Genomic DNA, 72089 nt, shown 5'->3' with positions numbered 1-72089 from the left:
TTGGGGTGAAGACTTACTAGATAATACCTGGTACTTCGAAGAGATAGACTATATGACTAGAAGTGGGCGGTACTTCAAGCCCCGGCATTTGGACCAAGCTGAGGCCTCTGGAAAGGATAAAGAGATTGAGAAGTAGAAGGAAAAATAGTTGGAGGAAGAGGCAGTGCTGAAGCAACTGAAGAAGATCCAAGCCGATATTTTAATCTGGGGTCTACTTATGGCTTCTCGGGTGCACTGACAGACTGTATTATCAGCAATGGACAAAGCCAAACTGTCCATTGACACCATTCTTGAACAGTTTGTGGGACTAGTTTTCCCAGGTGGTACCAATCTAACCCTAACCTTTTCTGAGAAAGAACTACCGCCAGAAGGCTCAGCACACAAAAAATCTCTATACATATCAGTAGAGTGCAGAGCAAAATAGGTACCAATGGTGTTGGTCGATATTAGGTCGGCTACCAAATGTCTGCCCATCTCGTACAGCCTATGCCATCAGCCTAAAACCAGCAGATTTCGTGCCTACAACCAGGTGATTCAGGCGTATGAAAACACTAGCAAGGAGGTGATGGGCGCAGTACATGTCAGAGTTCAAGTGGGTCCAGCTCAACAAGATATTGAGTTCCATGTCCTGGATGTGCCGGCCAGATGCTGAAATACCCCCACAGGAAGAGGATGGCTATCATGTTTAGGAATTTATCCATACATCCTCCGCTAGTGGTAACTACACCTATGCCGGAAACTGTTCATGGCGAGAAGGATGTTTTCCTTTCAGGGTTCACTATAGCTAAGGCCTGGGCAGTACAAACCATCTTGGCAGTTGATGAGGGCTTGTATGTCAGCGCCCAATCAATATATTTCATGAACAAGCTTCAACATGTGCCAAGAATGGGGTTGGGACAAAGTGGTCGGAAGGGCGTCACAACATTGGCCGATGTGCCACATAATCCACATGCCTTTGGTCTTGGCTATATGCCCACCAAAGAGGATTGGGCTTGGAAAGCAAAAGAGATGGCAGGCAGAGCTAGAGCCAAGCTGGCTGGGAAGCGCTGCGAGCTTGTGCACAGACCAATCCGGGGAACCCTGAATGGTCATTTTGTTCCGGAGGGAGAAGACTTCCCATTTTGTGGTTTCCTCGAACCCTTGTTGAATTTTGAGAAGTAGTGTGTTCCTGGCTTTGAAATCTTCTTTGACTTGCAGTCGCAAGACAGTGATACAGAGAAAAAGGCTGAACTGACTGCTGAAGCTGAGAAAAGCATGGAAAATGACTCGGACAGCAATAGTAAAGTAGGGACAGCACTGGCATGTCTCCTTTCGGATCCTACGATCGACTTAGAGAGCTTGGGAGATAACCTAACCATTTTCATGATTAAGGACCAACTGGGTGTGAACCCTTCTAGCAGCATTTTGGATGCATCTGACGCACCATCTCTCGTTTGGCAGCTGGAGGAGGGCTACCTGTCTAGTAGTTCAGAGTCGGGTAGTGAACTAGAATCTGATTCAACAGAGCCTGTGGAGTTAGAATCAGATTCTGGTTCTTTTGAGTCTGGGTCCGGTATACTTGGGAGCAATAACCTGGATATCGAGGCCTTGTCCAGGTCGTCCTTTTCTTTTTCTTTTGAATTGGTTGTAACTGAAGAGCTGGATGAACTAGACCTTTGAATGAGAATGCCACTGTAGATTCTGAGTATTTCTCTGTGCCGCTTGTTTATTGCATTGATCAGGACTTTCAAAATTTTAATGAAAACGAAGAGGAAGGAATTCCTCTGCTTTTGAAAAATTTGATTAATCGAGAGGATGAGAGGTTTGTAAAACCCCTTGCTGATGAAATCATTGCTTTTAATGTGGGTACTAAGAAGGATCCGCGTTTGACCCAGATCGGGTCCGCGTTGTCTTCGGAGGAGCGCGAGCACTTAGTCGCTTTATTAAAAGATTTCAAAGATGTTTTCGCGTGGTCCTACGAAGACATGCCTAGAATCGATCTTGAGATTGTACAGCATCGGATCCTTCTCGACCCCGAGGCCCGACCCCGTCAAACAGAAGTTGCGGAGAATACGCCCGGATTGGGCTTTAAAGATCAAAGAGGAAGTTACCAAGGAAATCAATACAGGGTTCTTGCTAGTATCTGAATATTCAACGTGGTTGGCTAACATTGTTCCAGTCCTGAAGAAGGATGGCAGAATCAAAGTCTGTGTCGACTTTAGGGATCTGAATAAGGTTAGTCCGAAGGATGATTTTCGCTTGCCATATATTGATGAACTGGTGGACTTTATTGCAGGCCATACATTGTTCTCCTTCATGGACAGGTTTTTCGGGTATAACCAAATTTTGATGGCACCCGAGAATAGAGAGAAAACTGCTTTCACTTCGCCGTGGGGAACCTACTACTACAGAGTGATGCCTTTTGGGCTAAAGAATGCCAGGGCTACTTATCAAAGGGCTACGACCACTATTTTGCATGATATGATCCATAAAGAGGTCGAGGTGTATGTAGACAACATGATTGTCATGTCTAAAGAAAAAGAGGGCCACTACACCGCCTTGAAGAAATTCTTTCAATGGATTAGAGAATACAGATTGAGGTTGAATCCGCAGAAGTGTACTTTCGACGTGACAACAGGAAAAATGCTAGGTTTCTTAATCACACAGAGGGGCATCGAGGTAGATCCTTCCAAAATCAAGGCCATCCCAGAAATGCCACCACCAAGGACTAAAAAGGAGGTGCGAGGCTTTCTGGGTAAAGTGCAATTCATAAGACGGTTTATTTGAAAATTAACCTTGACTTGTGAACCACTTTTTGGTCTCTTGAAGAAAGAAAAGAAATTTCGATGGGATGATCGATGACAATTCACTTTTGAGCAAATGAAGCAGTATCTTCAGAATCTGCCTGTGTTGTCGCTGCCAGAGCCGGGAAAGCCTTTGATTTTATATCTGTCAGTAACAGACACAACGATGGGATGCATGCTTGCTCAGGAATCCGAGGATAGGGTAGAGAAAGCCATCTAGTACTTGAGCAAGAACATGCTGGATTATGAGACCCGCTACACTCCGTTGGAGAAAGCTTGCTTAGCCTTAGTATGGGCTACCAGGAAGTTGAGGCACTACTTGTTAGCTCACTCCGTAATTCTGGTTTCAAGATTAGATCCCATCAAATATCTCTTTGAGAAACCAGCGCTTACAGGTAGGCTAGCCCATTGGTTGCTTCTTCTCTCCGAATTTGATCTGAAATATGTCATTCGCAAGTCAATCAAGTGGAGAGCAGTAGTGGAGTTTCTGGCAGATCACCTAGTAAAGGGGGATGAAGCGGTAGAATACCTGTTCCTAGATAAAGCTATTCTGCAAGTCAAGGAGGAGATTTGGACAATGTACTTTGACGGAGCATCTAATTAGTATGGTTATGGGATAGGTGTGTTGCTGATAACACCTGGCAATTCCCATATACCTTTAGCCTTCAAACTCCGGTTCAAGGTATCAAATAATGAAGCAAAATACGAGGCGTGTATCGTTGGTTTAGAAGTCGCCTTGGAACTAAGGGCAAAAAGGTTGGACGTGATCGGGGACTCAAACCTAGTTGTGTCCCAAGCAAATGGAGACTGGAAGGTCAAAGAAGAAAAGATGAAGATCTATCACTAGACCTTGGACGTTCTGATTCCTAGATTTGAAAAGTTGACTTTCACGTATCTACTCAGGGAGAACAACAGGTTGGCTGACGCTTTATCAACTATATCTTCTATGATAGACATCACACTTGGAGTCTGGATGCGTCCGATCATTATTGAGTAGAGGTATACGCTGGCTTACGAGACTATCGCTGTAATAAATGAAGCGCAAGATCAAAACCCTTGGTACTATGATATCTGGAATTTCTTAGAAAAGAAGGTTTATCCACCAGGGGAAAATGCCAAAGACAAGAGGGCAATATGGCGAATGGTCGTTCAATTTATCATCTGTAGAGGTAAACTGTACAAGAGGGGTCATTTGGGAATGCAAAAGTTGTGTGTCGAAGCAGAGGAATCAAGGCTCCTGATGGAGGCCATCCATAGGAGAGAGTGCGAAACGCACATGAACGGAGTAATGTTAGCCCGGAAGATTCTCAGGTAAGGTTACTACTGGTCTACCATGGAGGAGGATTGCATCGGTTTTGTTCGGCGATGCGACAAATGCCAAATTCATGTAAATCGCATGAATATCCCACCGTCAAAGCTATACAACATGACTTCACCATGGCCCTTCTCAGTTTGGGAAATCGACGTCATTGGGGCAGTCATATCGAAAGGGTCGAATGGGCATGAATACATTCTGGTAGCAATTGATTACTTCACAAAGTGGATGGAAGCTCAGTCCTACGTAGTGTTGAAAGCAGCGCATGTGGCTAAGTCCATCCAAAATAGCATCATTTGCCGATATGGAGTCCCAAACGAGATCATTTCAGATAATGGCTCCCACTTTAAGAAAGAAGTGATCGACTTATTGGAGAAATACAACGTGGCTTTCCATAAGTCATCTATATACCAGCCGCAAGCCAACAGAGTTGTTGAGGCTGCCAAAAAGAATATCAAGCACATTCTGTAGAAGATGGTTGAGACCTACAGAGACTGGCCAGACAAATTGCCATTTGTACTTTAGGGTTATAGAACTTCAATCCGGACGTCCACTGGGGCAACTCCTTACTCTCTTGTCTATATGATGGAAGCTGTTCTGCCAATCGAAACAGAAGTCACGTCGCTACGAGTTATGGCTAAGTGTCAAATAACAGAGGTAGACTGGCAACAGAGCAAGTTCGAGGAACTGATGCTGTTTGATGAGAGACGACTGGAAGCATTGTACCATGTTCAGGGTTATCAACGCAGGATTGCTAGGGCTTTCAACAAGAAGGTTAAGTCCAGGAATCTCAAAGAGGGGGATTTTGTGCTGAAAGACAATCGAGCTCTCATCCATGACCCTAGGGGCAAGTTCAAACCCAATTGGACTGGTCCTTACATCATCAAAACTATATGGTCGGGTGGAGCTATTATTTTTATAGACCTGGATGGCCTAGAATTTTCCTAACCGATCAATATGGACAAGTTGAAGAAATATTATCCCTAAGAGGCTTGCTAGGCCAAAAACTCGAAAGGGCGACCTAGGCAAAAGTTAGAGCACACAAAATTAGAAATAAAGAAAAACTGAGCTCGCAAGGTTAAAAACCCTAAATGGTGGCCTTGGCAAAAGTTAGAGTGCAAAAAGATAGCGTTAATACTCGAGTGAACTTGAACTGAACTACGTAAGGCCTGATTCCCATCTTTGGGATACGTAGGTAACTTCATCCTGATGTCTGACCGTAAACACCTCCAAATCAACTGTCCTGTCTATGTGTTTGACCAGGTCATCTTTGTCCATTCTTTACCTGAAAGTTCGATTGTGATCTCTACTCTGAGAGAAGGGTTGGTTACAATGCTGCGCAGTATTGTTCAATCAAGGGACAATTTGTGATCTTTGGATTCAGGGTTATACATCTCAAGGATTGATTCCGTGTGTGTCAAGTGGTGATCCTTATTGAAAATGGTTTTGAAAAGTTATTGATAAAAGTTGATTTTGTTCAAATTTTACCTTTACAACTTAGACCATTTTTGGACCAAAAAGAAAATTTTCAGTGCTCACAACTTTAATTTCATTGATTTCAATACAAAGTTCTCCAACTCTCGATACAAATCAAAGTTGCTTTTATTACATTCAAAAAACTTGAAAAATAAAGATCAAAGCAATAAACTAGGGGCATAGATGAGTCAGTAGTTCCTGCATCCCCCGCTCGTGCTTGTGGAAGCTTCTAATGCCAAAGTGGGCCCGGTTTGTGCCTCATCCTTGAGCCAAGCCAGGCACTCCCCAGAAAGGGCGCAGCTAAAACTAGGGGCAGGGGCCAAAAGCTCTCTTATTCTCCAAGTAGTGAGGTACATAGCCAAATGTGAACCTCGGATGGGGAATGAAACCGGGTACTCTACCCCATCCTCCGGGCAAGTCTGATTATGTCCAAACTAACATTTGAACCGAAACGAAAAGTAGAATACACAGTGTGTCAGGTTGATCAACTGAATATCAGGCTGTCGAGTCATGTTGTAGCTCATTTCGGTCAGGTTAAGCCAGGGCAACGCCAAGCAATGTCAACAGCAGACCTGTTGCACATCCAGTGGCTCCATCACCCCTCGTTTGGGAAATCCACTAGCTGTTGGCGGAAGAAGTATGCTCGAGTTGAGTATGCAGTGCAAGAGTCTACTACCTTCAGCATGTCCATTAGCCATACCTGGGGAGGGATGAAAGAAAAGAGAGATTAAAGAATAGAGAGACGTATGTTGAGAGAAAAGTGAGAAAAAGGGCTTTGAGAGAAAAAAAAGAGCAGGAGTGCCAAGTGATATGAGAAACATATATGAGAAAGGGTGGGAAACAATGTCTAAGCCCATCAAAGTCTCGGCCAGCACCAAGCCAATGCAACTCTTGCCCTCTTTCAAGCCTTATGCCACTTCAATTAGCTGAATGCTAGACCCACCGAAACTAGGGGCAAGAAGGAAATGAGCCAGCATACACAAGCAAAGGCCATGTTGCCTAAAACCCCGCCAAGAAGGTCTCCTCGGTCACCGTCAATCCACCATTGAAGCATTACCCCAGGTATGTCCTCATTATTTTGCCCTCTCTCTGTTTTTCAGTCTCTATTCCCCTAATTTTAGCCTCTAGGGTTTTCTTCTTCCGTTTGCATACCTTCCCCAAACCCAACCCCAAATTAGCCCATGTTAAGGTTGAGGCATCTGTTCATTCATTGTCCTTGGATATGGAGGATATGGGTTGAATTACTAGAATAGTGGAATGTTCGCTGGGTTACACCATAATCTTTTTTCAAGTTTGTCACATTGGGGGTTTGGGTTTAAATTTGGGAAGCTGGAAAAGAAGATGTGGAGGCCATGGTTTAATCAATTTGGAAGGCTCGTAATGACCTCAAGTTTAATGGAATTCAAGTCAGATGGGAATCTTTGGTTCAAAATTGCTTTGTGGGTCAAATATAAGTGCAAGAATGTGGTCTTTGTGATGAATGATCTAGTGTTTAACTTGGCAGCGGTGAGAGGTTTTACGGTGTAGTTGGTGTTTGGCCTGTTCTCTTTGTTTTTTTTCTAACTACTGTTCTTGCTTGTTTGTTTTTCTCTACCTACTGCTCTAACTTGGCCTGTTTCGTCCATGCTTGTATTTGTTGTTGTCTTCTGACCCTTTTGCTCACCATGTGTTTGACGAAATATTCAAATGAAACTGGACAATGCTCATGTGTTTGACATCTGTTTATGAGGTTTGGTAGTGCCCAGATTGAATTTAATTGTTTTTTTTAATTACTTGTTCATGAGCTGTTATTAGGTGCACTTTCAATTTGAGATTGAATTTCATATTTTTTTTTTTTTAGTTTCATGAGCTGTTATTAGGTACAATGCTCATGAGATTGAATTTCAATTTTTTTTTTTTTTTTTTTCAGTTTGAGATTGAATTTTAGTTTTTTTTAATTACCTGTTCATGAGCTGTTATTAGGTGCAATTTTAGATGATAAAATAACATGCCAATGGTTCTTCACTACATTGTCAATTCTTCTTGGGAAAAGCCTAGCAATCATGGCCCACTTGTTTCCATACAGCCTATGAGCAGCCATTAGTCTCTCTTCTTCCTCTTCACTAAAAGCTTTTCTATTGATCCTTGGGTCCAATTGGTTGAACCATCTTAGCCTACAACTCTTACCTTCATTGAAGTGTAAATTAATGGCTTCATTGAAGTGTAATGAAGCCATGGATCTCTCAAAGAGCACTGATACAACTGTTATTTTTGGTCAGGTATCTTATTATTTCTCTCTTTCTTTCTTCTTTTTTTTCTCGTGAATTTTTAGGGAGACAGATTGTAAGATTTTGTGCAGAACAGGGGCTTTTAATTTACACTTTAATGAAGCCATTGATCTAAATGTCAGCTTCAATGAAGCCATTAATTTACACTTCAATGAAGCTATAGATCTCTTCATTGAAACTGGCATTTAGATCAATGGATTCACTGTTCTCTCCAAACCAATGGCTTTGGGTTCATTTAGATCAACGGCTTTGGGTTCTGCATGGCTCTCTAATTTATTTATTTATTTTTCTTAAAACTTGGCACAGTTCAACCTTAATTTTGTGTTCTTACAAAATTTTTCTTTGCTGGTGTAGAAACTAGTGGACCCAACAAAGATCGATCGCTAGGATATTGTGAACTTTTCAACTCACTGCGATATCCATGGCCTTGCTAGGGATTTGATCAAATGTGGAGACATGAAGGGAATTGCATGTCACGTCATTTATGCTAGCTTAACTTAGGTTCAGTACTATATGATTTAAAATACAAATCTTTTTTATTTTGTTTTTGTAGCAAATTGAAGCTCTGTTCGATGTATTTGAAGAAAGTCCACAAAATAGGCGGGCCCCCACCTCTTGTTAGAGTGGAAAAAATGTTTGAAGATATACAATCCAAACTTCTGGGGCTCCTCAATTTCTTCTCTGTCTGCTTCCAGAGAGGAAGAACTCTGATCTATATGGTTTGTTTGATTTGATTTATTCCTTTATCACACTATTTTTTTTTTACCAGTGTTTAATGAATAAATCCATTTTAATTTCTAAGGTCCAGGGAAACGAAAAAATCTTGCTGACTTTGGCATTGTCACTCAGTGCGTTGCACTTACAAGAGTTAATGACCAATATCTTAGGTGACTTCCTCAATGAGACAAACATTCACTCAATTTTCAGATTATAGGTTTGGACATTTTGAGACAAGCATTCCCTCAATTTTCAGATTATAAGTTTGGCATTTAGATCAATGGCTTCATTGTCAAATTAAGCAAGTGTTTTAGTAAATAAATTTAATTTTCCCATCATGTTTACACCTTCAAAATATTCTGTAAATGACATTTGATGTAGAATTTTGTGTACAGAGGACATCTTTTTCGTATGATTCTGAGAGGGTAATTTTTGGGAAAAATTGGGCCGAGCTGCGAGTTGGGCATTGAGGCCCAAAACGCGAAGGACTAAGTAAGAAGGCCGCAATAGATACTCCGGCCCAGAAGGGCAAAGTTACTCCGGCCTTGGGAAGACAAAGTTACTTCGGCCCAAGGAGGTGAAATTACTCCGGTCTGGAGGCTACTCACAGTTAGGCCGGTCTCAGAGTTAGTCTGGTCACAGTATGTTTTGAGAAGGCCGGTTTCGGAGTTAGTCCGGTCGTGACTTACAATGGTTAGGTCGGTCAGAACTTGCTACTTGGAAGTTTGGTCTAAACGCACCAAGGTTGAACAAGGGCAGCCGAAGTAATGAATTAGAAGAGAAGACCGAGCTAAGGATAGTTCGGCCTTCTATGTGGCTCAGCATAGCCAGTGTTATTTCGGTCATGTGGTAGTTCGGCCATGGAGAAAACCATCCCACTTGGTTTAAGCAGTGGGGGAGGGGGTAAAAGGATAAGCATTATCCTTAGGAGTATGAATCCTAGGAGGACTCTGCATGGAGAAATACAAGTCCTACTAGGATTGTGCCACGGGAAACTTATAAAAGCTCACAAGCATCACCTAGGAGGAGGTAATTGAACACAATCTTTCTGAGAATTTAGAGCTTTGTCTATTTGTCAAGTTTTCTGACTTAGGCATCGGAGAGGTTTCCGGCACACACCCACCGGCTAGCTCACGTTTGTGTTTTCAGGTGACAAAGCGACGTCGTACGGAGGAGCGTGGATTTGGTCAACAGGATTATACGAGGAGAATTATTTCCTCCCCGTACAATTGGCGCCGTCTGTGGGAAGAACAGACAAGAACAAAAACCTCTTGACTAAGCTTCTCCTTTTCTCATTCAATGGCACACATTGAAGACTTGCCGCAGTCCGCCGTCGACGGACTAACTCCAGAAGGGGGCGCGAGGCGTGAAGGATTACCTGTTGTCCCTCCCATGGCGGACTTGGAGCCCCAACAACATAATTCCAGGAGGAGTGGCAGGGGAAGGCGGAATGGCAGCCCTCGTCACTCTCAAAGTCCCGACAGACAAAGGAGGAGGACTGATACTGAAGCCCTGGAAGATCGCGTAAAGGAACAGGATGAACTAATTCGAAGGATGGCGGCGGACATGGAGGCCTTGAAACGCCAGATGAAGACTAAAGATGTGGCGACAGGAGAGGGGCGCAAGCACAAGACGCCCCCTCGCCACTCAGAGAATCGTAGTAGGAATACTACACCCTCCCAAGGAGAGAGCAGAAGCCTCAGGACAGGCGACACTCACTCCTTATCTTCAAGAACTCGTCACTCCAGGTCTGAGAGGACGAGATCCGAAAGATCATACACTGAAGGAAGCACGTATTCGCCTTCACATTCACACCAAACCAGATCCAGACAAACAGAGCTACCCAGGTCATCCGACTTACGAACCGTGCTAGAAGAAAAAGCACGATGCAAGGAGGATGCCAGGGCAAGGGATCCACACCGAGTTTCGGCCTTACAACGGTTGGCTCCTCGGACGCATGGAAGCGTCGAGGTTGGAATGCCAATACAGCGACCGGCCTACGAACCAACGGACAAGGCATTGGCAAGACTACAGACTTCACCGTTTATCCCAGCGATCGAAAACGCGCCCCTACCATCAGGCTTCCTTCAGCCGAAGTTCAATACATATAAAGGGAAGACGGACCCATATTCACACTTGAGCCACTTTCGCCAAGTCATGGCTGTGTACAGGCGAAACGAGGCCTTAATGTGCATACTCTTCCCATCAAGTCTGGGCGACCTAGGCTTGACTTGGTTCGAAAAGCTCCCAGAGGGCAGCATAGCCTCCTGGGCTCAATTGGCAGAAGCGTTCGTAACGAGGTTTCGGACAAATACTAAAACACCGGTGGAGATAGACCAATTACTCTCCATCGACATGGGTGAAAAAGAGACCCTCAGATCTTACAACAGTCGCTACTGGGAGACGTTCAACCAGATTGGAGACTGCCCCACCAATCTAGCCATTGCGCAGTATAAAAGAGGCCTACCAGTAGGGAACCAACTAAGGGATTCGATTACCATGACGCCACCCCTCACAATGGAGGCCCTGATGGAGAGAGTGCATCAGCACATCAGGGTAGAAGAGGATGGCGCACGTGCAAAAGCAAAATCTAGCACAACCGTAGTACCAGAAAAAAAGACCTCAGCAAAGGTCAATACAGTGGATCGACAGAATAAAAACGGGCGTGGCAGACGAGATAACGGAGAAGACCCAGACAAAAAATGGTTGAGAATCCGCACGGCCATAACAACGGTGTTCAAGAAACCAATATATCAGATTCTGAGCGAAATAAGAGATGAGCCTTTCGTCAAGTGGCCAGCCAAGCTAGGAGAAGCCCAGAAAGACTACGACGACAGATCACGGTGCACCTTCCACCAAGAAAAGGGGCACCGAACTGAGAATTGCACGCCACTGAGACAGCACTTGGAGGAATTGGTGGCAGCAGGACACTTAGATAAGTACATTGAAGGAGGGACGCAGCCAGCCCCCCAGGACCATAATAACCACCCCAATGGAATGCCAATAGACGCCCCGCCTCAAGGCGTCATCAATGTCATACATGGAGTCTTTGAACCTGAGCGTGTATGCGAGCTCAGGGGATCGATCAAAAAGGCAGAACACTTTAGAGAAGTACTAAGTGCCCAACCAGCCATCAAGAAGGGGAAGACGGAGGCAACAAACGTCATGACTTTTTCTGATAAAGACTTGGAACGAATTTACTGCCCCCACAATGATGCCCTGGTCGTCACTCTCCGAGTCAAGGATTTTGACGTCAAGCGGATTCTGATTGACCAGGGTAGTTCATGTGAAATCATGTACTACGAGACATTCAAGCAATTGAAGCTGCAAGACAAAGACTTGGCACCTGCCGTATCTCCCCTAATTGGGTTCAACTCCATGCCAGAATGGCCCGTCGGCAAAATCATTCTTCCAGTCAGAGCAGGAACCGTGACAAAACAAGTGGAGTTCTGGGTATTGAAGGTCCCCTCCACTTACAACATCATCTTGGGCAGAACATGGCTTCATGCCATGCGATCAGTGGCATCATCCTATCACCAAGTAATGCGGTTCCCCAACAACACCGGCATAATTGAAGAAGTCTATGGAGATCAGATCATGTCAAAACAATGCTTCGTCACGGCGAATGGCAGCCGCGCTGCCAATGGATATGTTCATTCGGTGGAAGAACCGGAGAGTAATGAGCTATTCGCAGATGTTGACAAAGCGGCGGATCGGAAAGCAGTGGAGGACCAGGAGATGGCAAGTTAAGGCCAAACTGGGAAGGTCCTTACAAGGTGGTTTGGTTAACAGACAAAGGGGCATACCACCTAGAAGACAAGGATGGCAAAGCAATCCCTAGGCCATGGGACACGGCCAACCTCAAGTTATTTTACTTTTAGTTTTTCTCTTTCAAGCATGTGTAATTTTTTCTTTTCTCAAAAAAACAAGCGATTCTTTTTAGCATGAGTCGTTCTCTGTACAAGTTAGCTTTAGTAAAGTCTAGGTACATTGTAAACACATTATTCTAAGTTAGCTGGAAAAGCTAACTTAGAGGTTGGCTGGAATAAACCAACACCCCTCCTAAGCCCAGGATAAGGATCCAGGCTGCAGGACGTTTGGTCGGAATAACCAAACATTATTCTAAGTTAGCTGGAAAAACTAACTTAGAGGTTGGCTGGAATAAACCAACACCCCTCCTAAGCCCAGGATAAGGATCCAGGCTGCAGGACGTTTGGTCGGAATAACCAAACATTATTCTAAGTTAGCTGGAAAAACTAACTTAGAGGTTGGCTGGAATAAACCAACACCCCTCCTAAGCCCAGGATAAGGATCCAGGCTGCAGGACGTTTGGTCGGAATAACCAAACATTATTCTAAGTTAGCTGGAAAAACTAACTTAAAGGTTGGCTGGAATAAACCAACACCCCTTCTAAGCCCAGGATGAGGATCCAGGCTGCAGGACATTTGGTCGGAATAACCAAATACTGTAAGTTAGCTGGAAAAACTAACTTCAATAGTTGGCCGGAATAAACCAACTCTTGTTACTCTTCAGCCGAAGTAAGTGTATGACTGAAGAGTGGTTGGCTGGAATAAACCAACTCTTGTTACTCTTCAGCCGAAGTAAGTGTATGGCTGAAGAGTAGTTGGCCGGAATAAACCAACTCTTGTTACTCTTCAGCCGAAGTAAGTGTATGACTGAAGAGTGGTTGGCTGGAATAAACCAACTCTTGTTACTCTTCAGCCGAAGTAAGTGTATGGCTGAAGAGTGGTTGGCTGGAATAAACCAACTCTTGTTACTCTTCAGCCGAAGTAAGTGTATGGCTGAAGAGTGGTTGGCTGGAATAAACCAATACTTGTTACTCTTCAGCCGAAGTAAGTGTATGGCTGAAGAGTAGTTGGCTGGAATAAACCAACTCTTGTTACTCTTCAGCCGAAGTAAGTGCATGGCTGAAGAGTGGTTGGCTGGAATAAACTTACACTTTGTACTCCTTAGCCGAAGTAAGTATATCGGCTAAGGAGTGGTTGGCTGGTAAGTATAGTTTAAAAAGCCAAAACCGAAATACAAGTTGGAGTAATTAAAGGCATTACAAATGCAAGCATACACACAACAACCGGAATAAGAGTTGCGTAAAATTTTCATTCAAAGAAAAAGTCATTACAAACAAGTGTAGTTCGGTTACAGAGAACAGAGTGCAAAATTAAGAAAAAAGTTCATCTATCTCGGCGTCGAAAGCTGCATCATCACCAACTCGAAGACCGGTCTCAAGAGGAAGCTCATTCTCGGCTGCCATGATTCCTTCGGTTGGAACCACGTCTTCATTCGGCTGCTCGTTAGGAAGGTCCTCTACCATGGGTTCCAACCGAAGTGATGGGTCGGCACCAACAACCGGAATGTCTTCAGGAGCAGAGGAGTCTTCAGTGTCAGAGTCCTCCAAAAACTCTTGTTGCAGAGCGTCTGCATACGCCGCAAGGGACTTCAGTATGAAGTATTCTGGAGGGTTGTAGACCTCGGCCTGTTGGTCATGACCGAGCTGCTCAATAGCCGCCCTCCAACCACATTTGAAGAACAGCTCCTTGGCAGCATCACATTGTTTCACATAGGCTTCCTCCGCCTCCTTGTAACCCCGCTTGTGCCCCTCCTTTTCGGCCGCCTCCATGTTCTTTTTCAGTTCGTTTATTTCGGCGTCTTTTCTCTTCTCAAGCTTCAGCAGCTCACGCAGATATTTGTCTTTCATTACAATGGCCGCTTTTTGCTTCTCCGCTTCAGCCGAGTTAACTAGATCGGCAAGACGGCCGTTCTCCGCTTCTAGCTCGCCCGTTCTCTTTTCGGCTTGTAGTAGTTCGGCCGCCTTTGCTTCGGCTTCCGCCATCGCCTGCCTTGTGGTTTTGCGGAGTTCTTGGACTTTCCTATAAGTGACATTGTTCTTTTGCAAGGCCTGGCAAAACGAAAATCTCATCTCAGCCGATGTAAAAGTTGGAAAAATTTAGACAGAAAAAACAGACAGAGCTACTTACCAAGATCATGGACTTGGAAGCAGACCGAATTGATTTCATTTCGGTGTTCAGTTGCTTCAAGTGGTGCTCCATGTCCTTGGGGAGGCACACACTTTTGGCCAGGTTAAAGGCCAGTTGGTGGTCTTTTTCGGCTACGACCGAGTCAGTGGCTTTGATGTTTCGGTCGTTGAAGATCAGCGGCGGAGCCCACTTCGGAGATTCAGTTGGGCCAGTTTTCTCCGGTTGAGGGGAAGGTTGAGGGCTCTGGGGGACGGATTCAACCTCATCGATAAGTTGCTGTTCGGTCGATGTAGGTCGGGCGCGTTTGGAAGGGCGAGATGAAGAGGGCTGCTGAGAAGGGAGAGCCACAACGGCCGGCTGCGCCTCGACCGATGGCTGTACTTCGGCTCTGGTTGTTGAAGTTAGAAGGGCCCTGACTCTGCTCTTCTTTGCCATTTCTTCCTCAGCAGTTAATGGAACAAGTCTTATCTCGGGCAAAGTTGGGTCCGGTTCCGGTGCTTCCTCAAGAAGAAAATCGGTTACCTTGGCTTTTCGGCGACCGCTATACCGGTAGGTCGGCTCAAAATTCAGAAGCTTAGCCCAACTCCTCTCTTGGCACCGTAGTGCGGCTCGCAAAATTACAAGGTTGGGATAACTATATAGAGAACGAAGGTGGGCAAAATCTGCAAAAAAGAGAAGTGTTAGTTCGGCCAATGGACTGAAGAACCGGAATAAAATGCAAAGAATAAGACCGAAGTTAAATTACCAGGCTCTCCCATTTTCCAATTTATAGGTCGGCCAGGAATTTGAGCTTGAAAATCCTCAAAGTTCCCAGAGACCCAAAAGAAATCATCATCATTAAGATCTTTGTCCGGAGTGTGTTTAATTATCTTCTCTCGGCGGCGGCGAATTCTAAGGTAATAGACCCACCCAGCATTCTTTGAGCCAATAGAGTATTGATGAAAGATCTCGGCCAGACCAAGATTTAGTCCGGTTTGGTGGTTCAGTGCGGCTATCCCCATTATAATACGATATGTATTGGTGGACAGTTGGGTGGGGCATAACCTAGTCTGTCTAAGAAATTCGCAGATTAGCGGTTGGACAGGAAACCGTAGTCCGGTTTCTATTATGGATTGAAGGGTAAAAGGGACGAAGCCTTCATTGTTCCAGGGAGTAGCATCTTTTTCGGCCAACGTCAGATGGACGTCATCAGGAATCTGGTAATCTTGCCTAAATTCGGCCATGCCACCAGGGGTTTCGACTAAATATCTATACTTACCCATTTGTTGTATAATTTATGAATAAATTATTTCGGTACTAAAATTAGGCTCAGTAGCTCGGTTGAGCACACGCAGGAATGCCTGGGCAACCTAAGTCTGCAAGGTAGAAAACAAAGGGGTTAAGCACAGATCGTTGGACCGCGCTACAAATTATAAGCAAGATATGCAAATCCTACTTCGGCTTAGTGGGCTGGTTCTACCTCGGTTTATCAAAAGGTTTGATAGCTCGGTCTTGAGCAGACTAGACCGGTTTATCGTCTAGGGGCAGCTTTCTGAGTTCGGTCTAAAAAACTAAGAAAGCTGGTCTAGCCCCAAGGCCTAAATCAGTTGTGGAATGAATAAAGTTACTTCGGTTAAGCTTCTAGGGGCGGCTTTCTGAGTTCGGTTTAGGAACCAAGAAGACCGGCTTGGCCCCAAAAGCTTAGTTCGGTTGACAACCGAAGTTCCTTGTTTCCTATATTCAAAATGTGGTGGTCTTATTTCGGCTAAAGTGAGTCAGGCTCTGGTAACCCATTGAAGCATTTAAGTCCTAGTTCGGTTCTTGACTACCGAGATCTACCTGTGGGGGCAAACAGGATCCTAGTTCGGTTACTATGTGATTTTGGATCTAGGGCTGGTTTTCTACGTAATAGTTCATACATGCATGGAGTTCTACTGGTTTCTTCATAAAAAGTACGAAAGCAAAGCAGATAAATGGAGAAAAATGTTTGCAAAAAACATACAAGGCATGGAAAGTAAAATACGAAAACATAGAGAGCAAGATGGTTAGATTTTCTTACCAGAAAAGAGAGAAAGGAGACTGGAGTCGGAAACGGTGGCAGCAAGAACACAAGATTGAGTATGGAAGTAGAGGCATAGAAAGAAGATGAAGACAGAGAGAGAAGATAGATGCAGGTAAATGATTCAGAAGTGGGAAAGTTATTTTGTGAAAAAGGACTGTCCTGTGTAAAAGCAGAAAGGGCGGGAACTGTTTCAAATTCACGAAGCACGAAGACGGTGTGACAGCCGTCCTTAGCCAATCAGAGCCTGCCACGTGTCACTGGAATGGGAAGCGTTACAGACGCTATGATTGAAGAGACGTTTTTGACCGGACAAAACAGGGCCCGGAGTAAAATTAGCTCGGCTGAAAAATTCGAGGGTTTTTAGCTCGGCTGGAATAGCTTAAAACGACGTCAGCTCGGCTGATGGACTGGTAATCCCAATCATGCTATGCAGATGGAATTAAGGGGCAATTGAGAGGGTAATTTTTGGGAAAAATTGAGCCGAGCTGCGAGTTGGGCATTGAGGCCCAAAACGCGAAGGACTAAGTAAGAAGGCCGCAATAGATACTCCAGCCCAGAAGGGCAAAGTTACTCCGGCCTTGGGAAGACAAAGTTACTTCGACCCAAGGAGGTGAAATTACTCCGGTCTGGAGGCTACTCACAGTTAGGCCGGTCTCAGAGTTAGTCCGGTCACAGTATGTTCTGAGAAGGCCGGTTTCGGAGTTAGTCCGGTCGTGACTTACAATGGTTAGGTCGGTCAGAACTTGCTACTTGGAAGTTTGGTCTAAACGCACCAAGGTTGAACAAGGGCAGCCGAAGTAATGAGTTAGAAGAGAAGACCGAGCTAAGGATAGTTCGGCCTTCTATGTGGCTCAGCATAGCCAGTGTTATTTCGGTCATGTGGTAGTTCGGCCATGGAGAAAACCATCCCACTTGGTTTAAGCAGTGGGGGAGGGGGTAAAAGGATAAGCATTATCCTTAGGAGTATGAATCCTAGGAGGACTCTGCATGGAGAAATACAAGTCCTACTAGGATTGTGCCACGGGAAACTTATAAAAGCTCACAAGCATCACCTAGGAGGAGGTAATTGAACACAATCTTTCTGAGAATTTAGAGCTTTGTCTATTTGTCAAGTTTTCTGACTTAGGCATCGGAGAGGTTTCCGGCACACACCCGCCGGCTAGCTCACGTTTGTGTTTTCAGGTGACAAAGCGACGTCGTACGGAGGAGCGTGGACTTGGTCAACAGGATTATACGAGGAGAATTATTTCCTCCCCGTACAGATTCTCTGTTTGTATGGAATTATTATTTTGGGTTGGATTATATTTGATTTGTATAGAATTTGATGTTAAAAAACCAAGGCCTTGTTTGGATTGTTTTTCAAAAAAAATTTTGGAAAAAATTCTACAAACAAATTTTCAAGAGTAATCAAACCAAACAAATTTTTCTAAAAAAAATCTCAAAATTTTCTTTGGTTACCTACTTTTCAAAATCACTCTCTCTCATACACATTAATTCAATCACTTTTTTTTAAAACTCTATCCCCAAAACAAATTTTCAAAACCATTTCTGAAAAAAGGGAAACCAAACATGTTTTCGTACTTTTTATCTCAAAAACTACTCTACAAACACAAACCAAATTTGTATGGTTGAAACGAAATAGAAATAGATATATGTATTATTTTGTTTATATACAGGGTGCATGTTGTACGAAATAAATACAGGTTGTGGAGAAATTAATTATAATAAAAAAAAACACTAAATAAAGCTTTTGGCGACGAAATGTTTGGTAGCCAAAAAAAAAAAAAAGTGAATTTGTTGGCGACCAACCAATAGGTAGCCAAAAAGGAAATCAATATTTTTAGCGATTAAATATTTGGTAGCCAGAAAGAACCCAAAGATTTTTGGCGACTAAAAATTTAGTAGCCAAAACTATATGAGACTTTAGGCGACCAAATGGTTAGTGGCAAAAAATAAAATAAAATGAAAAATAATTTTTTTGGCGACTAAATTCTTTAGTCCCTAAATGTAGTAATATTGTGACTAAAACTTATCCACGACTAAAAGTTTTAGTCGCTGAAAATTAAATTAATTTTATTTGAACACTTTTGGCGACTAAATATTTAGTCGCCAAAAGATCACCTTTCCCGACTACTCAAAGTTTCGTAGCCAAATGTTCACTTTTGGCGACTAATGTTTTCGTCGCCAAAAGATAACCTTTGCCGACTAACCAAAGTTTAGTACCCAAAACGTTCACTTTCGGCGACCAACAATAGTTTAGTCGTGAATACTATTGCCAACAGAGTATAGGCGACGACTTTGGCTACAAAAAATATTAGTCACTAATTAGTTTTGACAACCAAAAATGGGACTTTTAGCGACTAATATTTTGGTCGCCAAAAGTGTCATTTCTTGTAAGGGAGGGAAGTGATTTGTACATTGAATAAATCGCATGCGGCAAACTCTAAATTATTATAAACATCATCCAAGTCGTCATAACCTAGGAAACAAGTTTGACTTTGCCTGCACATACCTGCATCATCCATGTCTACTCGGGTGATGCTAAACATACACAAATATTCCAATGCATTTGCATAAATAATGTGGGTTGGGTTGGGTTGGGTATTGAAAAGTCTAAAATTTATACATAAACTTTGAGAAGAATAATATGGTAATATTATTATTATTATAAATAAATTTATTTTTAATAAATTTTATTTTAAAGTGAAAGATTTATAATAAGTCAAATCATTATGTATAAAAATTATACTTGAATTATATATTTATGTGGCATTACTTTTTTTAATTTGTTTTTGTTATAAAAACATAGTTAATGAAACATATTAATGAGAAGTACAAATTATTATTTTAAATAAATTTTTTTTTCATTTTTATTGTTGTTCCTTTTCTATTTCGATTTTCTTTCTTTCTCATATACTACCATCAATTGTCATCGGCTGCTATAGTTCACTTGCAAGAAAAGTAAGTTAAAAGTTGATCGGCACTAGAAGAGTAACTAAAAAAATTGTTAACAATTGGTGACTGAAAAGTGGACACATGAACAAATAGGTGGACTCATGAAAGATAAGTAGGACATGTAACCTATAAGTGAACAAGTGGACAAATAGGCTGACAAATTAGGGTATTATAATTTTTCAAATTGTTGTTGATTCAAAGGTATTTATGTAGTTTTATCAAAATTTTGAAGGAACTCAATTTTATTTATGGTCAAATTGGAACAATTACAAAAAGAAGCCCACCTCCCCTACTCCCATATTCCTGGTATTGGACTTTTTTCCATTGTTTTGTGACAACTTGGATGACGCATATTTGCTCTTCAAGAAATATATATACACCTACTCTTTGAATTCATATCAAAACACTAACAATTCATATTTAAATTCAATCATATTCAACCCTTTCTATTGCTAGAGAATTGGCCATGACAAGTGTAAAGCTTATAGGAGGTTATTCACCCAAAGAAAACGAGTTTCCAGTAGGCTCACCAAGCCCATTTGTGAATAGGGATGACAATTTGAACCTGGCCCGACGGGGACCCGATCTCCCGACCCCGAATTAAGTGGTTTTTTCCCGAAAAATATCTCCGACGGGACAGGGATGGTATTAAAAAATCAATACCCGATCAATTTCGGGCCAAGGACGGGGACAAGTGTCCAAGCCCCGTACCCGGCCCGTCCCCGTCCCAGCCCCTATTTGTTCTCCAAAGTAAAATTACAATTTTACCCCTATATATACATATATAAACCAGACCTAAAACATTACATTTACACACTCACTCATACTTACACACAGAGACGAGACGTTTCTCCCTCACCGCTGCTCTCTCTTCTCTCTCACTGATGCTTCTCTCTCACCACTGCTATGCTCCCTCACCGCCGATCCTTCCACTCTCTCTCACACATACGACAGCGATGGCTCATCCTCTCTTTTACACCGACATCGCGGCGGAAACTCCTCTCCCTCTCACGGTGTCTCCTCTCCCCTCTTTCACGGTATCTCCTCCTCACTAGTTACTCTCTCTGTCACGGCCCCATTCTGCCCCTAGTAGAATGGTGCTGTGATAGCCAGTAATCCGAGATTACCGAAGGCTAACTTTCAAAAAAATTCACACACAATCAGAGTATTACATATGGGGCTAACAAGTGCGGAAGCAATAATTTATAATACAAGTGGTCCATAAGAGCAGTGCGTAGATAAAATGAAATGGCATACATCTTTACATAGCTTTACAACTTGAATATAAGCAAAATAAAATACATATTACATCTTGACTAAAAGGCTTCTCAAGCCGACATATACAAAATACATGAAATACAACTAAGAAGCATAATCTTCAAGATTGCGACATCCTCACTGCCGACATAACATATATGCAAAACACACATCTTGGCGTAGCCGACTTCTTGCTTGTTACCTACATATATACATAGGGAGGGTGAGCTTGGATACTAAGTGAATGGTATAAATAATAAAGGGGTTAAATGAATGATTTCCGAGGTCCTTGTCAAAACAATACATATATCATAGCTTGTTCAAAACATGGGATGAATCAAGTTCATCAATCAAATCTTGGCCTTTCAAATCTTCTTGGGATGTTTAATAACATCTACATAATACATGGGGTGATGACATTCCTGACAAAACAAACCCACCCGTTCATAGACTGTCGGCGGCAAAACAAGACAAAACAAGGGAATAATTGACCCGGAATCGATTAGACAAATCCACCCGTATCCTAGACCGTCGGTGGGCCCATCCGTATCCCAGACCGTCAATGGCAGAGATCTCTCAAGCAATGGTGCAGTTGCATTATAGTCCCCTGGCACTAAGGACTTGTGCCGCAAGTGCTTATAGTCTCCTGGCACGCACGGACTTTCAAGAATGTCACCCAAAACAAAACTTACTTGATACGTAAAAGTAGGGGTAATCATTCATGCTTAACAAATACTTTCAAAACAAAGCAAAGAAAATCCTTTATCAAAACGTATAACATAGCTTTATTAAAAATACCACTCACATAGTTCTTGGGACGTCGGGATCAAGGCAAAGGTCCAAGTCCTACAAACACATGGCAAAGTCTACTGAATGTACTTCTCAAAACAAGTCTTACATACATGCAAATGATCCCGGGAAAACATGCTGGAAGTCAAAACACTGTTTTACATGTCAGGAAGACATGCTGGGTACCAACCAGGTCTTTGCTGAGGTCCCACACCTCCTGGCCGAGGTGTGGTTACCTAGGCTTTGGCGTGCGGCTGCATGCCGAGGTGCGCACAAGACAAACTAAAGGTGTAAGTGATCATGCAAGGTAGGCCAAGGTGAGATACGATGTTTGGCCTAAGTGTGAGGTCTAGGTAAGAGTGATCGGCGACTACACTTAGGGAAGTGAGGTCTTGAGATCTGGGTTTCCACCCGTGAAGAAGAAGAAGAACATGAACATGAAGATCATGAAGAACATGAATGCTAAAATCATAACTTCTTTACTACAAAAATCTAGAATTTCATGCTATGAGTTCGAAAACATGGACCTGGGTACCCATACTTGAAGATCATGTGAAAACAAACACAAAACCATGGATCTTGGCATGAGCTTTCGGATCAAAACATGACTTTTCTTGAAGAACACATGAATACTATTTTCTCTTTCTAAAACCGAACTTCAAAGCAATGCATGGCTTACAAATCATATTCAATCATGCAATGCAATAACATGAGCATAAGGAACAACATGGGTTGATCAAGAATCTAATCTTAGAACACGGATCTAACGATTCGATCTCTAGGGATCAAGCTTGGAAATTCACTCTCCCTCAAGAACTCCTCTTCCTCTCCTAGAGCTTCTCTCTCCTCTTCAAAACAAGGATATAGAAATGATAGGTTTCTCCCTCTGCCGGCTGACTTAACACTCAGCTCAGACACGTGGCAATGACTGGTTGGCTTTCCTAAAAAAGGTGATAGATTGACCAGACATGTGTAAGACAAAGTGTATCTAACAAGCTACCCGATAAGGCACTCCAGCAAGTGATGACATCGGCTAAGGACAAAGCTTCGGCAACGAAGGTGACAATGACCTCGGCTAGGAAGGACAACACTTGACTAAGCTGTGCCACACCTCGGTCTAGGTCATTCCATCTCCAGGACAAGATCACTTAGGTGCAAAGGTAACATCTCGGCCAATATGTCAGGGCGAAGGTGGAGGTCAAACAAAGTGGTTCCAAGATAATTCTAGACTGAAGATGACCTCGGCTTGGAATGATCTAGGCAAAACATGACCTAGGCTTGGCATGACCTAGGCTTGAGACAGCAAGGAAGGAACAAAGCATGCAAGCAACACTTTAGCAAAACAAGACAAGATTCATGAATGCAAACTTAACAAGACAAAGTTATGTAAATGAACATGAACATGACTATGACATGAATGTGGGTTATTACATCCTTCCCCCCTTAAAGAAGTTTGGTCCCCAAACTTAACTTACCATGTCCTCAAAACAATTCCGAGCGTCGGGTTCTCATCTCTTCTTATCTTTTCTAGCCTTTACCTTGGGGCAGTCCTTCACACGGTGACCCATCCCGCCACATTCAAAGCAAGCCCCCAATGCCCAATGACAAACTCCAAAATGTCGCCTCCCACAACTTGTACATGTCAGTCGGGTGCCACCTTCCTGATTCGTGTTATTAGGACTATCTTTTTTCGTCTTCTCCTCGGCATCATTCGGGTCTGCCTCTTCTTTGCGATTGTCATAGGTCTGCCTCTTCCTCTGATTCTTCCCCGAACTTTGACTTCTATTCAGGTTGGCTTCTACAAGGATGGCTTTATCTAACACCCCAGCATACGTCGCATGTTGAGCAAATTAACCTGATCTTGTATTGGCCCTCGGAGTCCACTCTCAAACTTCCGAGTTTTCCTGTATTCGTTGTCGACCATGTGAGGTGCATACCTTGCCAACTCGGTGAAAGCACGATCATACTCTGCCACTGTTTTGCTACCCTGTGTCAACATCTGAAATTCTGTGGTCTTGCGATCTCGGATACTGAGTGGGAAATGCTTGTCATAGAACAGTTCCAAAAATCTGGCCCAAGTCAAGTTTGGGTTACCTTCTCGGATCATCATCCACTATCTACGAGCGTCGTCTTCCAATGTGTATGCTGCCAATGACACCTTCTGGGCGTCGGTGCTGGGAAAAACCTCAAACAACTTCTCCATCTCAAGAACACCTTCTGGGCGTCGGTGCTGTGACTCTTAGAACAAAATGAACAAATGAACATGTATGCAAGTAAACATGATCATGCCAATGTAACAAATGCTCATGCCAAGATGATGCACACCTTGTCAAGTAGCAAGCAATATGATGCAATACGATGCAATCCTAAGATCATTCTAAGGGACATCCTATGCTCTTTAGGACTCAAAGTGTGTGAATAACGTACTATAAGGAACGCGTGCTCTGATACCATTCTATCACGACCCCATTCCGCCCCTAGTAGAATGGTGCCGTGATGGCCAGTAATCCGAGATTACCGAAGGCCAACTTTCCAAAAAATTCACACACAATCAGAGTATTACATATGGGGCTAACAAGTGCGGAAGCAATAATTTACAATACAAGTGGTCCATAAGAGCAATGCGTAGATCAAATGAAATGGCATACATCTTTACATAGCTTTACAACTTGAATATAAGCAAAATAAAATACATATTACATCTTGACTAAAAGGCTTCTCAAGCCGACATATACAAAATACATGAAATACAACTAAGAAGCATAATCTTCAAGATTGTCGACATCCTCACTGCCGACATAACATACATGCAAAACACATGTCGGCGTAGCCGACTTCTTGTTTGTTACCTACATATATACATAGGGAGGGTGAGGTTGGATACTCAGTGAATGGTATAAATAATAAAGGGGTTAAATGAATGATTCCCGAGGTCCTTGTCAAAACAATACCTATATCATAGCTTGTTCAAAACATGGGATGAATCAAGTTCATCAATCAAATCTTAGCCTTTCAAATCTTTTTAGGATGTTTAATAACATCTACATAATACATGGGGTGATGACATTCCTGACAAAACAAACCCACCCGTTCATAGACTGTCGGCGGCAAAACAAGACAAAACAAGAGAATAATCGACCCGGAATCAATTAGACAAATCCATACGTATCCTAGACCGTCAGTGTGGCCATCCGTATCCCAGACCGTCGATGGCAGAGATCTCTCAAGCAATGGTGCAGTTGCATTATAGTCCCCTGGCACTAAAGACTTGTGCCACAAGTGCTTATAGTCCCCTGGCACGCACAGACTTTCAAGAATGTCACCCAAAACAAAACTTACTTGATACGTAAAAGTAGGGGTAATCATTCATACTTAACAAATACTTTCAAAACAAAGCAAAGCAAATCCTTTATCAAAACGTATAACATAGCTTTATTAAAAATACCACTCACATAGTTCTTGGGACGTCGGGATCAAGGCAAAGGTCCAAGTCCTACAAACGCATGTCAAAGTCTACTGAATGTACTTGTCAAAACAAGTCTTACATACATGCAAATGATCTCGGGAAAATATACTGGAAGTCAAAACACTGTTTTACATGTTAGGAAGACATGCTGGGTACCAACCAGGTCTTTGCCGAGGTTCCACACCTCTTGGCCGAGGTGTGGTTACCTAGGCTTTGGCGTGCGGCTGCATGCCAAGGTGCGCACAAGACAAACTAAAGGTGTAAGTGATCATGCAAGGTAGGCCAAGGTGAGATATGATGCTTGGCCTAAGTGTGAGGTCTAGGTAAAAGTGATCTCGGTGACTACACTTAGGGAAGTGAGGTCTGGAGATCTGGGTTTTCACCCGTGAAGAACAAGAAGAACATGAACATGAAGATCATGAAGAACATAAATGCTAAAATCATAACTTCTTTACTACAAAAATCTAGAATTTCATGCTATGAGTTCGAAAACATGGACCTGGGTACCCATACTTGACGATCATGTGAAAACAAACACAAAAACATGGATCTTGGCATGAGCTTTTAGATCAAAACATGACTTTTCTTGAAGAACACATGAATACTATTTTCTCTTTCTAAAACCGAACTTCAAAGCAATGCATGGCTTACAAATCATATTCAATCATGCAATGCAATAACATAAACATAAGGAACAACATGGGTTGATCAAGAATCTAACCTTAGAACACGGATCTAACGGTTCGATCTCTAGGGATCAAGCTTGGAAATCCACTCTCCCTCAAGAACTCCTCTTCCTCTCCTAGAGCTTCTCTCTCCTCTTCAAAACAAGGATATAGAAATGATAGGTTTCTCCCTTTGCCGACTGACTTAACACTCAGCTCGGACACGTGGCAACGACTGGTTGGCTCTCCTCAAAAAGGTGATAGATTGACAAGACATATATAAGACAAAGTGTATCTAACAAGCTACCCGGTAAGGCACTCCAGCAAGTGATGACATCGGCTAAGGACAAAGCTTCGGCAACTAAGGTGACAATGACCTCGGCTAGGAAGGACAACACTTGACTAAGCTGTGCCACACCTTGGCCTAGATATGCCACACCTTGGTCTAGGTCATACCACTCCAGGACAAGATCACTTAGGTGCAAAGGTAACATCTCGGCCAATATGTCAGGGCGAAGGTGGAGGTCAAACAAAGTGGTTCCAAGATAATTCTAGATTGAAGATGACCTTGGCTTGGAATGATCTAGACGTAACATGACCTAGGCTTGGCATGACCTAGGCTTGAGATAGCAAGGAAGGAACAAAGCATGCAAGCAACACTTAAGCAAAACAAGACAAGATTCATGAATGCAAACTTAACAAGACAAAGTTATGTAAATGAACATGAACATGACTATGACATGAATGTGGGTTATTACACTCACTCTCTCTCTCTCTCTCTCTCTTCGATTTTTGCTTTTGTTCTTTAGATCTGGAAAATAATGAAGATGAAGATGAAGATGTTGAGCTCAGATCTTTTTTTTTTTTTTTTTTGATAAATAAGCTCAGATCTGTTGTTGATGATCTAATATGTAAGATGATGTGTTAGATGATGAAGATGATGAATCTCAGATTTGCTTTTTTTTTTTTTAACAGCGATTAATGTGTTAGATGATCAAGATGGTGTTGTTGTTGTTGTTGTTGTCGATGATTTTGATGTTGTAGTTGATGAGTTCTTGTATTTTTTGGAGTTGAATTTTTTTTTTTGGCCGGGGAGTTTTCGAGGTCGGGCAAACCCGATCCCCGTTAGGGGCGGGGGCGGTGATAGGTTCCCCGTTGGGGATCGAGGCCGGGGACGGAGAAATTTCCACCATCGGGGATCGGGGACGGGGAGTGTGATCCCTGGCCCCGCCCCACCCCATTGCCACTCCTATTTGTGAACCAGGTTCAAATTGCTTTGAACCTAAAATCAATCGACTATGAATTCTTACCAGAGACATTTGGTTCCAAAAGTGAGCTTCTTCTTAAATCAAATCCGGTCAATAAGAAAATACCGGTTCTTATCCACCATGACAAGCCTATATGCGAATCTCTCATCATTGTTCAATACATTGATGAGTTGTGGACATCTGATTCCTCCGGCCTCCCTTCTGATCCCTATGATCGTGTCATAGCACGATTTTGGGGAGCCTATATTGATGATAAGGTATCGTTTTATCATTTGTTGAATTTCTTGAATCGAAGAGTAATGACATAGATAATTTTTGTTTTCATTTTTATTTTGTAGCGTAATACGTAGTGAAATGATATGATAGAACAAAGGGTGTGAATGAATGTATGTTCCAGTTTTAAAGAGTTATTTAGCAAATTAATTTTGGAAAAATATCTCTGAAAACAACCCAATTTTGAGAAAACATCAAAAAGTGGTTTTCAAAACTTGTAATATTTTAATTTTTTTTTTAAAAAAGAAGCATTTTCAAACTTCTCATTGTTTTTGTTTATGGTAATACAAAGAATTTGTTTGGTATATTATTTCTTTTTCATAAAAATGGAATTAATTCTCAAAATTTTAAAACATTTGGAAATAAAAAAAATGCGTTATCTTTTATTTTCAAAACAAGTTTTTCACTCCTTCCTGTCTTCCCCACTTGTGACTTCCGACAATACTTTGACTACAATCTCTAGTCATGCCGCATTGAGCTACTGTGGTTAACAACTCAACAAACATGTTTATTTATTTTTTATATGCATTTATTTAAAAATATTTACGTATATACCAAAAAAATATATGCTTTTTTCTTTTTCTTTTTTGTTGTTGTTGTTGTTGTTGTTGCAGTGTTTTCCATTATTAGTGGAAATTCGAAAGGCAAAAGGAGTGGAAGAGAGATTGGAAGCAGTAGACAAACTGGTAGCAACGCTGGTGTTGTTAGAAAAGTACTTCATCAACTGCAGCAGTGAAGGAAATGGTAATTTCTTCGGTGGTGACAGCATTGGTTACGTGGACATAGCACTCGGGTGCTTCTTGGGTTGGTTCAAGGCGAGGGAGAAGATGTTCGATGTAAAGGTGCTAGACATAACCAAGACGCCGCGTCTTGTAGAGTGGGCAGAGAGGTTTTCCTCAGGTGATGCAGTGAAAGATGTTATTCCAGAGACTGAGAAGCTTTTGGAGTTTGCTAAAGTTAATCTGATGAAGTGAAAAAAAAGCTCACTAGTCTGATTGACATGCATTGAGTTGGGTTGGGTTACTTGCTAAGTCCATGAACTGGGAAGCTTTCATTGTGAACATTTTTAAACTTGTTTTGTTTTTCCCTTCTATTATAAGTAAAAATAAGTTTAGACGTTCGGAGAAAACTATTTTACCAAAACTGTCTTAAAACTGTGGCTCGTTGATTAATCGGCTGATCGGCACAACTTAAAATAACTTGTTTTGTTTTTCCCTTCTTTCATTTTGTTTTTGTTTTTGTTTTTTTTTTTTTTTTGTGGGGGTGGGGGGGGGGGGTTGATTGGGGTGATTTTGTAAAAAAGACCAAAAGAAAAAAGGTAGTAAGAAATTAGAGAAAAGTTAAAATGGTTAGCGTGTAAAAATTATCACATGGATTCAAATGTGAAACAATACATGATTGTGTGCTCGACTAATTATGTTTTCTGAATTTTTTTTCCAAACTACATCTATATTTTTGAACCATGCAGGTATATAATCATTTATTATTAGGTGAGTACGTACATGGCCAACATTGTATTATAAAAAATTTGAATAATTACAAAGTTAGTTTTTCTCGCATCCCCTCTTTCGCTACTCTTTGATGATTTGATTATCTCTCAACATAAATAAACATCTAACATTGGTAAAAATTTAAAAATTTTGAATGAAATTTTATATTACAATGGAAGATCACAACCCTCATAGCACCGTGTGATATTGCCAATGTAATACTTCTAACCAATATAAAATCACAACACTTATATAAAAATTCTTGTCGCTGATAAAAGAAAAAACGGTTGTATGGAGGTACATTTTCTTGTTATAAATTCTCCACCCATTGGATTGCTATTTGAGACCTGTGGAACTTTGAAGAAAATTTAATTTATTTATCAAACATCATGAATGAATTGCATTTGATAAGTTGAGATACAGTAGATTGAAATGATTTAGTCATGTACAACCAAAAAAAAAAAACTTGTAAATGTAATGATAATGAAAACTATGATTATTATAGATGTAAATGTTTGGAAAAACATATATAAATTTATTTTATTTAATTAAACATATAGCATTTGATATAGCAAAATATAAAATAAAAGATAAAAAAGATTCACTACAACAAAATATATTTTTGGCGACTAAAAACAACTTAGTCGCCAAAACTTGTGGAATTGGTGACCAAAATTTTTTAATCGGCTAAAGTACAATATTTAGTTACTAATTTTTTTTAGTCCGGAAATATTGATTATTGGTGACAAAAAAAATTTAGTCGTTAAAAATGCCACAATTGGTGACTAAAAAATGTTTTGGTTGCTATAGTAATAGTTTTCGCTACTGAAATCTTTTCAGTCGCCGAATAAAAAACAAAAATTTACTTTTAAACTTTTGGCAACCAAAAGTTTGGTTACCAAAAATTTATTTTCAGCGACAAAACAATATTTTAGTCGCTATATAACTAGTTTTGGCTACTAAATTTTTTTTGCCCCCGAATAAAAAATAAAAATTTTCTTTTTATCTTTGGCGACCAAAAGTTTGGTTGCCAAAAAATTATTTTTAACGACTAAAAAATATTTTAGTCGCAAAAAATGAAAATATTTCTAGGGAAAATTACGAATTTTGGAGGAATTTATAAAATTAATTGGCAACTAAAATATTTAATCGCGAAATTACTACTTTGAGCGACTAAAATAATATTAGTCGCCGTTAGTTATGGTTTTGGCTACTGAAAAAACATTTTGTCGGCGTTGATCAAACTTTGTATTAAGAGTACTCCGTCAGTCCTCTCCCATTTCACTCTCTCATCATCCCTCTTCCTTCTCTCACTCTATCGCAGGCGACCCTCCTACCGACCACCGTCCACCACTGTCGCACACGTGCACCCACCTCCTCATCGACGACGGTACAACCCACCTCCCCACCAGCGACGGTACCACCTATCTCCCCATCAGCGATGGACAACAGTAGTTGTGTCTCCTCCAGTGTACACCAGGTATTTCCGGCCTCTTCCTCTCTCTCTCTCTCTCTGTGTATATATATATATATATATATCTGCACCCAATTTCTAGGGTTTTAGAACAAATGATTTGTTTTTTTTTGGTTATAAATCAGAGGGTTGGAGCTTCTCTCTCTCACTCTCGGTCTGTCTGTCTGTCCGTCTGTCTCTCACATGAGCACCACCGTTGGAGCATTACCCCAGGTATGTCCTCTCTATTTCGCCCTCTTTCTATCTCTCTTCCCCTAATTTCAGCCTCTAGGGTTTTCTTCTTCGATTCGCATTCCTTCACACAAACCCAGCCCCAAATCGACCCACCCAATGCCATTGACGAATGACTGTGATTTTGATTTTGATGATATTAATTCAATTTGTTCATTTCCATGTTCTTTTTCTTTAATTTAATTTATGGGTAAATTATGCATACCACCTGTTTGCTAATATGCCTCTGAAAATAGGAAACATAAAATCTGTCAGTTTCTGGTTGAATGTGAATTGTACATGTGTTAATTTCATAACTGTGTTGCATATAGTCACAATTGAGGCAAGGTTTTGGAGGCAGTTTCAATTTCAAGACTGCTATGTAGTTCCAAATCCCCCCCTCCTTTAGGTAAAATTCTCCTTGTTCAAACACATGCCTTTCTTTTATGTCATTTTTGTTACTGAATTCAACTCTGTTAATAGATAGTTTCAGTATTTCAAAGACAAGGTAAATGGTGATTGTCTGACTTATTTTTTGTACTGAAGTAAATATTTTATCTGCAAACAAAAATATGTTATAACTCAAAACTGTCTGTTTCAGTTTCTTGGAGGAAATCATCCTTGGGAGTGGTCAAAACTTTGTATTAGAGGTATTTATTTTAATCGTGTTAGAACTTTGTATGACTTATTGCATGAATGTTTTCAATACACGCGAGTATGATATTTCAAATAAATTATAAGGATGGGTTTTCTTTTGCTGAAGTGATCAAGAATGTATATATATATTTCATTATTTGTGCATAAAGCAAACCCAATTATGGTCTTCTCCTAAGCTGAGTTAACAAAAGCTGCATGTTTACAGAATTCTGTTATTGGCTAATGATATTTTTCTTGTCGTGCTAGTTAACAATATTTTTACTTGAACTTGCCACTTGCTCCAACCTTGAGGCATGATGCTAGTCACTTGTTCTGTGCTCCTATTTTAGTAAACTAGTAGAATTTAACCATGTAAAACCACATAATGACTGGTTTTCATATGGTATCTCCACTGCTTTGGCAATTAAGATTTCATTATAAAGTTGCCTTTAGTCTATACTTACATTTTTTAATGTGTTTTTTTGAACATGTTAAGAATCATTGATTAGAGGAAACTAAAACCTGTTGAGAAATGTTAACAATCCTTTCTACTTTTGTTTTGATGTTTCAAAGATATGTTGTTGCTGAGGACACTTAAGTTTAACTGAAGTTTAATATCTTCCAATGTAATAGTTTTTATTTATTATTTTTTTATAATACTGGAAACTGGTTATTAGACCATGGTATTTATCATTAATGTGCATATCTTTGCTGGAGCTTTTTCACAATGGTAATTTCTGTAGGGTTGTAACCCTTTAGGCATTCGAGGTTGAAGTTGGTAGTAATGATAAAGTGTTCCTGTTAAAGTTTGTGAATTACTAGATGCTGTTTCTGCCTATGGTATGATCAATTTTATATAAGATCACAACTTATCATTGAATAGGATTGAAGGTTGGTGTAGTTAACAATAAAGTGTTCCTATTATGGTTTGTGAACAACTAGATGCTGTTTCTGCCTATGGCAGAACCAAGATTTGAAGACCTCATGCTTATATTAGCTGTGATAACAAATGTGGAATGGGAGCATGTAGATATCTTTGAAAATGAGGGTGATGGGTGACTCCAGTATTGAAAGCAAAATATTTATTTACTTAAATAAGGCCCTCGCTCTCTTCGTTTTAAGGTACAAATTGGGTACTTATCTTCCAATGTCGGGAGCTCAACAGAGTTAAAGGTATTTTTGCTTTCACAACTAGTTTATACAAGAGAATTCATGAAGTTTTTTATTTTTTATTTTTGAAGTTAAAGTGATAGAATTTGCAAAAAAATTATTACTTATTATGATTTTATTTTGGTTTGTTTTACCCTGGATATCATATAAACATAGAACATTGGGCACAAAATACATATTTACTGACACACAGTGTATGATGCTGACTTTCTGTTTTCTGTATGCGTACAATGTTTTTCCTAATTCTACTTTTGCCAATTGTCATCAACTTTTATAGAAATGTTTTATATATCTTTTTTATCTGTCTCATTGTTTATGAATCTTTCACCTACATTGCCCTCTCAGATTGCATACATGTTTCACCACTATGCTAAAGTGGTTTCAGAAAATGTTGGATATAGAATTTCCATATGATTGATGGTTGCTAGTTTTGGATTGTCCATTTATAATGTTTAAACAATATCCAATTTTGGATGTAATTTTATTGGCAATTTTAAAAACTGTTTCCACTTTCTTATGTAATTACTTAGTATTTAGTAATAAGATCGTAAAAAAAGGTTTTTAATTAATGGGATATTATTTGTTCTGACCTAGGACTTGATTTAGTTCATAGAGATAGTGGCATAAGTGGTAATCAGTTAACAAGATTTGTTGTGTAAGTTAGTTTCTGATTCTTCATAAAGTTGTTATAAATGCAACTTAGCATATGAGGTGTATTTAAGTTGAAGAACTTTCAATACTAGTGACTGATATGATTGCTTGCTGGAACACCATTTCTTATTTCAGATGTTGGAAATCTCATGGTTTCATACAACATTAGTTTCCTGTGACCCTCATCAAATTTCTTGAAATTCCTTGCAAATGTTGAGTATGATGTTATGTAACTGATAGCAGCTATTGAATCAAAAAAAGGTGAAAGATGGATGAAACTCTGCTAAAAGTGTGTGAGGGGTTTGTCTTGCGCTGTCAATTATAATGGTAGAGATAAAATGGAGTTCAAAGTGGACTTTAGTTTAGAGTTCAGAAATAGTTGTTTAAGAGCAAGTCTTACATAGAATTAGACAGTGAAAGGATTGCTTGCTATGAAGATTAGAACCTGTTCTATTGTTAGAAGTTTTGGAGTGTTTTATTTTATTTTTATTTTTTATGATGGGGATTTTGGTCAGTGATTTGTGAACTGTTGAATTTTACACGATTAGCTCAGACTTTCAATCTTTTGATGGAAAGATACTAAATTTTAAAAATTTGCATTTCATGATGATGAATGGGATTTGGCAGTTTGCTATGTTTTGCTGTACATCTGATGAATGGGATTGGGCAGTTTGCTTGTGCAATGAGCCTTTTCTTGATGTATGAGTTTCAAAATTTCTTCATTTCATTGTCTATTCTACTAGGCAAATGTTTGGCTATCTGGGTTCATATGTTGCCTTTGCACTGTAATTAATTCATGGAACTGTCTAAAAGTGTTATTGTATGTTAACATGAATTATTACTCTCTTATAAGTATAATAGTGTGAATTTTCTTTGGTTTGTTGTGCTTATATTAGGTCGCTCTAAGAATGAGATTTAGGAGGTTGAAAATGGTTTGAATGACACTACAACAAGCTGCAGCCCTATCTGTTCTGACTTTAGCTACTCTGGCTGCGGCTCATACTGCAGCCTTGCTTGTGTTGACCTGGCCTGGTCTTGCTGCAGTTGGGGCTGCTGCGGTTGGGAATGCAGCCTTGGCTGCAGTGGCTGACTTTGGCTTATGCTTTGTGTGCTCTGGCTTATCAAATCTGAATTGGTGCTTGGTTGGTTGCCCCTATATGGTTTGCAGTTTTAGATTGGAATTTGTAAAACGCAGGGTCACTTCAGAATGTTGAAGCATGTCATGGTTAGTTCATTTCTCATGATGTTTGCATGTGTATTTGGAATTAACTAGTGGAAGCATGTCATGGTTAGTTCATTTTTCATGGCTGTTGGAGGTGGGTATCTTTGTCTTAGGTTTCTTATGTTCATTTTCTTAGGAGACATAGTTCTTACTAGTGTCTTTTTTTTTTTTTTTTTAAACTTCACGTGTACATATAGTTCTTGCTTCTGTAGCTTGCACTAGTACTTTTATTTTTTTAAAAGAAAGTCTTTCCATTTCGCATTGATATGTGAGGCATTGCATATCTTGTGCTGATATGTTTTCTCAATCTTCTCAGGAAAGTTGTGCGTTGTTCAAATGTTGCAGCAGAACAAGAGGTGGAGATGCAAAGACTTTAGATCAGAGGTGGAGATTACTTTTGGCATGAAACATATTACCATTGGCATGGTATAGATTACTAGTGGATATTTCTTTTTTTGTGTACGGAGGACATTATTTTTGTATGATTATCTGTTTGTATGGAATTATTATTTTGGGTTGAATTATATTTGATTTGTGTAGAATTTGATGTTCAAAGACCAAGTTTTTGGATGGTTGAAAGTGAAATAGAAATAGAAATAGGCATATGTATTGTTTTGTTTATATACAGGGTGCAAGTTGCACAAAATAAATACAGGTTGTGGAGAAATTAATAATAATAAAAAAAAACACTAAATAAAGTTTTGGGTTACTAAAAATGTTTAGTAGCCAAAAAAAAAACTTATTGGTGACTAAAAATTTAGTAACCAAAAATATGAGATTTTAGGCAGCTAAATAGTTTCGTAGCTAAAAAAAAAAAAGATGAAAATAATTTCTTTTGGCGACTAAATATTTAGTAGCAAAAAATAAATGACACTTTGGATGACTAAATAGTTAGCAGCAAAAAATAAAATAAAATGAAAAATAAATTTTTTGGCCACTAAATTCTTTGGTCCCTAAATGTAGTAACACTGTGACTAAAACTTATCCACAACTAAAAGTTTTAGTCATTGAAAATCAAAATTAATTTTATTTTGAAAACTTTTGGCGACTAAATATTTAGTCGCCAATTTATGACTTTTGGCTACTAGAAAATATTTAGTCGCCAATATCTTTCCTGACAATTAATCAATGACCAATCTGGCGACCAAAAAAATTAGTTGCTAAAAACTTTCGGCGACTAAAACTTAACCTTTTGCGACTAAAAATTTAATCACCAAAGTGTCATTTCTTGTAGTGATTATACAACATATCCTGTTGACACAAGACTTCATTTGATTATTCTATTCAATTAATCAAATCTGCCCCTTATTTCGACCCCATTGGTAGACATGCCTATTCCATTTCCGAGCTCTGCTTTTTTTTTTTTTCCTTCCTCATATGTTATTTCTAAGATAAAATACATCCATGGTTCCCAAGCGCTTTGTGTCATTTTGATATTTCAAATTTTAATTTTACCAATTCGTTCCAACGGTTTTGCAATTTGAGTCAAATTAGTCTTATTTTAAGTGAACTGGCTAAATTCTTACCAGAATCATAATGAAATACATTTATAATCTCTAAAATATAAGTTTGCGTCACTGTATTTCCTAAAATTTTTAGTTTTGTCACTTGGGTCCTACACATTGATAAAGAAAATCAAATGCAACTTTTTAGTATTGAGGGACAAAATTGACAAAATCAAAACTATGAGAACAAGAACGACACAAAACAGATAGTTTAGGGATCATAGTTTAATTTTATAATTATCCCCTTAACAAATTTGACTCAAATTGCAAAATTTCAAGGATGAAATTGTCAAAATTAAAACTTTGAGTACTAAAATGACAAGAAATAGTACATACTTTAGGGATCTTAGATAAATTTTAGCCTTCCTTTTGTACGTTGGTGTGAAACTTCAATCATTTTTGTCCTCCTCTTCATCATAGTTGAAAGGCAAAGGTACTGTCTTAAATGCACGATACTTGCCTACATTATTCAAATGTTCATTCTCCAACCTAGTTAATCAACAAACAAACAAAACACAAAAAATTAGTAAATTAAATAATTAATTACAAATTCTAAGAGTCGTGTTAAGTTGCGATTAAAGAAAGTGAGGTATTGAAATCTTGGGACCAAAAAAAAAAAAAATCTTGGCAATATCTTGAAAATACCTGAAGAAACTCCACATGTCACGTCGAAAAATCTCTAGGGAGGCTACAAGTACAGTTAGGGTTGGTTTGTGTAAGTAAAAAACCTGGAAATTCAACACTGTTTGTAGCCAGGCAAATCTCAACAAGACATTCAAAACCTGCATTTTTCGTTGAACATGGTTAGAAGTTACTGAGCTTGGAAGCTCATACAATTATGTACAGAGTAAATTATGCTTCACATCTTTACATTTTATACCAAATCTCACTTTGGTCTCTAAATTTTCAATTGTAAAAGTCAATCCTTCGCATTTTTAGTCAAAGTACAATGTGGTTTTTCTGTTAATTTGGTGTTAGATTTACTAATGAAAAGTGCCACATGACCCTTATACAAGGCATTTTTTAGGGGACAATATAATTTTCTTCCTCTCAATTTGTTTACTGTACTCTTAACTGAAAATGGAAATTTTCTTTTCTATTTTTTGTTACTGTTTTTCACTCTACAGTTATTTCTGTACAGTATTTTCAGCCTGTACTGAAAAAGAAAATCTTTTTTTCTATTTGTCTACTATATTTTCACTCTCTAAGGCAAAAGGAAGAAAAGGAAAAAAAAAAAAAAAAAAAAAAAACATTTTCGTCCTAAAAAATGCCTCATGTGAGGGTTACATGACAATTTTTGTCAACAAATTTAACACTGAACTAATAGAAAGGCCATATTGCATCTTCACCAAAAAAATGTAAGAGATTGACTATTAGAATTAAAAAATGACACATCAAGTGAGGTGCCAACAGTAATTTATCTCTTACTCACCATGGCTACAAAATAGACACTGTTGTGTGGGACTAGAAGCTTGTCTCTCAACCAACGGTTCTTAGAATTCTTCTGAAGAAGGCCCCAATCTATGACAAGGTCCCAATAGGTACCAAAGATTGCTGCATTCAATGAGGAAATGAAAGCTATAGTCTTCCAACCAATCCCTTGTTTGAGCTCATAAGCTGTCCTCATAGTCACAGCTATTATGGTTGAGAAATATTTCAATGCATTGATTCCTTGCATACCATCTCTCTCTTCGTACAGGTGACGAAGGCACTTGGAAGAAAAGAAAAAAAGTGTTTTAGGTGAGTAATTTTTGTGGAAATATTTCAAAGAACAAAGAAATTGACTTTGAGCTTATGTATGAAATTTCAGCCAAGTTAAGTTCCAATTTCAAGCAATTTCACAAACTAAGGTGTCATTTTAATAATTTAAAAAAAAAAACTTGTTCGGTGTACACAATGAAAACAAAAATGAAGAAACATGTTTGATGAGCTGTCGGTGGTGGTGCTAGCAGTTGAGAGTGGACAAATATGGTGGCTAGCGGTGGGGTGGGCCGGGGAGGGCTGCCAGCATGTGGCCAGAGGTCATGTGCAGTGACTGTTCGATCACGTGGAGTCTACCTGATCTTGTAGGAGCTCAATGGAGGGTTGTTGCAGCCGGCTGGTGGCTGTGGTGGGTGGAGGAGGTGGTGGGAGAGGAAGGAGAGAGTGCAAACTTGTTTTGAAAATAAGTAAAACATTTTTTCTCTGTTTTCAAAAAAATAAGTTTTCATTTTCAATTTAAGAAAGGAAAAAATAAATAAAAAAAAAGCAGAAAAAAATGGAAATATTACCAAACCAGGCCCAAATTGTTCATGTTTGGGGAAAAGCTGAAGGTAATTTTGGATAAAGTTTCAAAGCTATCAACCAATGCGTCTCAAGTTTTCTTATCATTTCAATACCAATACATTCTAGTTAGAATGAAAATCACTTCTAACAGTGAGTTGCTGACAAGTATCAGTTTATAGTTGATTCAAGATTTGATGAGACTGCTATAAAAAACATTTTTGTGGCTAATGTGTCACGACCCCAAACCGCCCCTAGTAGTTTGGTGCCGTGATGGCCAGTAATCCGTAATTACCGAAGGCCAACTTACAAAATTCACACACAATCAGAGTATTTATATAGGGGGCTCACAAATGCGGAAGCAATAATTCAAGACACAAGTGGTCCATAAGAGCAGTGCATAAGTCAAATGAAATGGCATACATCTTTATATAGCTTTAAAACTTGAATACAAGGTACAAAATACACATTACATCATAACAAAGGGCTTCCCAAGCCGACATGTTCAAAATACAAAAGCTTCAAGATTGCCGACGTCCTCACTGCCGACGTAACAGGCATACAAAACACCTTGTAAAACACACATCTCGGCGTAGCCGACTTATAGCTTGCTACCTACATATATACATAGGGAGGGTGAGCTTGGATACTCAGTGAATGGTACAAGTAATAAAGGGGTTAAATGAATGATTCCCGAGGTCTTTACAAAGCAATACATAATATATCAAGTCAAAACCATACTTATCATAACTTGTACAAAACATGAAATAAATCTTGTTCATCAAACTTGGTCTTGCAAAACTCACATACTTAACACGTGTCAAATCTCATAACATAACCTCGGCATAACCTTGGTCCTTCAAAACATACTTGTGTCACTTAGGCCCGTAGCCCGCTTTGACCATTACTTGTGTCACTTAGGCCCGTAGCCCGCTTTGACCATTACTTGTGTCACTTAGGCCCGTAGCCCGCTTTGACCATTACTTGTGTCACTTAGGCCCGTAGCCCGCTTTGACCATTACTTGTGTCACTTAGGCCCGTAGCCCGCTTTGACAAGGACCGTATCCTTTTATACTTAGTACTGCGAAAGTTTAGAGTCCTCCAGCACAAGGGACTATGTTACATAGGCTTAACGTCCCCTAACACGAAAGGACGGCGTTACTTAGGCTTAACGTCCCCTAACACGAAAGGACGGTTCCAAGAATGCCATTCAAAACAAAGCTTATACTTGATACATAAAATAGGGGTGATCATTAGTGCTTAACAAATACTTTTATCAAAACAAGGCAAAGCTTTATCAAAACTTTAAGAACATAACTTTATTAAAAATACCACTCACCCTAGTTCTTGGGACGTCGGGGTCAAGGCAAAGGTCCAAGTCCTACAAACACATGGCAAAGCATACTGAACATACTTCTCAAAACAAGTCTCACATGCATGCAATGATCTCGGGAAAACATGCTAGAAGTCAAAACACTGTTTTACATGTCAGGAAGACATGCTGGGTACCAACCAGGTCTAAGCCGAGGTCCTACACCTCCTGGCCGAGGTGCGGCTACCTAGGCTTCGGCATGCGGCTGCACGCCGAGGTGCGCACAAGACAACCAAAGGTGTAAGTGATTATGCAAGGTAGGCCAAGGTGAGATACGATGCTTGGCCTAAGTGTGAGGTCTAGATGAGAGTGGTCTCGGCGACTACACCCCGGAAAGTGAAGTCTGGAGACCTGGGTTTCCACCCGTGAAGAACAGGAAGGACATGAACATGAAGATCATGAAGAACATGAATGCTAAAATCATAACTTGTTATTACGAGATCTGGGATTTCATGACATGAGTTCGAAAACATGGACCTGGGTACCCATACTTGAAAATCATGCAAGAACAAACACAAAAACATGGATCTAGACATGAGCCTTCGGATCAAAACGTGACTTTTCTTGAAGAACACATGAAAACCATTTTCTCTTTCTAAAACCGAACTTCAAAGCGATGCATGGCTTACAAATCATTTTCAATCATGCAATGCAATATCATAAACATATAGAACAACAAGAGCGGATCAAGAATCTAACCTTAGAACACGGATCTAACGGTTCGATCTCAAAGAATCAAGCTTGGAAATCCACTCTCTCTCAAGAACTCTTCTCCCTCTTCTAGAGCTTCTCTCTCTACTCTTCAAAACAAGATACAACAAATGAGGGGTTTCTCTCTCTGCCGGCTGACTTAACTCTCAGCTCGGACACGTGGCAACGGTTGGTTGGTTCTCTTCAAAAAGGTGATAGATTGACAAGACAAGGCCCTGACAAGGCGTATCTAGCAAGCTACTCGGAATGGCACTCCGGCAAGGGGTGACATCGGCTAACCACAAGACTTCGGCAACTAGGGTGACAATGACCTCGGCTAGGAAGGACAACACTTGACTAAGCTGTGCCACACCTTGGCCTAGATGTGCCACACCTCGGTCTAGGTCATACCACTCCAGGACAAGGTCGCTCAGGTGCAAGGGTAACATCTCGGCCTAGATGATACACATCTCGGCCTTGGTGATTCACACCTCGGCCCAGATAATGACATCCCGGCCAATATGTCAAAGCAAAGGTGGAGGTCAAACGAAGGGGTTCCAAGATACTTCTATACTGAGGATGACCTCGGCTTGGAATGATCTAGGCTTAACATAACCTAGGCTTGGCATAACATCGGTTAAGATACCTTAGGCTTGGCGTGACCTAGGCTTCACATCAAGGAGGGAGCAAAGCAAGCACACAACACTTAGACAAATCACGAGGCATCAAAGCAAGGCATGGATCTTACTTAAGCAAAACAAGTCAAAATGTGCAAATGCAAGCTTAACAAAATAGAAACATGCAAATGTGCAGGAACATGACTAGGATATGAATGTGGGTTATTACATTCTTCCCCCCTTAAAGAAGTTTGGTCCCCAAACTTCGCTTACCTTATTTCCAAAATAGTTCCCGATGTCAAGTTCTCATCTCTGCTTATCCCCTCTAGCCTTTATCTTGGGACAATCCTTAATGCGGTGACCCCTCTCTCCGCATCCGAAACATGCTCCAGTCGCTCGAAGACAAACCCCAAAATGTAGCTTCCCACAACTCGCACACGTCGGCCTGGTGCCACTTTCCTGATTCGCGTTGTTGGGACTATCTTCCACTGTCTTCTCCTCGGCATCATTCGGGTCTGCCTCTTCTTCGCGATTGTCGTAGGTCTGTCTCTTCCTTTGACTCTTCCCCGAACTTTGACTTCTGTTCAGGTTGGCTTCTGCAAGGAGGGCTTTGTCTAATACTCCAGCATACGTCGGCATGTCGAGTAAATTGACCTGATCTTGTATCGGCCCTCAAAGTCCACTCTCAAACTTCCTAGCTTTCATGTATTCGTCGTTGGCCATGCGAGGTACAAACCTTGCCAATTCGGTAAAAGCGCGGTCGTATTCCGCCACTGTTCGGTTGCCCTGTGTCAAGGTATGAAATTCGGTGGCCTTGCGATTTCGAACACTTAAGGGAAAATGTTTGTTGTAGAACAATTCCAAAAATCTGGCCCAAGTCAAGTCTGGGTTGCCTTCTCGAATCATCATCCACCATCTACGGGGGTCGTCTTCCAATGTGAACGCTGCTAGTGCTACTTTCTGAGCGTCGGTGCTGGGAAAAACCTCGAACATTTTCTCCATCTCAAGAATCCATGCTTCTGCTTTCATCGGCTCTATACCTCCATGGAACTTCGGCGGTTTCATCTTCTTGAATTCTCTGATCAGGGTCAATGTGTCATCTCCATATAGAGCTGGTTGCGGAGGCACTTGCGGTACTGGCAGTGGTGGAACTGCATGTTGGCCATCTGTTTGCTCGGCCTGGGTGGAGGTAGTACCGGTGTTCTGCTGCCTTGCCTGCCTTAATTCATCGGCCAAACTTTCAACCAATCTTTCTAATCTGTTTATTCTGTCCTCGGATTGATCTCGGCTAACTGGGGGTCTACCTCTTCTCATGATACTGGGGGTATGCAGGATGTGACTCTTAGAATAAAATGAACAAATGAACATGTATGCAAGTGAACATGATCATGCCGAGATGATGCACACCTCATCAAGTAGCAAGCAACATGATGCAATTCTAAAATCATTCTAAGGGACATCCTATGCTCTTTAGGACTCAAAGTGTGTGAATAACGTACTATAAGGAACTTGTGCTCTGATACCATTCTGTCACGACCCCAAACCGCCCCTAGTAGTTTGGTGCCGTGATGGCCAGTAATCCGTAATTACCGAAGGCCAACTTACAAAATTCACACACAATCAGAGTATTTATATAGGGGGCTCACAAATGCGGAAGCAATAATTCAAGATACAAGTGGTCCATAAGAGCAGTGCATAAGTCAAATGAAATGGCATACATCTTTATATAGCTTTAAAACTTGAATACAAGGTACAAAATACACATTACATCATAACAAAGGGCTTCCCAAGCCGACATGTTCAAAATACAAAAGCTTCAAGATTGCCGACGTCCTCACTGCCGACGTAACAGGCATACAAAACACCTTGTAAAACACACATCTCGGCGTAGCCGACTTATAGCTTGCTACCTACATATATACATAGGGAGGGTGAGCTTGGATACTCAGTGAATGGTACAAGTAATAAAGGGGTTAAATGAATGATTCCCGAGGTCTTTACAAAGCAATACATAATATATCAAGTCAAAACCATACTTATCATAACTTGTACAAAACATGAAATAAATCTTGTTCATCAAACTTGGTCTTGCAAAACTCACATACTTAACACGTGTCAAATCTCATAACATAACCTCGGCATAACCTTGGTCCTTCAAAACATACTTGTGTCACTTAGGCCCGTAGCCCGCTTTGACCATTACTTGTGTCACTTAGGCCCGTAGCCCGCTTTGACCATTACTTGTGTCACTTAGGCCCGTAGCCCGCTTTGACCATTACTTGTGTCACTTAGGCCCGTAGCCCGCTTTGACCATTACTTGTGTCACTTAGGCCCGTAGCCCGCTTTGACCATTACTTGTGTCACTTAGGCCCGTAGCCCGCTTTGACCATTACTTGTGTCACTTAGGCCCGTAGCCCGCTTTGACAAGGACCGTATCCTTTTATACTTAGTACTGCGAAAGTTTAGAGTCCTCCAGCACAAGGGACTATGTTACATAGGCTTAACGTCCCCTAACACGAAAGGACGGCGTTACTTAGGCTTAACGTCCCCTAACACGAAAGGACGGTTCCAAGAATGCCATTCAAAACAAAGCTTATACTTGATACATAAAATAGGGGTGATCATTCGTGCTTAACAAATACTTTTATCAAAACAAGGCAAAGCTTTATCAAAACTTTAAGAACATAACTTTATTAAAAATACCACTCACCCTAGTTCTTGGGACGTCGGGGTCAAGGCAAAGGTCCAAGTCCTACAAACACATGGCAAAGCATACTGAACATACTTCTCAAAACAAGTCTCACATGCATGCAATGATCTCGGGAAAACATGCTAGAAGTCAAAACACTGTTTTACATGTCAGGAAGACATGCTGGGTACCAACCAGGTCTAAGCCGAGGTCCTACACCTCCTGGCCGAGGTGCGGCTACCTAGGCTTCGGCATGCGGCTGCACGCCGAGGTGCGCACAAGACAACCAAAGGTGTAAGTGATTATGCAAGGTAGGCTAAGGTGAGATACGATGCTTGGCCTAAGTGTGAGGTCTAGATGAGAGTGGTCTCGGCGACTACACCCCGGAAAGTGAAGTCTGGAGACCTGGGTTTCCACCCGTGAAGAACAGGAAGGACATGAACATGAAGATCATGAAGAACATGAATGCTAAAATCATAACTTGTTATTACGAGATCTGGGATTTCATGACATGAGTTCGAAAACATGGACCTGGGTACCCATACTTGAAAATCATGCAAGAACAAACACAAAAACATGGATCTAGACATGAGCCTTCGGATCAAAACGTGACTTTTCTTGAAGAACACATGAAAACCATTTTCTCTTTCTAAAACCGAACTTCAAAGCGATGCATGGCTTACAAATCATTTTCAATCATGCAATGCAATATCATAAACATATAGAACAACAAGAGCGGATCAAGAATCTAACCTTAGAACACGGATCTAACGGTTCGATCTCAAAGAATCAAGCTTGGAAATCCACTCTCTCTCAAGAACTCTTCTCTCTCTTCTAGAGCTTCTCTCTCTACTCTTCAAAACAAGATACAACAAATGAGGGGTTTCTCTCTCTGCCGGCTGACTTAACTCTCAGCTCGGACACGTGGCAACGGTTGGTTGGTTCTCTTCAAAAAGGTGATAGATTGACAAGACAAGGCCCTGACAAGGCGTATCTAGCAAGCTACTCGGAATGGCACTCCGGCAAGGGGTGACATCGGCTAACCACAAGACTTCGGCAACTAGGGTGACAATGACCTCGGCTAGGAAGGACAACACTTGACTAAGCTGTGCCACACCTTGGCCTAGATGTGCCACACCTCGGTCTAGGTCATACCACTCCAGGACAAGGTCGCTCAGGTGCAAGGGTAACATCTCGGCCTAGATGATACACATCTCGGCCTTGGTGATTCACACCTCGGCCCAGATAATGACATCCCGGCCAATATGTCAAAGCAAAGGTGGAGGTCAAACGAAGGGGTTCCAAGATACTTCTATACTGAGGATGACCTCGGCTTGGAATGATCTAGGCTTAACATAACCTAGGCTTGGCATAACATCGGTTAAGATAACTTAGGCTTGGCGTGACCTAGGCTTCACATCAAGGAGGGAGCAAAGCAAGCACACAACACTTAGACAAATCACGAGGCATCAAAGCAAGGCATGGATCTTACTTAAGCAAAACAAGTCAAAATGTGCAAATGCAAGCTTAACAAAACAGAAACATGCAAATGTGCAGGAACATGACTAGGATATGAATGTGGGTTATTACATAATGATTTAAAAAAATTGAAACCCATATCACCCAATTCCTGATATGTATCGCTCAATATTTAAGATACCTCAACACCACGACTGATATTGATTCGTATCCCAAGACTGCTATTTAAGAACTATAAGGGTCATTAGAGCTCATAAGCTTGCAAGAAAACCTGAAATTGGAAGAAACAACGATTGACTTGCCTGAAGAAAACGAGACCAGTAGGGAATTGCAGCAATAGTGAAATAAAGTGTTTTGTAAGTATTTTCTCTGTTCTTATAGTCTCCCCAACCATAGTAGCAAATGTAGAATTCCAGACTTCTAAATCCTTGCACCTATAATAAAAACAATACTCGACATTAGAAATCATTTCAAACAAACGAGGAGGCATATGTATTGAAACTGTTTGGCAGCAGTTAAAAAAGCCTCTTTTTTCCCTTAATTTTTTTGATTTTAGTGATTTTTTTATTTTTTTAAAATTTGAATCATTTTTTTTATTCTATTTTCGGTTTGTCTAGTCTAGTAGGATTTAAAAAGTAAATTTTTTCTTGAAAGAAATCTAAATTCTTGTTCACTAAAGTATTAAAACAAAAAAAAAAAAAAAATCAAAATTTTAGTTTTTATTTAACTCTTCTTTTTTTTTATTTTTAATTTACTTTTTTGATCTATCTAGTTTAAGCATAATCAAAAAGTTTTTTTTTTTTTTTTTTGTGGGTAAAATTACAGAAAATTTCACCAAAAAAATAATTTAAACCCTACTTTAGCCTAACCAAAGCCCCACCTACTCACCTGGCTTTGTTAATTGGTCCGCCAAGAAAAATTCAGGAAGTGTCACCTGCATAGGAAAGAAAACATCAGGCAAATGAATTATTCAAATTCTTGAATGTTTTTCCTTTGAAAATTTCAAAGTATACAGAATTCGATTATAGAATTTGACGCCATCCTCTTAGTGGGGTCAAAATTGTGTCTAGTTCTATGATCGAATTTTGCACACCTAAAAGAGCTGTTGTTTTTATAAGGTCACACCATCAACTAAAGTTTACCTTGTACAGCGGAGCACAAATACAGTGAAACATACAACGAAGAAAAAAGAAGCGATTTGATCGGAAAATGATATTGAACGGGCAGAACAACATGACAATGAAGAGCTGCAATGAAAGTGGAATTTCAATTTTAAGCAAAATTGAGAAATGGAAAACACAAAAAAGCTTGGTTGTGAACTTCAACGCTGTACTTCAATAATAGGTAGAGAGCTTTCTCATGATTTTGGATTAAAATGCATTGTTAACAATTCTAATGACAAATATTAAATGATCAAACTACCCATCCTATTTCTTTTTACTCTTATCAGCTCTCTGTCTTCAGTTAATACTCTTCATTTGTTAAAATTTCACCTAATTTCAAACTTAATAAAATATTAGCCCATTTAAACTTAGATTTAAGTAAAATACTTAAAAACTAAGTAGTAATTAAAAAAAATGTGTATAATTAAATAAAATACATTAATTACCAAATAAATATTAATTATATATACAATAAGGTATATAATTAACTTGATTTTTAATTGCGTGTACAATTTATGTCTATAAGAATGTGTGTAATAGCTTTAGATAGGTTTTGGATGAAAAATGTGAAGAAAAGAGGATTTTGTCCATTTGCTTTGAAATTAGACTTTTGACTCTATTTGAAAACATACGTGACCACTTTCTGTTATTTTAGATGGATTTTTTAATAGAATGAAATAAAGTGTTAAACAGACAAAATCACTAGAAAACACTTTGCCTATTATTGAAGAACATGGATTGCAAACCACCCAAATATTAAGATGATAAAGTCGATTTTGCCCTTAATTAAACTTACCCCTAAAAGTGCCTGAGGTACAAGTTCAGTGAATTGTTGGAAACGTTGAGTTTTAGGATCCATTTCCATAGCAAGGTTTGCAAGTGCACCTGCCATTGCAAACACTGCAACACCAAAGCTGAGGAGAAGAACATCTTTGCATCCCAATTCAGTTCCTTCTTTGAAACCAAATATAAATGGATAATTCACTCTGTATCTCTTCCAAAAGTATATATTTGCAGCATACATGAGCAGGTGAAGTGCAATGAATCCAAACAAGCTGCAATACTAAAATTTAACATGTCAAACGAGTACCAAGTTTGGTGGCCAAGTGACTTTTTAATGAGTGTTCATTGTGTGAAATCTATTGCAAATAGGGGTAAGTATTGATCGTGCTAGGCCTAAGTTAGAACAAATTTAAAAAATAACCTCGTGCCCAAATCTGGCACGGTTTGACATCGGGCTTAAAAGTTCAATCTCAAGTCTGGTTCTAAAATTAAATTACAATCCCAAACCCGCCTAATGAACACCCATATATTAAAGAAAAAATAAAATTTATAAAATAAGAATTAATATTTTTGTAGTCAAGTTGGCACAAATATTTAATTTTGTTTAGTATATTCTAAGTTTAAAGCTTGATGGGTGTACTTTTCCTCTTAAGTGTATCTTCTTTAATTTAAACAAAAAGGGAACTAAATAAATTATAAATGTTTGTTTATGTAATATATAAATTATATTAATAATTGGGCTAGACTAGGTTGGGCTCAAAGGAGAATTCTCAAACCCAGTTCATTAATAAACGAGTTTAAAAGTTTGTTACAATCAAGCCTTATAAACTTAAATATCAATCCTAACACCAAAATGTGAGGTGAGTTGGGCAATCTAATGGGCTTGTGCTGAGCCCTAATTACAAATTGATGTTTACCCCTCATTTTTTAGCATAAACAATAAACACTCAAGAAAAAAATATCATGTGGGGTAGCTCTAATTTACCTATAAAGGGGAAACATGGTTTCCATTAGGCCTGTCAACGGGTCGGATCTGTCAAAATCCGATCCGATCCGATTAACTATTAATCCGAATCCGAATCCGAACACGATTATTGAAAATCCGATTATACGTGATCCGATCCGATCCGTTTTACACGGATATCCGATCTGAATAATCCGATCCGATCCGATCCGTTTTTTTTTTTTTTTTTAAAGCCAGCCATAAAGTCAAGAAAATACCAATTATAAAAAAAACATAGCAGCTTTTTATAATGAAAAGTTCATCTTGATGTTCTGACTTTCCTAAGGCAAATCATCACCAATGCAAAACATAACATCATTTCAAAGCATCTTTCCAAAACAAAACATCACAATTTCTCCCCTTGTGATACAATCAAAAATACATAAATGAGGGCTTTCACAATGTAGCATGAAGTAACAACAAAGAAAAACTTTTTTAAAAAAATATTCAATTCCAGCAAACTAAAAGTGAAATTGAAAGATATCTAGCATGTTTGACTAGCAACATCAAAATTGGAAACAAGTCTATTTCATTACACATGCTAAACATATGTTCTCAGATTTTGAACATACAAATCAAATCAAACAATACTAAGCTGAGCAGTCTAATTCAAAGCTTACAAGCCTAACCCAGCTCAATAACTCAACCTGATCATATCCCAGATAGAGTACAAAAGTCACTGTTGCATTCATGGTGTAAAAACAACTCAAAAGATGTCACCAGGTTTTGAGAGACAATGGAGCATCATTACAAAGCAACAAACCAATCACTTGGTTGCAAATTAAACGGTGATGTGATTCAGTTTCACTATCACCAATCATATCCAACTCAAAAAGAATAATTCCATCATTGACAAAAAAAAAAAAGTAACATCAGCCACCAAAACATTGCCACTGCATTCTCTAACTTACAAGAGGTCAGAATTTTATGACACATTTTTGGCACAAAAGTAAAACCAGAAAAAACTCATGAAAGACTCGTATGAAGAACAAGCTATGCTATACTATCTGAGAGCTAACAATAGTTTCCCAAACATGTTTGTGTCTCTTTTGGTCTTCTCTATTAGTTCTTCAGTATCTTCTCTTGTTCTTTGCTTCTACTACGATAACATCAGCCACCAAAACATCTGCAGAAGTAATTTTATCAATGTATCAGCAAGTGTACGATTCTTCCAAGTCAATAACTTTAATAGCAACCACTTTATTAAGCTCATTATCAAACCTGCAAATCAAGAAAGCTATTACCTTAATATGCAAACAGATTATCAAATTATGTCAGATACGAATTCATAGATCACTATAAAGGCATGGGACAAGCCCCATAATCTGAACCATATTTACCCATCTACTTCAAGTGATTCGATTCAATTCAATCCATCTACTCATGTCTGCATTCTTCTACATCTGCAATTTGAAAATAATGTGACATTAAGATATTCATAGAACTAAACTAAATAACATCTAATTATTTAAAAATTTCAATATTTCACTTACTTCTATTTTTGGTTGATTCAATCCAATCATTGCAAGTGATCAAGGCCTCCACAATATCTGGAAGTAATGAAGCACGTGTCTCATCAATCACCCTACCTCCTACACTAAACGCCGCCTCTGATGCAACCGTAGTAGCAGGAACACTTAAAACATCACGAGCTATCCTTGCCAAAGTAGGAAATTTTGCTTTATTCACTTTCCACCAATGTAGAATATTGAAGCTCTCATTACTTGGAAACACCAACTCCTCCAAGTATTGCTCCACCTCTGATTTTTGATAGGCATGAATGTTAGAAGCACGTTCTTGGGCATACCACGCATGAAAAGCAGCCAAACTTTCTTGTTTCGAAGAACCGACAAGCAACTGACTACCACTTGAGCTACTATTTTCAGAAACAAGTGCAATGCTACTCATAGAATCAGAAGAATCACTCCTATACTCATAAAAAAGATCAACAAAACCATTACGGACCCTCTGAATATGCTTATTAGCATCAACACCATAAATAAGCCCAAAGTAGTATTCCACCAAGTCCATTTTAAATCTCGGATCAAGAACCACTGCAATTGCTAACACCAAAGAACATTCTTCCCAATATTTTTGAAATTTCACTCTCATTGGACCGGCCATCAATCGAATGCAATCATACTCACTTTGCTCCCATTTTTTCATTTCAAGTTGAATAAGACAAATATCGGGAAAAAACACATTTGAAGTCGGAAAAGTGGTACCACTAAAGTGAGATGTAGCATCAAAAAAAAATCTTCAAGCACCCACAAATCACATTTGCTACATTCCACTCATCCTCAGAAGGATTGTGCTTATATTGTTTGTCAATTTGCCCTAAGCGGTGGAATGCACTTTTCAAATCTAATGCAGCTTCAAGCATTGAATAAGTGGAGTTCCATCTGGTAGGAACATCCATGGGGACTTTCTTTTTATGATGTAACTTAACATGATTCACTGCAACATCAAATTTTTGTTTTCCATAAGGAGACCTCCCTAAATATCTCACACTTTCTCGGATTTTTGAAATAAGACTACCAATCACCTTCAAACCATCCTGAACAACTAAATTCAATATGTGTGCGCTACAACGCACATGAAACAATTGTCCACCCAAATGTAGTAATCCTTGGTCATGTAGCCATCGCTTTAAGAGTCTCACCATGACATCATTACTCGTTGCATTATCGACTACCATTGAAAATAACTTCTTATCTATGTTCCACTCTAAAATTAGATCTTTGATAAAACTAAACAAATGGTCTCCATCATGCGGGTAATCAATGCGTCTATAAGCAAGGATTTTCTTCTTCAACTCCCAATCATTAGTCACATAATGAGCAGTCAAACATGTATATGCAAAATTCTGATGGTCTGAAGTCCATATATCAGTTGTCAAGGTGATCTTAGAAGAGAGTTCATCCAAAAATTGATATAACTTGGCCTTTTCTATTTCATAAACATCAAGGACATCCGCCCTAACAGTGTTACGAGAAACAAGTTTGAACATTGGTTGAAGATTATTACAAAATATTTCAAAAAATTCATGCTCAACCATGTTAAAAGGATAATTGTGCTTGATTACCATCCTAGAAAAATCCATACGACTTCTCTCTTGATCGAATTTAAAATTTGCAGCCTTAGGAGTAGATTTAGAAGCAGCCTTACTAGCAATCCTAGGGGCATTTGGCCCTTTAAGTACTGGACATGTCTTCGACAAATGATTTTTTAAATGACTAGTCCCTTTCCTACTCTCTCTAACAAATTCCCTATTGCAATGCTTACATCTAGCTATGTCATTTCCATTAGGTCCTTTAAATTTGACAAAGTCATCCCATACCTTTGAAGTTAGTTTTCGAATCCTCTTTGTGGGTCCTTGAGATACATCGTCATCCAACTCGGCATCATCAGCAGTAATAGGTTCGCTATAATCCGAAGACATCTTTGGCTCTAAAACTCAAATATGCACTACACAAGAAATCAAACATAAAGGAGCAGGAGTTCATTTAAAAATAGTGTGCACCAATTTGGAAATTATATAGATTTGTGACTTAGTGATTTTTTTGTGATGTTTTTTTAAACTGTCACTAAAACTTATAGTTAATGACATTTTTTGTGACAATTTTTATATTGTCGCCGAAAATTAACAAATAGTGACGTTTTTTATAGTGTTTAATGAAAAATGGCATTAATTATAGGACATATTGGACAATAAGTCCACCTAGTAGGACATACACGTAAGTCCCCCTTTATTTACTTCTCTGTTTTTTTCTTGTTTTTCTTTTTTTGGGTGGTCATTATGAAGAAGTAAACTATGGTTCTTAATCCAGAGTAAACACAGGTTACCACCAAGAAAAGAGAGTAAACAGGCTTATTGACATAGCAAATTGGGTAAACTCTTTCACGTACTATTCAATCTTTCAAGGAAACAAAGAGATTGTAATTCAGTATAGACAACAAGGATAACCATCCCCAAATCATTCACCCACATATAAAATGTTGGGAAATAGGAGTAAGAGAATGTGTCGTAAGTTATAACTAAATACACAACTTTTGGAATTTTCAAAAGACAAACAAAGATCTTCTTATATATATATATATAAAGGTTTCACAGTTTATCCTCAAATTAAGACATTCTAATTCTAATTATAATATACAAAAGCATAGCCATCACTGTATTTAGCAATATAAAGGGCAGGAGCTAATTTATGTTGCAATGAGCAACAATGAGGAAGAAGTGGGGGTGTTCAGCAACTACCTGAGGTTTAATAATTTCTTGGACAGTCTTGAGAGCAAAATTTTCTGGTGGCCCTGACTCCAGTATGGCCCTCCTAAATAAATCCTGATTTACATATCATCGGTTCATAAAAATAGTCACACAATTAAAAAGTAACTAAATTTACATAACAATCCAAAAACAAAGAGTCAAATAGAGAAAAAGGAAAGCAGTTGTTTGTAACACATTTATATAATTTCGAATTCTAACTTTTCAAGTGACCTAGGTGAAAAAATCAGATCTTCATTAACAACATCATTTGTACTAGGACTAAACATCTGAGTGAGGCTCTCTGGGAAAGGTTGTCCATGAAAGTACCTACAGTTACTTCCATGCTTACAAAACCCCTTATTAAAATAGTGACAAGCTTTCGTTGGGAACTCGGATAGGGTTGGAGACTATGGGCTTCTCGCACACGTAGCTTCCGGGTAATAATAATCACTCGAAAAAGCTGAAATTCCTGGATTAACTGGCTCTAATTGATAATCCAAACCCATGAATTGAGTCTGATTTTGGAGTATGAAATGGGGGTTATGCATTGGTTGGTGATCGGGGTTGACTTGGGGGTCCCAGGAGGGATACGGAACCTTCAATGTTACAGGGGATGAAACCGGTGAGAAGGGATTAAAACCCGGGTTCATAGAAGGTGAAATTGGAGGTGAAACAACTGGTTTAGCCAAGTTCATCGAAGGTGAAATCGGAGGCAAAACAACTGGTTTCGACACTAAACCAAGTTGAATTTTGGTTTTGTATGTCAAATTATGGATTAAAGTGTCCGGTCCAAAAGCCAAACGAATCATTTCATGACCGCGGTCTTGTAAAAGAAGATACCCTATTATCTTCTTTGTAACATTCTCTGGTTCAAACTTCCGGATTCTACTAAACACAATATTAGAAGCCTCAAAAGAGTCCATTTTCACATCTAGTCACTCCTGAATAATAAATATAAAATAGAAATATTAATTTAATTGAAAAAAAATAAAGACCCGTATAGAGAAAGAACTTGCCAATCCAAATAATCTATGATTCAAGAACAGAAAATTATACATAGTGATCAAGTAAGAGTGATAAGTGATTTGTGTCAAACTTTACTGTCAAAAAAGAAAAGTATAAGCAAATCTAGGGAAACAATCACAATACACCCTTTACTGGTTTAAAAAAGAATAGGAAAAGAGAGAACAGAGAATATTGGAACAGATTTATCCAGATATAGAAACAAGAAAGATTGAATATTCGTCAAGATACAATCAATTGAAAGAATATTGGGGGGGGGGGGGGAAACTACTTGTATGAATCTTTATATCATACTGATGAAAACCCACATAAGTATTCTACACATCTACTTAACAAAAAAAAAAAAAAAAACTAGTAAGATTTCAAAAACCCTCCAATCAAAAATATTCATTTGCTCTTTTTTCAAACTTGACCTTCAAAGTTCTTTCTTTCCAGATTCAAAACCCTCTACAAACTAAATTCTTTTCACACGCCCCAAATTTAAAAATTAAAATTAAAATTAAAAAAAAATGCCCATAGTTATCAAAAACTATAAAATAAAAAAAATTAAAAAAAAAACTTCCACATTAACAAAACCCAACTCTCATTAACAAAACCCAACTCTCAAATCAATAAAAAGAAACAATAAATTCACGGTCTCCTTTGATCTTGTTCAATATTGTAACAAAACCCAACTCTCATTAACAAAACCCAACTCTCCTTGACAGAGCAATAGGATCAGATCTGATACATACAACTTTAAACCAAGAATCAGATCTGATACGGGTAAGAATCAGATCGGCAACAAAAACAGATCTGATACGGGGCAGAGACCCAACAAAAAAAATAAAAAATAAAAAGGAGCAGAGAGATGATCTCTTACAGTTCGTAGCTCCGATCTGACAAGATTTGGACTTCGTTCTTTGAAATTGAGCGTTATGAATCCAATCGGAGCAGAGAGCTCGATTTGGCTAGGTTCATCGTCATCAATCGGAGCATTTTCAGACAATGAGAGAGAGATTTGATCTTCAGACGATGAACTTCAACAACAGAACGCACTTTTCAGACGATGAGAGAGATCTGTTTATGAGAGATCTGATTTCAATGGAATCGGATTAGGCAAACAAACGGATTGGATCGGATTTATCCGAGTCCGACCCGTTTAAAATCGGGCTACACAGATACGGGTTAAACAGATATTCGGATTCGGATTTGCATAAATGGACCGGATTAATCGGATCGGATTCGGATCGGATTCGGGTTATACCCGATCCGTTGACAGGCCTTGTTTCCATGTACTGTACTTGCGTTCATGGTTTACGATATTGCGAGCATGCGTAACCGAAACAAGTGCAAATAAGAAAACAACTGTGCAGCCACATAGAAAGCCTGAAATTTCAGTCAACAGATTAAAGAAAAGGCTACAACAAATTAAAATATTCAGATGTAAAAGAAATTATTTTCGTAGATAAATCATTTGAAAAACTTTGTTGTAATATAATAAATCTTACCTAAGGTGAATGTTACTCTATGCCTTTCTCTCTTCGCTGGTCTCAAGATGTTCAACCCTTTACTTCCGTTTGAATTAGAAAAATGCTTGATGAATGTGGTTTCAACCCCTTCCATAAGCTTGGTAACCTGCAATGACCCAAATTGAATCATAAAAATTGGCCTTCTCTTTTTCTTCAAAAATTTTTTTTTTAATAGGAAAATTTAGTTTAGCACTTGCAACAAATAAAACTTGAATTTCCAAAATGATCCCAACACGGGCCGTTCTACTATTTGTCCTTTTAAACTAATAAAGTATTAATTTTTATCTAAAAAATCACCCTTTATCAACATTTCTAAGCACTCATTTTCAATCTTATCATGGAGCTTATCACATTGGGATCAATGCTCCATCCTCCTTCCAGCTCTGCTTGGTTCATGAGGTAACTGAAGCAAAAGAAACCAAATCAAATACTTATCACTAGGCTTACTTGAGTTCCATATCTCAACAGGAAATGGGATGATGGTTTAAAACAGCAAACCTTCATTGAACCATCAACCATCGTTGTTGTTCTTGGGAATTTGGGTAGTTGTTGAATTCAACTCTGTGAATGGTCTCATTCGCACACATATACTAAAACCTTTCGTTAGAGTACTCTTCAAAATATGGAAATTTTTGTATGTATTTTCTTGGATTTCCTTGACCAAATCACCTCCGCTTTGAATCTGAAGAGTGGAGAGAAATTCCTGACCTACCGCTGTGGCTGATTTTCGTGATGCTCATGACAAAGTCATCATTAACTCTCCTCACTCTCTATAATATTCTAGAAATTTCTACATGAATTTAAAATACTTTGGAAAGATCTAGAAGACTCTGGAAAACTAGAGAAATTTGGAAGATTCTAGAAGATCCTAGAAGATTTTGGAACATTAAAGAAGTTTGGAAAAAATTAGAGAAATCTAGAAAGTTCCAAAAGGTTCTAAAATATTTTAGAAAAGAATAGAAAGCTCTAATATGTACTAGAGTAGTCTAGATTGTTCTAGAGTGTAGGAAAAGTATGAGTGTATTTTAGAAAGTTCTTCAACTAGTATAAATATGAGCTGAGTGCATGTACTAAGTAATTGGACAGTTGAGTGAAAGAAGAGTGAGTCCAAAGTGAGTGGTCAAGCACTATCTAGTTTGAGGTGTCTCAAGGTCTTGTGCGAGGAAGACACAAAGTGTGAGTGCTTGAATATATATGTGAGTGAATAAGTGAGGTATATTAGTGTGTGATTGTGTACAAGTGTTTTGTATACTAGAGTGTTATCAATAAAGGTTGTATTTCTGGGTCCACCAGTGTGTCAAACTCAACAATTTGGTATCAGAGCTTGGTCGTTCGGAGACCGACACGAAGAGCTATTGAGATTGATACAAGATATTGTTGAAGTCAACAAGCGCAGTTGTTATGGTAGATTTCAGAAACTTCATCGGTAGATCTATGGGAGATTGTTGACGGCAAGGAAACTACATCACCTGGAGAAGAAAATGCAAAGGCCTTGCGAAAGTGGTAGATTAAGGTTGGAAAAGCGATGTTCGTGTTAAGGACAACTATTCAGAAAGAGTTATTGGAGTATGTTCGGGAGGCTACTACTTTAAAAGCAGTCTGGGACACATTTGCGGTGTTATTTTCGAAGACAAACGATGCACGACTTCAATATCTAGAAAACGAGCTCGTAACGGTGACACCAGGATCAATGACTATCAGCCAATATTTTCTCAAGGTAAAGACTTTTTGCAATGAAATTTCTTAACTTGATCTCGAGTCAAAAATTTGCGAGTCAAGAATGAAGTGCATTATTACTCGAGGTTTAAGACTCAGGTATAATAGGATGTCCGCTGTTAGAGGATGGTTCATTCAATCATCACTGGTTGAGCTTGAAAGTCTATTGGCGAAACAAGAAACTCTAGCAAAGTAAATGGCTAGAGTCACATTAAAGAATGAAAGTGAAAAAGAGACGTTATTCAATAGCAAGAAAAAACATAGACCGGTGGCAAGAACATGGAAAATCGAAGAGAGAAGAAGATGAATAATCACAAGATGATCGAAGTTATCAACGAAGGGGAATTCGACATGATGAAAATGATCGAAGAGTTACTAGATTTGGACGACACAACATAAGTTCTTCAAATGTGGCAAGATTTGCCACTACACAAAATATTTTCGGTTAAGAAGAAGACCAATTGAAGGTAATATGGTAACATCTAATGGTTACCAAGATGAGAGTGAAAAAGAATTGGATTTCCAAGCTTCATGTGTAATGTTCGAGACCGTGGAACTAGGTTACTTAGAAGAAGAGCCAGAATTTGAAGAAGAATGGGATTTTGAAGCATCTCCTATAATGTTCGTGGTTACTGAAGTAGATTCAGAAGAGGAGATAGACTTCGATAAAGGCGTACATGAGTAGTGCAACGCAGTTACCAAGGAAATGGATCCATACTCTATTACAGATGAGTCGACTCCTACAGCTAAGTCTCAATCTTCAAGAGTTAAAGATCCAGAAGCTCACCTACCAGGGAAGTTGGGGAAGCAAATAGAAGAAGAAAAAGTTGAATAAGTGATAAAGCTACAACAATCAATATCTGTAAAGCAATGTCAACACAATCCAAGGTATGTTGATGTAACCTTTGCTAAGATTAATGATATAAAGGAGCTAATAATATTTTAGGAACCAACAAAATTTAACAATTGGAGGAAGACAACAAAAGCAGATATTGATGCATCAACACATATTCAAACGTGGCACTCATTATCTAAATTGGAGGATGAGAATCCTACAGCTGGCCAAGGACGTGGTGTTCCATGGAAGAATAAAATCACTTCAAATAGAAGAAGTCATTACTGGATGAGATGGAGGCAGATTTATTGTGGTAGAGGACCAGGGTGCAGAAATACTCACGAAGAGTTTCTAAAACAACGTGGCAAGGTTACACAATCCAGAAAAAAGAGTTAGTGTTGAGGCGGAGTGTTAAGAGTCATCACTAATTCTCTTCACTCTCTAGAATCTTCTCTCTAGAATATTCTAAAAGTTTCCACATGAATTTAAAATACTCTGGAAAGATCTAGAAGATTCTGGAAAGAACTAAAGAAATTTGGAAGATTCTAGAATATTCTAGAAGGTTCTAGAACATTCTAGAAGGTTCTAGAACATTAAAAAGGTTTGGAGAAAACTAGAGAAATCTAGAAAATTTCGGAAGGTTCTAGAATATTTTAAAAAATAATAGAAAGCTCTAATATGTACTAGAGTGATCTAAATTGTTCTAGAGTGTAGGGAAAGTATGAGCGTATTTTAGAAAGTTCTTCAACTAATATAAATATGAGATGAGTGCATGTACTAAGTAATTGGACAATTGGACAATTGAGTGAAAGAAGAGTGAGTCCAAAGTAAGTGGTCAAACACTATCTAGTGTGAGGTGTCTCAAGGTCTTGTGCAAGGAAGACACAAAGTGTGAGTGCTTGAATGTATGTGTGAGTGAATAAGTGAGGTGTATTAGTGTGTGATTATCTACGAGTGTTGTGTACTAGAGTGCTATCAATTAAGGTTGTATTTCTGAGTCCATTAGTGTGTCAAACTCAATAGTTGAATTCAACTCCGTGAATGGTCTCGTTCGCGCATATATACTAACACTTTTCGTTCGAGTACTCTTCTAAATATGGAAATTTTTGTATGTATTTTCTCAAATTTCTCGGACCAAATCACTTCCGCTTTGAATTTGAAGAATGGAGAGAAATTCCTGACCTACCTCTGTGGCTGATTTTCTTGATGCTCATGGCAAAGTCATACCGATTGTAGAGCTCAGATTCTATGTTCTTAAGCAGGTTCGCCGGCGAGATAGCGATCCTGGGATTGGGGGTGATATTGAGCTTAGGCTGCTGATGAGTTGATGGTTGAGATGGACTACTTACTGGGGACCGAAGAAGAGTCATTGAGAAGGAAAGTGGTGGTGGTGCTAATGGAAGATGGTGGTGATGGGTGGTTTTTTTTACCTGTTTGTACTCATTCACATACTCACCTGCACAGCTTGCAATCTCCACAGCTTCCCGGTGGACTTGGTTAAATATTGTTATATGAGAGAGTGAAAAAAACCACCAAACTACCTTCATCATCATCATGTAATTCCATTAGGAAAATCTTCAAACCTGTAGCGATCCCGGTTTCAATCCTTCTTTCTTATTTTGCCACTTCGACTAGGCCGGTCGGAGATCGAGCTGCCCGGTCAGCTCGTAGGGGTCCAGGGGGCAGCGCCCCTTGGCGGGTCCTAGGGCAGTGCCCTGGTGGGGTTGAGGGGCAGTGCCCCCGAAGAAAAAACGCAAAATGCATTCGAAGTTGCCTGTCCGCTCGAGCGGCCGTTTATGCGCTCGAGCGGAGAATATTTGATTTCAGAAGTTTGACATGTCTACAAAAGTACTGGGTAAGTGTATTTGATGCTCGAGCAGGGCTTTCCACGCTCGAGCGGACCATGTTATATCAGTTCGTGAATCTGATATTTCAGATCACTTTTGTATCTCTCTCTCTCTCTCTTTAAAAATCTTTTCCTCTTCCTTCTCTCTACATTTCCATATGACAAATTGGATCAAAACCTTGATTTCTCAAGATCCATTAGAGTTCTGCCAAGAGTTCTACCATAAGTTCTTATCAAAGTTGATTAACTTCTCGAGGGCTTCCTTGTGTGCGGTGAAGATCGAGTTTCGACACCGTTGGTTTTGGGGGTTTCATCTCATTTCTTCTTCAAAACTTGAGGTAGGGATTTTCTTAGAGTTATATATATATATATATATATTTTCAAGATCTATATGATTTTTGAAATCATCTTTCGATAGCTTTGAAAATTGATTGTTGATTGGAGAAGTTGAGCGATTTTGAAAGTGGGTTTGTCTCTTGTTCTTTTAAAATAATCTTATGAGTTTTGATCTTCGTTAATTAAAGAAAAGATGATTTTGGAAAGTTTTCTTTCAAAAGATTTGAGTTGTATAGTTTTGGTGAGAAAACCTAGAATTTGTGGGGTTTTTTTTTTTTTATGAGACTGAAAATCCATGATTGATATTATTATATTTATTTTGTGTGTCAAAATAAATGAATATTTGAAAATTTTCTTATTTATATTTATGTAAATGATGAATTTTAGGAAATATGAGAATTATTGTTCATTTTGAAAATTATTGTTCAAAACGTTGAAATAGTCTTGAAATGACTAATTGCTGAGGATACTTGAGAAGAGGAAATTGTATTATTCCTTGGATGATGAATTGGAATAAAAGTATTTATATTCATCTTGTGTTATTGGCATATCAATTCATTTGATTACATTAAACTTTGAAAGTTGATTTGGAAACTTGCATTGAGAAAAGAATGTTGAGAAACAAGTTTCCATGAATTGGTTTTGGGGTAAATACGGTGGTAAGTCTTGACATGTGGTGTAGATGAAATTGAATAGGTGTTGAGCCTTCCAGTTAATACTGGTAAAAGTGATAGATTATAGGCGTCGAGCCTTCTAGTCAATGCTGGTAAAAATGACAAATTGGTAGTACTTGTATAGTCTACTTGCAAACACCGACCTAGGGATTACCAGAGTCGTATTTACCGCTCTTAAAATGAATTGTTACGTTTTGAAGAAATGAAATAGCATGACATCATTGAGCATGATAGTTTTCAAAGATGAAGACATGATTTTCTTTCAAAACGGCATAGCATGACATCTGCATTTCATCTCTTGAAACTTGTATAAAGTGTATATACTTTGTTAAGGATTTCCTACTGGGCTCTATGCTCACCCTATAGGATTTTTGTGCAGGAAAAGATGTGGTGATGCCGCCTAACTAAAGGCGAGGAAATGTGTGTTGAGAGTACGAGACTCTCATTTTGCTGTGATTCTATGTGTAAGCCAAATGTTGTATGTGTGTGGGTTTGAATAATTGTTTTCTGTAACCAGGCTCAAGCCTTGGAAACTTGTAAACCCTTGGGGGTATTTATTTGTTCATTTTCTTGTTGTTGGATTAATGTATTGTTGCATGAAGAACTACTGTATCATGTAATGTACATTTGGAGATTTATATTTGGTTTTCCTTGAAAAAGCCATGATTGTTGTCTTATCATTTGGGTTAGAAATTTGGGGCATTACAAAACCAAACCCACTGCTGATGGCAATGGGTGGTTAAATGGCCTCTGGAAGGGGTTGTTAGCCCCAAGGTTATTTAATTCTAAGTTTCTATTGATTTTGATTATGAACAAATATTTTGAACTTATTTTTTTATTTGAAGTTTTCGAAATAAAAATATAAAAAATTGCACTTCATAAATTCTAGAAGTCATATGACTATAAAGTATCATTTTTAATGATTTTTGGGGCTTCAAAACATGAGCATCAAAACTTGGTTGCAAAACTCTATCTTTACTTAAAACAGATCTAAGGGTCAATACCAAGATGGCAAGGGTCGACACCAAAATGAGGCTCAAAATGCACAAGTGTTCTAGCTGCAAGGGTCGACACCAAAATAGCAAGGGTCAACACTAAATTTCAGAATGCAATTCAGCAGTAAAGGTTAACACCAAGAACTACAAGGGTCGAAACCAAATTTCAGAATGCATTTTAGCAGCAAGGGTCGACACCAAGAAAGATAAGGGTCGACACCAGAGACATTTGAGACTCAACGCAGAGAAGAGAGAGAAGCAAAGGGTCGACACCTAAATCTGCAGGAGTCGACACCTGTAATATCTAGGTTTAAAAATTCAACCTGCCAAATCATATCCAAATTACTGCAGATCGTTTCTCAGTCACTTTTTTAGAGTTCTGTGCATAATATGTCATATTTTCTAACCTCTGAACAGATCTTTTGGAACCATATCCCCTCCAAGAAGTTGACCTATGCAGAAGAGCATTAAATAAAAAGTATGTGCATTAATTGATCCTTCCCTTCCCAAAACCTGTCCACAGTCTGCAACTCACCATACTCTGATCAAGCCGAACCACTATAAATCCTCGTGTCAAGCTCTTATTTCCTTTTCTTTCATTTTCTGTGCATTCATTTATTATCATCTTTTTAATCACTTAGTCTTTGGTAATTTATTCTTGGACCAAATTTTTAAATTACCCAATTCACCTCCTCTTGGGTTGCCTACCTAAATAACAGGGGTGATTATTCAATATTCCCATAATATGGACACGTGGTGCTTCATAAAGTTTTAATTGATAGAGAAGGGTTGGGGCCCACGATTTATGTTGGAGATGAGAGAATAACATGCGGCTAAGTAATTGGTAATTAGCTTGGAGTATGGTCACGTGATATTCCGGGATTATTGAATAATTTTTCCTCTGAAAGTGGTGAAGAGAGGTGAGTCTATCCTATGTGGTAAGGTGTACAATATGTTAATAATTGATGGTTTTGATTGGGTGGAGGTTTTCAAGAACACCCTCCTTTAAATTGATGGTGTGAGATCTCGTCTATTGAAAAGAGTGTGTGCGAATGCAATACTCTTTTTGTTATTTTACGGGAATTGAGATGTTTGTAATGCAAAATTTTCATTACATTATATGATTTAAAAGTTATCAAATAATCATCATAATTTATTAATATTTTAAAAAGAATTGTTACAAATTCCTAAATAATGTAATAGAAATCCTCTATTATCACTTTAAAATAAAAAAATATTATAATATTTTATTGTGGTATTGTGTATTAGTTTTTAAATCAATTTTGTTAATTTCTAGTTGTTGTATACTAGTGGTGTGTTTGATATTGTAATATTTCTTATATTTCGTTGGCAAGTTTCAATTCTAACCAGAAAGTTAAAAAGTATTATATCACTCTTTTTATTTTTTTATATATCTTTTCATAAAAAGTTACTAAGTTACTAAAATAACATGCCCTCAAATCGATTGACCAAAAAAAAAAAAAAAAAAAAAATTGTACATATTGATGATTTATTTGATTGATTTAATTTTTTTACGTGAATAATATAAACAAAGGTCTTGACAAAATAAATAATTTAAATTATTGAAACAAAATTCATGATAAGTTTCACATACCTAAACAATATCTTTCTGTCCAAATCATGGACGGAATGGGGTCTAAAGTGTTCAAAATTTCGTTAAAGATAAAAGGGAACCTCAGAAAATATCATACTCACTTCATCGGAGCTGCCAAGGTAGGAGTTGTCTACCATCTTCAAGTAAGCTTTTGATGCATTTCTTGAAGTTATCTTCAACAATTAGGTATAAAACAAACAACATAAAGTTAATAAATAAAAAATAAAAATCTAATTTCCATCCTTAACCAAACCAAATAGAATTTTGAAGACTGCTGAGATGGAAAGAGAATTTGGGTTTTTGAGATAGAAAAATATACCTTGTCATATTTCTTCATGATCTTTGAAAAAGCCAAGATATTCAAGAAACAGTTCATTTATTAGAACAAATATCAAACGCATTTTCATATAAAAATCTCTACATGGAAAACATTTTTCTACGAAAAAGTTTTTTTTACAATAAAAGACTTTTTCTAAGTTTCGTTTGCGACCATAATTCAGAAAAAAGAAAAAAGAAAAAAAAAATTATCAAAACAAACGAAGCATAAAAACATCCTAAATTACCCTACCTGTAGCTCTTAAGAAGGCGAAGCTTGTGATAAAACTCAACCAAAGCCCGCTTAAGTAGTGATTCAACTTTCTTTAGATTTTCCCTGCTGAACTTAATCTCATTGGAATCATGAACACTGAGAAAGCTTTTGATGGTGGAAGGAGGAGTCTCAGGATTGTTGTTCATCTTCACATGAGTAAGTATTTCCAATGGGGTTGGTCTACTACCCCTCAAGTTCTTTAGCTTATTGTGTTCTTTGCCATTTTGTTTGATGGTTTTGATCTCATTATTCACAAATTTATCATCACTAGCATATTGATCATCTAGGTCATGACCATAGTTGTTTGACCCCTCTTCATGTATTTCTTCATGTATGACATCCATGGAAGCTCTTCCTACACACATTAAGCATAATTAAGAGCATCATTCAGGATATTTAGGTATTTTACCTAGTCTTATTATATAATGGAGTTTCAAACGGATAAACAATACAATTTTGTCTCATCTTCTATTGACTAGTTACAATTAGAGATTCAAAAAATCAATTTCAGGAATAAAGAGTGGCATTAGAATATAAAATAAATAAAATATAATAATTAAAAAAAATTATATACTTTTGTTGGGAAAAATACGTGTTAGTGTTAGAGTTGGCCACTTGGCTTTAAAATTTACATCGGAGGTATATGTCAAATGCCAAGTATGCAATTGGCATATTGATTGGAGCGTTTAAATTTTAAAATTTTATTATTTCACACGGCACATGGTAAAAGTGACATCTCCCGTGAAAATACTTTGAGGTCCCTTTTCTCGCTTTTGAAGTATTAATTTTAACATAATAATATTAAAAAATAAACATGAGACGTTAGATTGTCACACATATTTTTGTTTATAGTGTGCTAATGAAAAAAAAAATAAAAGGGAAATATCATATTAGTGGTATTTGTAAAAAATAATTATCAATCAATAATAAATTTTAAAAATATTAAAATTAAAATCATCAATTTTTTCACAATTTGTAATTATTTTTTCAAACTAACTCATGATAAAAGAAAAGGACATATAATTTGATATTGAGTTATGGTAGGGATCCTAAATAATCTACTAAATTTTTTTCCAAATACATATAAATTTGTTTAAGTGCCATACTATTTAATAAATTATTTACAATTTATAACATTTTCCTTTGATATTTCTCATATTGCTACACTGTCACTAATATCAATTCGTTGCAGTTGGCACAATTGAAAACCTTGAATAAGGCATGAACCTTCAAAGTCAACAATTATTATCTACAATAAAATCCTTGAAAAAGACACCAAAGCTAAAAATCTTTCTTTGGAAAATTTAACCTTCATTTTTTTTTTTTGATTAATTTAGCTTGATTAAATTAGTTTTGTTAGAAATTTTTTTTAAAACTTTTTTTAGTTTGAATATGATAGTTGTGAGAAAAACAAAACAAAATAATTATGGTTTAGATGTGGCATTTTGTCTTATTAACTTATTTAGAGGTGGTTTGGGATAATCTAAATAAGTATATTTTTGACTTTTTATGAAATATGGGTTGAGTATGGGTTGAATTTGAAGTGATGTGGTAGAGAAGTGATGTGACCTAAATAAGATGATTTGATTTAAATAAGATAGTGACCTTTTGACTTTTTTCATATTTTTAAGTTATGACAAACAAGACCTTAGTCTATTTTATCTTTTTTATACTTATTTAGTCAATTTAACTCTTACCAAACGAGGCTAAAATAACACAACAAATCAAACCATTGAAAATATTAATTCAGTACAAGTTTTGAAACATGATTATATATTAATAACAAAGGATTTTGTTAACAAAGTGTACTAAATATTGTTAATCACTTCCACTATCATAGCAAAGAACAAAGTCAATAAATATGTTTTTGTTAGAGATTAAACTATTATTTTCTCTAATTTCTTGTATTTTAAAATTATATACTCTCTGTAGTAGAGTTTTTTTTAATATTTTTTAAATCATAAAAGTAAATGCATTTTATTTTTAAATAACATTTCGCATATTTTTTTAAATTTCTTTAAATACCCTCCATTTTCAATCATAATTAAATTATATGGTGCAAGGAAAATAAAGAACATATATTTTTCGTGATTTTTTTTTTTAAATTTTTATGTGCCTTTTATTTTTATAACAAATATAAAAAATTATATGTCCTTTATTTTATTTTATTTTTAATTTTTAGATTCATTTTTATTAAATCATATGATTAAAAATAGAGGGCATTTAATTTTTTTTTATAAAAAAAATCATGAAATGTTATTTAAAAATAATGCATTTACTTTTATGATTAAAAAAATGTTTAAAAAAAATCTATTACAAAAACTATATAATTTTAAAATAGAAGGAATTAGAGAAAAAAAAAAGAAAAAAAAGGCAATTTAGTCTTTAACAAAACTATATTTATTATCTTTCTTATTTTCTATGTGTTAGCTGTATATTATTATACTTATCTATTTGTATTGTAGATATATTTCTATCTATACTTATCTCAATCTCATTATATTTGTGTTATTTGGAAATGTAGATGCCAATTATTGATTGCATTATTAAATTTATTTTGATTCGCTTGTTTTATTAGAATCGAAAATTCTAGCATCATATTTCCTATTTTTATTATATCCTATTTTTTAAGCTTTTATCTTTTTTTTATTCTTCTCTTTCTTCTTTAGTACTTTTGCACCATAGATAGGAGTTGGATGCACCTTCATAATAGAAGGTCACCTCAGTACATTGATGGGTGAGGGAAATTATCTTGTTTGCTCGTGATCATATTAAAGAGAATATGAATTTGATATTTCATTATTCAACATATCTTCAGCACAGGTATATTTATACAACAAACTAATTGTAACTCTAGTTACCAGTTAACTAAGGTACAGTTAACATAACAACTTTCTAACTAACACATCACTATATGTAACATGTGCATTAATAGCTCTAACTAATTACTCTAACTGATTCGTAACAAATGTATAACTCTGCTGCAGAAATGAGCTCAACTCTGTGGCTTTAATTGCAGCTCAACTGCAACTCTCTTGGCTTCAACTGCAGCTCTTCTTCTGTAGATATAGGCTGAGCTGCTACTGTAGCTGTAGCTGGTGCAGATACATTATCATGCCCCCTCAAGCGGATGGGAGAGGGAAGAACCATAAGCTTGGACTGAAGATAAGTAAAGCGAGAAATAGACAGAGGTTTTGTAAAAATATCTGCCACCTGATCAGAAGTTGGAATATGACAAATGGAGAGTTGGTTTGCAGCTACCCTTTCTCTGACATAATGATAATCCACCTCTATATGTTTAGTTCGGGCATGAAAAATAGGATTGGAAGACAGAGAAATGGCAGCTATATTATCACACCATAAAGTAGGAGATGGAGAAGGAACATGCAAATCAGAGAGAAGCATGCCAAGCCAGCTTAACTCAGCAGCAGTGTGAGCCAATGCTCTGTATTCAGCTTCAGTAGATGATCTAGCCACAGTAGGCTGCTTTTTAGCAGACCAGGACACTAAATTTGGACCAAGAAAAACACAGAAGCCAGTAGTGGAACGTCTATCCAGTGAATTTCCAGCCCAATCCGAATCTGAAAAAGCATGGAGGGTAAGAGGGTCAGGACTAAACTGAAGACCATAGCCAAGAGTGCCTTTGAGATAGCGGAGAAGCCGTTTAACCATAACAAAGTGTTGAACAAGAGGTTGGTGCATAAATTGACAAGCAAAATTGACTGCAAAAGAAATATCTGGTCTGGTGATGGTGAGATATTGAAGGCCTCCAACAATACTTCTGTAGAGAGAGGGGTTGGAACAGGGTAAATGATCATGAGGAGAAGAAGAAGGTTTAAGAGCCATGGGAGAAGAGTATGGTTTGCAGTCAGCCATACCAGCTTTCACAAGCAACTCAGAAGCATACTTATGCTGAGATAAGAAATAGCCCATAGAAGATGAGGACACAGAGATACCAAGAAAGTAATTAAGCAACCCAAGCTCCTTCATAGCAAAAGCACCATGCATTTGATTAACCAAAGCAGTTATATAAGAAGAATCACTGCCAGTTAACAAGATATCATCAACATAAATGAGTAGAATTGTAATGGAATCTGCTGTTTTCTTGACAAACAATGATGAATCACAATGACTAGAGATAAAACCACAGGACAGTAAAAAGGAAGAAAAGGTAGAAAACCATGCCCGGGGAGCCTGTTTAAGACCATAAAGAGCCTTATGCAATTTGCAAACCAAATGAGGATGAGAAGCATCAATGAATCCTTGAGGTTGTTGCATATAGACTTCCTCCTCTAACACACCATGCAAAAATGCATTGGATATATCAACCTGCCTAATAGACCATTGAAAATGCAGAGCTAAGGACAGAAGAACTCTGATTGTAGGTTGCTTTGCAACAGGACTAAAAGTCTCATGATAATCAATGCCCTCAGTTTGAAGAAACCCTTTGGCAACAAGCCTAGCCTCATACCTAGCAATGGATCCATCTGAATTTCTTTTGAGTTTATAAACCCATTTGCAGCCAATAGCAAGTTTGTCTGAAGGTAAAGGCACAAGAGACCAAGTGCCTTGTCTTTGCAAAGCTTGAAACTCATCTAACATAGCTGCCTGCCATTCAGGAGATGCAATAGCAGCTTGAAAAGTATCAGGTTCAGTAAGGGAAGAAGAAGTAGTGAGAAGGCAGCCAGCAGGGAGAGTGTGAGACTTAGACCTGGTGAGCATGGGATGAGTATTTGAAGTAGAAGAGGAAAAAGGTAAATCAATGGAGATTGAAGAAATGGGAATTGGTGGAACACAACCAGAAACTGCAACTGGTGCTGGTGCAGGAACAGAACCAGCAACTTCAACATGTTCAGAACTAGAAGGGGGAGACACATGAGAAACAGACAGAACTGGAGCAGAGTGAGTAGGACTTACAACAGGGAGAGAAGAACCTGTAGGTGGAGAAATAGAACAAGAATGAACTGAGCCAGTGGTAGGCCAAAAGAAAGTTTGCAGCTGAGAAAGTGAAGGAGGAATAGACTAAGCAGGAGAACTAGACTGAGACTGGAAGGGAAAGGTACATTCATCAAAAATAACATGCCTAGAAACAAAAATATGACCAGTAGTAACATCAAGACATCTATACCCTTTGGTAGAGGGAACATAACCAATAAAAACACAAGGGATAGATCTAGGCTGAAGTTTGTGACTTGTGTAAGGTCTAATCCAAGGAAAACACCTACAACCAAAAACTTTGAGAAAGGAGTAATCAGGTGCATAATGAAACAAAGTTTGAAAAGGGGTAAGATTACTAAGTTTGGAAGTGGGAAGTCTATTAATAAGAAAGACTGAGGTGGCAAGAGCATCAAACCAATAGGACAAAGGAAGAGCAGATTGATGCATTAGGGCAATAGTAGTTTCAATTAAGTGCCTATGCTTCCTCTCAGCTACTCCATTTTGAGCAGGAGTATGAGGACAACTAAGTTGATGTTCAATGCCCTTATCTTTTAAAAATTGCTGAAATTTATGTGCCAAATATTCCCCTCCATTATCACTTCTAAGGACTTGAAGCTTAGTGGTAAATTGAGTCTCAACAAAAACCTTGAATTCAACAAATTTAGAAAAGACCTCACTTTTGTAAGTCAAAGGAAATAGCCAAGTGAATTTACTGTAATCATCAATAAAAAGAACATAGTACTTAAAATGAGAAACAGATGCATTAAAGGGTCCCCATACATCAGAATGAATAAGAGCCAATGGCTGATTTACAGTGGAATTGGAAAGATGAAATGGCAACCTATGACTCTTAGAAACACAGCAATGTGTGCACAGCTTATTATCATTAGAACTAGGTACATTAGTAGGTAACAAATTCTGAGATACAAGCACTTGTAGTTTATTACTAGAAGGATGACCTAATCTACTATGCCAAGTGCTCTTGCTGCAGGTAGAAGCAGTGGAAGTGTTGAAGCAAGTGGTGAAAGGAGTTCCAGGGACAACAGATGATGCTGAGAGAGAGTAAAGACCAGCTGAGTGAGGACCTCTATGAAGAATTTGCTTGGAAAACTTATCCTGTATAATGAAACAATCAGCATCAAAAGTAATGGTGCAGTTGTTATCTTTTATGAATTGATGAACTGACAAAAGATTGGTAGAAAGGGAAGGAACATGAAGCAAATTATGAAGGTGAAAAGAAGCACTTGGTGTAGGAAGCAAACCATTTCCAGTGTGATGAATGGGCAGAGTAGAACCATCTCCTATAGTAACATGATCAGAACCTTGATAAGGCTGAAATTGAGTGAAATTATTAAGATCATTGGTGAAATGAGTTGTTGCTCCAGAATCTAAGAACCAATTGGAATCAGGGACAGATGCAGCATAGGCAGACTGATATTCTGGGACAGATGCAGCAGAAGTGGTTGAAGAAGAAGAGGCAACATAGGCCTTAGACTGTGATCCTTTTCCTTGTAAAGAAGAGGAGTGAAAAGTTTGATCCATTCTATGCCAGCAATCCATGGCTGAGTGGTTTGATTTGCCACAAATTTGACAAATCAGTCCATGTTGGTCTGAATGATGAAAAGATGATCTGCCTTGGCCTCCACCTCTGCCTTGGCCTCCACCTCTGCCTTGTCCTCCACCTCTACAGGTGTTACCTTGTCCTCCACCTCTGTAAGTATTTTGATAAAATCTGCCTGAATTTCCTGAGGTGTTACTTTTAGAACCATCTCTAGTGTAACCTCTAGAATTCCCTCTAGAATAAGTTTTGTTAGCAGCATAAGCAAATGGGAGATCTGCTGTATGTGTTTGTTTCAGGAAGCCTTCAATGTGAATGGATTCAGAACATAATAAGGAAGACAAGGCAGTAATAGAGATAGGTTCAGATCTGGTACGGATGGATGTTTTAAAGGCATTGTATTCATCAGGTAATCCATTCAGAGTAAGTAAAACCAGATCTTCATCATGAATTGGTGAGCCAGCAAGACTTAATTGATCAGCAATAGTCTTGATTTGATAGAGATATTCCTCTATTGTGGAATTCTTCTTGGTAAGATGACTAAGCTTAGTCTTCAATTGATGGACATGTGACCTAGACAAGGAGGTGAATTGTGCAGCTAATGTAGTCCACACAGCATGACTAGTGATACAATGAAGAACAAAGGTATATATGGATGAAGATAGTGTAGTAGTAAGGCAACTGAGTAAATGTGCATCAATAGTGATCCAGTCTGTGTATTCTGGATTTACTACAGCATTACAACTCTCATCAAGAACTGTGGAAGAAGGACAGATCTTTGAGCCATCAACAAATCCAAGTAGATTTGTAGCTCGGAAGATGTGTTGAAATTGACTTCTCCATATCAGATAATTTGTAGACTCAAGTTTTATTGGAACAAATGACTTCAAATTGGAAATAAGCAGAGTGAGATTAGAAGGTAAAGAAGAACTGGTAGTTATACCAGATGAAGAAGCTGCCATTGTTGTTGATCTTGCTGGAAGATCTACCATTGCAGATTCTTGATGAAAATTCACCATTGATAAATTGAAGAGGAAGCTTTTAATGCTCACAAGAGCTATGTGGCTCTGATACCATAAAGAGAATATGAATTTGATATTTCATTATTCAACATATCTTCAGCACAGGTATATTTATACAACAAACTAATTGTAACTCTAGTTACCAGTTAACTAAGGTACAGTTAACATAACAACTTTCTAACTAACACATCACTATATGTAACATGTGCATTAATAGCTCTAACTAATTACTCTAACTGATTCGTAACAAATGTATAACTCTGCTGCAGAAATGAGCTCAACTCTGTGGCTTTAACTGCAGCTCAACTGCAACTCTCTTGGCTTCAACTGCAGCTCTTCTTCTGTAGATATAGGCTGAGCTGCTACTGTAGCTGTAGCTGGTGCAGATACATTATCACATATGAAACTAGGGGCAGATAAGATTTGGTGTCCATGTTATAGATGCAACAACCATATTCAATAAATCATAGAGGAAGTTGAAATTCATTTGTATGCATATGGGGGGTCACGAGTTACACTAGGTGGGTGTATTATGGGGAAGGTTTTGGGTGTATCAAACTATCCGTTAACCAAGATAGATAAAGAAGTGCTCATTTGATTATGATACAAGAAGTTCATGTTGATTATGCTAATGAGGCTTCATGTTTGCAGTTAAAGTTTGTTATTTTTAAGTAATATGATTGGCTAGAATTGGGATAAGTTGAAATGAAGTAGGCAATTAAGTATGCAAATTGATTACAATTTTTTTTTTTCAATGTATGGTATTAAATAGGCAAACTATGACGTATTTTCATCTATTGGGTTATATGTAATTAGATTGACTCTATTTGATTAAAAGTAGGTTGACTCTATTTGATTAAAAGTATATTGTGGTTGCAGGTTGGCGTTGTTTCAGACTATGACTTGTTAGCACTCGACTCTATCTCAGGTATTATTCCAAATTTAACTTTTCTATGGGAAAATTTTGTTATATGTTGTTTCAGAAAACCATTTCAGTTATGTGTTCTGTTTCTAGCTCTTAGGTGGTGGTCAATCAGATGTAAACCTGTTTCCTAATGTTGATAGCTCTTGGAAAGTATGTAATAGAACTCTTCTCTATGATTGCTCATGCTCTCATGCTAGTTTTGCCACTTTCTCCATTATTAGTTTCCGCGTACTATATATTTTTGTAACAAATTGTGGAATGTTGCTGTTGTGATTCTGGTGATAGGCATTACATAGTCATATATAGTTGTGATTCTGGTGATTGGCTAGAATGTTGCTGTTGTGATTCTGGTGGGAATTGGTAGATCTGTGACAAATATGTATACATCTCTTTTGCTTAAATTTTGTATGTTAATATTAATATTAACAGGTATGCTTATCCATGGTGGAAAGACACGGTTATAAACTCTACAAAGAAAAGAAAAGCAGGGCTGTGCCCTATGACTCCGGAGGAAGCGGCTTTGACATTGCGAGTAGGGATGACAATGGATAATCT

The 72089-nt window shown here is 38.3% G+C and overlaps 1 long non-coding RNA gene and 2 pseudogenes across 2 annotated transcripts; 2 read left to right on the top strand and 1 right to left on the bottom strand.

Moving 5' to 3' along the window:
* The first annotated feature begins 6394 nt into the window (after nt 1-6394).
* Nucleotides 6395-8947, top strand: LOC145822889 (uncharacterized). Its single transcript, XR_014364725.1, has 3 exons — nt 6395-6636; nt 8196-8560; nt 8644-8947. It is a non-coding gene; the product is annotated as an uncharacterized LOC145822889 (long non-coding RNA).
* Nucleotides 8948-19983: 11036 nt separating this feature from the next.
* LOC114288013 (glutathione S-transferase U17 pseudogene) lies at nt 19984-28263 on the top strand (annotated as a pseudogene).
* Nucleotides 28264-28767: 504 nt separating this feature from the next.
* LOC114288026 (phosphate transporter PHO1 homolog 3-like) lies at nt 28768-63441 on the bottom strand (annotated as a pseudogene). The gene is made up of 15 exons (XR_014363364.1): nt 63072-63441; nt 62822-62871; nt 62604-62675; nt 54465-54591; nt 54258-54342; nt 48849-48905; nt 47667-47714; nt 46695-46953; nt 45878-45982; nt 45616-45669; nt 45038-45169; nt 37059-37337; nt 36272-36408; nt 35963-36115; nt 28768-29113 (listed from the first exon to the last, which is right to left on the bottom strand). The product of XR_014363364.1 is annotated as a phosphate transporter PHO1 homolog 3-like (transcript).
* Between the last annotated feature and the right edge of the window lie 8648 nt (nt 63442-72089).

Source organism: Camellia sinensis, chromosome 3 (genome assembly GCF_055761805.1).
Source record: "Camellia sinensis isolate YWXY chromosome 3, ASM5576180v1, whole genome shotgun sequence".
In the NCBI taxonomy this organism is placed as follows: domain Eukaryota; kingdom Viridiplantae; phylum Streptophyta; class Magnoliopsida; order Ericales; family Theaceae; genus Camellia; species Camellia sinensis.
The sequence above is the reverse complement of the archived record's forward strand: the minus strand, read 5'-3'. Positions and strand labels throughout refer to the sequence as shown.